The following is a 72089-nucleotide window of genomic DNA, read 5'->3' as shown; positions in this document are numbered from 1 at the left end:
TATATCTATATGATTACTCTGAAGTGGAACAGCAAGGACGAGTACTGAGACGGTAAATCCCTATAAGCATGACTAGATACTTTTAATTCATCTATATCTATATGATTACTCTGGAGTGGAACAGCAAGGACGAGTACTGAGACGGTAAAACTGTATAAACACGACTAGATACTTTTAATTCATCTATATCTATATGATTACTCTGAAGTGGAATAGCAAAGACGAGTACTGAGACGGCAAATCCCTATAAGCATGACTAGATACTTTTAATTCATCTATATCTATATGATTACTCTGAAGTGGAACAGCAAGGACGAGTACTAGGTCGGCAAATCGCTATAAGCATGACTAGATACTTTTAATTCATCTATATCTATATGATTACTCTGAAGTGGACAGCAAGGACGAGTACTGATACGGTAAATCCCTATAAGCATGACTAGATACTTTTAATTCATCTATATCTATATGATTACTCTGGAGTAGAACCACAAGGACGAGTACTGAGACGGTAAATCTGTATAAACATGACTAGATACTTTTAATTCATCTATATCTATATGATTACTCTGAAGTGGAACAGCAAGGACGAGTACTAGGACGGCAAATTCCTATAAGCATTACTAGATACTTTTAATTCATCTATATCTATATGATTACTCTGAAGTGGAACAGCAAGGACGAGTACTAGGACGGCAAATCCCTATAAGCATGACTAGATACTTTTAATTCATCTATATCTATATGATTACTCTGAAGTGGAACAGCAAGGACGAGTACTAGGACGGCAAATCCCTGTAAGCATGACTAGATACTTTTAATTCATCTATATCTATATGATTACTCTGAAGTGGAACAGCAAGGACGAGTACTGACACGGCATATCCCTATAAGAATGACTAGATACTCTTAATTCATCTATATCTATATGATTACTCTGAAGTGGAACAGCAAGGACGAGTACTGAGACGCAAATCCCTATAAGCATGACTAGATACTTTTAATTCATCTATATCTATATGATTACTCTGAAGTGGAACAGCAAGGACGAGTACGGAGACGGCAAATCCCTATAAGCATGACTAGATACTTTTAATTCATCTATATCTATATGATTACTCCGAAGTGGAACAGCAAGGACGAGTACAGAGACGGCAAATCCCTATAAGCATGACTAGATACTTTTAATTCATCTATATCTATATGATTACTCTGAAGTGGAACAGCAAGAACGAGTACTGAGACGGTAAATCCCTATAAGCATGACTAGATACTTTTAATTCGTCTATATCTATATGATTACTCTGAAGTGGAACTGCAAGGACGAGTACTGAGGCGGCAAATCCCTATATGCATGACTAGATACTTTTAATTCATCTATATCTATATGATTACTCTGAAGTGGAACAGCAAGGACGAGTACTGAGACGGCAAACCCTATAAGCATGACTAGATACTTTTAATTCATCTATATCTATATGATTACTCTGAAGTGGAACAGCAAGGACGAGTACTAAGACGGCCAATCCCTATAAGCATGACTAGTTACTTTTAATTCATTTATATCTATATGATTACTCTGAAGTGGAACAGCAAGGACGAGTACTGAGACGGTAAATCCCTATAAGCATGACTAGATACTTTTAATTCATCTATATCTATATGATTACTCTGGAGTGGAACAGCAAGGACGAGTACTGAGACGGTAAAACTGTATAAACACGACTAGATACTTTTAATTCATCTATATCTATATGATTACTCTGAAGTGGAATAGCAAGGACGAGTACTGAGACGGCAAATCCCTATAAGCATGACTAGATACTTTTAATTCATCTATATCTATATGATTACTCTGAAGTGGAACAGCAAGGACGAGTACTAGGACGGCAAATCCCTATAAGCATGACTAGATACTTTTAATTCATCTATATCTATATGATTACTCTGAAGTGGAACAGCAAGGACGAGTACTAGGACGGCAAATCGCTATAAGCATGACTAGATACTTTTAATTCATCTATATCTATATGATTACTCTGAAGTGGACAGCAAGGACGAGTACTGATACGGTAAATCCCTATAAGCATGACTAGATACTTTTAATTCATCTATATCTATATGATTACTCTGGAGTGGAACAGCAAGGACGAGTACTGAGACGGTAAATCTGTATAAACTTGACTAGATACTTTTTATTCATCTATATCTATATGATTACTCTGAAGTGGAACAGCAAGGACGAGTACTGAGACGGCAAATCCCTATAAGAATGACTAGATACTTTAAATTCATCTATATCTATATGATTACTCTGAAGTGGAACAGCAAGGACGAGTACTAAGACGGCAAATCGCTATAAGCATGACTAGATACTTTTAATTCATCTATATCTATATGATTACTCTGAAGTGGAACAGCAAGGACGAGTACTAGGACGGCAAATCGCTATAAGCATGACTAGATACTTTTAATTCATCTATATCTCTATGATTACTCTGAAGTGGAACAGCAAGGACAAGTACTAGGACGGCAAATCCCTATAAGCATGACTAGATACTTTTAATTCATCTATATCTATATGATTACTTTGAAGTGGAACAGCAAGGACGAGTACTGAGACGGTAAATCCCTATAAGCATGGCTAGATACTTTTAATTCATCTATATCTATATGATTACTCTGAAGTGGAACAGCAAGGACGAGTACTGAGACGGCAAATCCCTATAAGCATGACTAGATACTTTTAATTCATCTATATCTATATGATTACTCTGAAGTGGAACAGCAAGGACGAGTACTGAGACGGCAAATCTCTATAAGCATGACTAGATACTTTTACTTCATCTATATCTATATGATTACTCTGAAGTGGAACAGCAAGGACGAGTACTGAGACAGCAAATCGCTATAAGCATGAATAGATACTTTTAATTCATCTATATCTATATGATTACTCTGACGTGGAACAGCAAGGACGAGTACTGAGACGGCAAAATCCCTATAAGCATGACTAGATATTTTTAATTCATCTATATCTATATGATTACTCTGAAGTGGAACAGCAAGGACGAGTACTGAGACGGCAAATCCCTATCAGCATGACTAGAAACTTTTAATTCATCTATATCTATATGATTACTCTGAAGTGGAACAGCAAGGACGAGTACTGAGACGGCAAATCCCTATAAGCATGACTAGATACTTTTAATTCATCTATATCTATATGATTACTCTGAAGTGGAACAGCAAGGACGAGTATTGAGACGGTAAATCCCTATAAGCATGACTAGATACTTTTAATTCATCTATATCTATATGATTACTCTGAAGTGGAACAGCAAGGACGAGTACTGAGACGGCAAATCCCTATAAGCATGACTAGATACTTTTAATTCATCTATATCTATATGATTACTCTGAAGTGGAACAGCAAGGACGAGTACTGAGACGGTAAATCCCTATAAGCATTACTAGATACTTTTAATTCATCTATATCTATATGATTACTCTGAAGTGGAACAGCAAGGACGAGCACTGAGACGGTAAATCTGTATAAACATGACTAGATACTTTTAATTCATCTATATCTATATGATTACTCTGAAGTGGAACAGCAAGGACGAGTACTCAGACGGCAATTCCCTATAAGCATGACTAGATACTTTTAATTCATCTATATCTATATGATTACTCTTAAGTGGAACAGCAAGGACGAGTACTGAGACGGCAAATCCCTATAAGCATGACTAGATACTTTTAATTCATCTATATCTATATGATTACTCTGAAGTGGAACAGCAAGGACGAGTAGTGAGACGGTAAATTCCTCTAAGCATGACTAGATACTTTTAGTTCATCTATATCTATATGATTACTCTGAAGTGGAACAGCAAGGACGAGTACTAGGACGGCAAATCCCTATAAGCATGACTACATACTTTTAATTCTTCTATATCTATATGATTACTCAGAAGTGGAACAGCAAGGACGAGTACTGAGACGGCAAATCCCTATAAGCATGACTAGATACTTTTAATTCATCTATATCTATATGATTACTCTGAAGTGTAACAGCAAGGACAAGTACTAGGACGGCAAATCCCTATAAGCATGACTAGATACTTTTAATTCATCTATATCTATATGATTACTCTGAAGTGGAACAGCAAGGACGAGTACTGATACGGTAAATCCCTATAAGCATTACTAGATACTTTTAATTCATCTATATCTATACGATTACTCTGAAGTGGAACAGCAAGGACGAGTACTGAGACGGTAAATCTGTATAAACATGACTAGATACTTTTAGTTCATCTATATCTATATGATTACTCTGAAGTGGAATAGCAAGGATGAGTACTGAGACGGCAATTCCCTATAAGCATGACTAGATACTTTTAATTCATCTATATCTATATGATTACTCTGAAGTGGAACAGCAAGGACGAGTACTGAGACGGTAAATCCCTATAAGCATGACTAGATACTTTTAATTCATCTATATCTGTATGATTACTCTGAAGTGGAACAGCAAGGACGAGTACTGAGACGGTAAATACCTCTAAGCATGACTAGATACTTTTAGTTCATCTATATCTATATGATTACTCTGAAGTGGAACAGCAAGGACGAGTACTAGGACGGCAAATCCCTATAAGCATGACTAGATACTTTTAATTCATCTATATCTATATGATTACTCTGAAGTGGAATAGCAAGGACTAGTACTGAGACGGCAATTCCCTATAAGCATGACTAGATACTTTTAATTCATCTATATCTATATGATTACTCTGAAGTGGAACAGAAAGGACGAGTACTGAGACGGTAAATCCCTATAAGCATGACTAGATACTTTTAATTCATCCATATCTGTATGATTACTCTGAAGTGGAACAGCAAGGACGAGTACTGAGACGGTAAATACCTCTAAGCATGACTAGATACTTTTAGTTCATCTATATCTATATGATTACTCTGAAGTGGAACAGCAAGGACGAGTACTAGGACGGCAAATCCCTATAAGCATGACTAGATACTTTTAATTCATCTATATCTATATGATTACTCTGAAGTGGAACAGCAAGGACGAGTACTGAGACGGCAAATCCCTATAAGCATGACTAGATACTTTTAATTCATCTATATCTATATGATTACTCTGAAGTGGAACAGCAAGGACGAGTACTGAGACGGCAAATCCCTATAAGCATGACTAGATACTTTTAATTCATCTATATCTATATGATTACTCTGAAGTGGAACAGCAAGGACGAGTACTGAGACGGCAAATCCCTATAAGCATGACTAGATACTTTTAATTCATCTATATCTATATGATTACTCTGAAGTGGAACAGCAAGGACGAGTACTGAGACGGCAAATCGCTATAAGCATGACTAGATACTTTTAATTCATCTATATCTATATGATTACTCTGAAGTGGAACAGCAAGGACGAGTACTGGGACGGCAAAATCCCTATAAGCAAGACTAGATACTTTTAATTCATCTATATCTATATGATTACTCTGAAGTGGAACAGCAAGGACGAGTACTGAGACTGCAAATCCCTATCAGCATGACTAGATACTTTTAATTCATCTATATCTATATGATTACTCTGAAGTGGAACAGCAAGGACGAGTACTAAGACGGCAAATCCCTATAAGCATGACTAGATACTTTTAATTCATCTATATCTATATGGTTACTGTGAAGTGGAACAGCAAGGACGAGTACTGAGACGGTAAATCCCTATAAGCATGACTAGATACTTTTAATTCATCTATATCTATATGATTACTCTGAAGTGGAACAGCAAGGACGAGTACTGAGACGGTAAATCCCTCTAAGCATGACTAGATACTTTTAGTTCAACTATATCTATATGATTACTCTGAAGTGGAACAGCAAGGACGAGTACTAGGACGGCAAAGCCCTATAAGCATGACTAGATACTTTTAATTCATCTATATCTATATGATTACTCTGAAGTGGAACAGCAAGGACGAGTACGGAGACGGCAAATCCCTATAAGCATGACTAGATACTTTTAATTCATCTATATCTATATGATTACTCCGAAGTGGAACAGCAAGGACGAGTACAGAGACGGCAAATCCCTATAAGCATGACTAGATACTTTTAATTCATCTATATCTATATGATTACTCTGAAGTGGAACAGCAAGAACGAGTACTGAGACGGTAAATCCCTATAAGCATGACTAGATACTTTTAATTCGTCTATATCTATATGATTACTCTGAAGTGGAACTGCAAGGACGAGTACTGAGGCGGCAAATCCCTATATGCATGACTAGATACTTTTAATTCATCTATATCTATATGATTACTCTGAAGTGGAACAGCAAGGACGAGTACTGAGACGGCAAACCCTATAAGCATGACTAGATACTTTTAATTCATCTATATCTATATGATTACTCTGAAGTGGAACAGCAAGGACGAGTACTAAGACGGCCAATCCCTATAAGCATGACTAGTTACTTTTAATTCATTTATATCTATATGATTACTCTGAAGTGGAACAGCAAGGACGAGTACTGAGACGGTAAATCCCTATAAGCATGACTAGATACTTTTAATTCATCTATATCTATATGATTACTCTGGAGTGGAACAGCAAGGACGAGTACTGAGACGGTAAAACTGTATAAACACGACTAGATACTTTTAATTCATCTATATCTATATGATTACTCTGAAGTAGAATAGCAAAGACGAGTACTGAGACGGCAAATCCCTATAAGCATGACTAGATACTTTTAATTCATCTATATCTATATGATTACTCTGAAGTGGAACAGCAAGGACGAGTACTAGGTCGGCAAATCGCTATAAGCATGACTAGATACTTTTAATTCATCTATATCTATATGATTACTCTGAAGTGGACAGCAAGGACGAGTACTGATACGGTAAATCCCTATAAGCATGACTAGATACTTTTAATTCATCTATATCTATATGATTACTCTGGAGTAGAACCACAAGGACGAGTACTGAGACGGTAAATCTGTATAAACATGACTAGATACTTTTAATTCATCTATATCTATATGATTACTCTGAAGTGGAACAGCAAGGACGAGTACTGAGACGGCAAATCCCTATAAGCATGACTAGATACTTTTAATTCATCTATATCTATATGATTACTCTGAAGTGGAACAGCAAGGACGAGTACTGAGACGGCAAATCGCTATAAGCATGACTAGATACTTTTAATTCATCTATATCTATATGATTACTCTGAAGTGGAACAGCAAGGACGAGTACTGAGACGGTAAATCACTATAAGCATGACTAGATACTTTTAATTCATCTATATCTATATGATTACTCTGAAGTGGAACAGCAAGGACGAGTACTGAGACGGCAAATCCCTATCAGCATGACTAGATACTTTTAATTCATCTATATCTATATGATTACTCTGAAGTGGAACAGCAAGGACGAGTACTGAGACGGCAAATCCCTAACAACATGACTAGATACTTTTAATTCATCTATATCTATATGATTACTCTCAAGTGGAACAGCAAGGACGAGTACTGAGACGGTAAATCCCTATAAGCATGACTAGATACTTTTAATTCATCTATATCTATATGATTACTCTGAAGTGGAACAGCAAGGACGAGTACTGAGACGGTAAATCCCTCTAAGCATGACTAGATACTTTTAGTTCAACTATATCTATATGATTACTCTGAAGTGGAACAGCAAGGACGAGTACTAGGACGGCAAATCCCTATAAGCATGACTAGATACTTTTAATTCATCTATATCTATATGATTACTCTGAAGTGGAACAGCAAGGACGAGTACGGAGACGGCAAATCCCTATAAGCATGACTAGATACTTTTAATTCATCTATATCTATATGATTACTCCGAAGTGGAACAGCAAGGACGAGTACAGAGACGGCAAATCCCTATAAGCATGACTAGATACTTTTAATTCATCTATATCTATATGATTACTCTGAAGTGGAACAGCAAGAACGAGTACTGAGACGGTAAATCCCTATAAGCATGACTAGATACTTTTAATTCGTCTATATCTATATGATTACTCTGAAGTGGAACTGCAAGGACGAGTACTGAGGCGGCAAATCCCTATATGCATGACTAGATACTTTTAATTCATCTATATCTATATGATTACTCTGAAGTGGAACAGCAAGGACGAGTACTGAGACGGCAAACCCTATAAGCATGACTAGATACTTTTAATTCATCTATATCTATATGATTACTCTGAAGTGGAACAGCAAGGACGAGTACTAAGACGGCCAATCCCTATAAGCATGACTAGTTACTTTTAATTCATTTATATCTATATGATTACTCTGAAGTGGAACAGCAAGGACGAGTACTGAGACGGTAAATCCCTATAAGCATGACTAGATACTTTTAATTCATCTATATCTATATGATTACTCTGGAGTGGAACAGCAAGGACGAGTACTGAGACGGTAAAACTGTATAAACACGACTAGATACTTTTAATTCATCTATATCTATATGATTACTCTGAAGTGGAATAGCAAAGACGAGTACTGAGACGGCAAATCCCTATAAGCATGACTAGATACTTTTAATTCATCTATATCTATATGATTACTCTGAAGTGGAACAGCAAGGACGAGTACTAGGTCGGCAAATCGCTATAAGCATGACTAGATACTTTTAATTCATCTATATCTATATGATTACTCTGAAGTGGACAGCAAGGACGAGTACTGATACGGTAAATCCCTATAAGCATGACTAGATACTTTTAATTCATCTATATCTATATGATTACTCTGGAGTAGAACCACAAGGACGAGTACTGAGACGGTAAATCTGTATAAACATGACTAGATACTTTTAATTCATCTATATCTATATGATTACTCTGAAGTGGAACAGCAAGGACGAGTACTGAGACGGCAAATCCCTATAAGCATGACTAGATACTTTTAATTCATCTATATCTATATGATTACTCTGAAGTGGAACAGCAAGGACGAGTACTGAGACGGCAAATCGCTATAAGCATGACTAGATACTTTTAATTCATCTATATCTATATGATTACTCTGAAGTGGAACAGCAAGGACGAGTACTGAGACGGTAAATCACTATAAGCATGACTAGATACTTTTAATTCATCTATATCTATATGATTACTCTGAAGTGGAACAGCAAGGACGAGTACTGAGACGGCAAATCCCTATCAGCATGACTAGATACTTTTAATTCATCTATATCTATATGATTACTCTGAAGTGGAACAGCAAGGACGAGTACTGAGACGGCAAATCCCTAACAACATGACTAGATACTTTTAATTCATCTATATCTATATGATTACTCTCAAGTGGAACAGCAAGGACGAGTACTGAGACGGCAAATCCCTATAAGCATGACTAGATACTTTTAATTCATCTATATCTATATGATTACTCTGAAGTGGAACAGCAAGGACGAGTACTGAGACGTTAAAACCCTATAAGCATGACTAGATACTTTTAATTCATCTATATCTATATGATTACTCCGAAGTGGAACAGCGAGGACGAGTACTGAGACGGCAAATCCCTATAAGCATGACTAGATACTTTTAAATCATCTATATCTATAAGATTACTCTGAAGTGAAACAGCAAGGAAGAGTACTAGGACGGCAAATCCCTATAAGCATTACTAGATACTTTTAATTCATCTATATCTATATGATTACTCTGAAGTGGAACAGCAAGGACAAGTACTAGGACGGCAAATCCCTATAAGCATGACTAGATACTTTTAATTCATCTATATCTATATGATTACTTTGAAGTGGAACAGCAAGGACGAGTACTGAGACGGTAAATCCCTATAAGCATGACTAGATACTTTTAATTCATCTATATCTATATGATTACTCTTAAGTGGAACAGCAAGGACGAGTACTGAGACGACAAATCCCTATAAGCATGACTAGATACTTTTAATTCATCTATATCTATATGATTACTCTGAAGTGGAACAGCAAGGACGAGTACTGAGACGGCAAATCTCTATAAGCATGACTAGATACTTTTACTTCATCTATATCTATATGATTACTCTGAAGTGGAACAGCAAGGACGAGAACTGAGACGGCAAATCGCTATAAGCTGAATAGGTACTTTTAATTCATCTATATCTATATGATTACTCTGAAGTGGAACAGCAAGGACGAGTACTGAGACGGCAAATCCCTATAAGCATGACTAGATACTTTTAATTCATCTATATCCATATGATTACTCTGAAGTGGAACAGCAAGGACGAGTACTGAGACGGTAAATCCCTATAAGCATTACTAGATACTTTTAATTCATCTATATCTATATGATTACTCTGAAGTGGAACAGCAAGGACGAGCACTGAGACGGTAAATCTGTATAAACATGACTAGATACTTTTAATTCATCTATATCTATATGATTACTCTGAAGTGGAACAGCAAGGACGAGTACTGAGACGGCAATTCCCTATAAGCATGACTAGATACTTTTAATTCATCTATATCTATATGATTACTCTGAAGTGGAACAGCAAGGACGAGTACTGAGACGGTAAATCCCTATAAGCATGACTAGATACTTTTAATTCATCTATATCTATATGATTACTCTGAAGTGGAACAGCAAGGACGAGTACTGAGACGGTAAATCCCTCTAAGCATGACTAGATACTTTTAGTTCATCTATATCTATATGATTACTCTAAAGTGGAACAGCAAGGACGAGTACTAGGACGGCAAATCCCTATAAGCATGACTAGATACTTTTAATTCATCTATATCTATATGATTACTCTGAAGTGGAATAGCAAGGACTAGTACTGAGACGGCAATTCCCTATAAGCATGACTAGATACTTTTAATTCATCTATATCTATATGATTACTCTGAAGTGGAACAGAAAGGACGAGTACTGAGACGGTAAATCCCTATAAGCATGACTAGATACTTTTAATTCATCCATATCTGTATGATTACTCTGAAGTGGAACAGCAAGGACGAGTACTGAGACGGTAAATACCTCTAAGCATGACTAGATACTTTTAGTTCATCTATATCTATATGATTACTCTGAAGTGGAACAGCAAGGACGAGTACTAGGACGGCAAATCCCTATAAGCATGACTAGATACTTTTAATTCATCTATATCTATATGATTACTCTGAAGTGGAACAGCAAGGACGAGTACTGAGACGGCAAATCCCTATAAGCATGACTAGATACTTTTAATTCATCTATATCTATATGATTACTCTGAAGTGGAACAGCAAGGACGAGTACTGAGACGGCAAATCCCTATAAGCATGACTAGATACTTTTAATTCATCTATATCTATATGATTACTCTGAAGTGGAACAGCAAGGACGAGTACTGAGACGGCAAATCCCTATAAGCATGACTAGATACTTTTAATTCATCTATATCTATATGATTACTCTGAAGTGGAACAGCAAGGACGAGTACTGAGACGGCAAATCGCTATAAGCATGACTAGATACTTTTAATTCATCTATATCTATATGATTACTCTGAAGTGGAACAGCAAGGACGAGTACTGGGACGGCAAAATCCCTATAAGCAAGACTAGATACTTTTAATTCATCTATATCTATACGATTACTCTGAAGTGGAACAGCAAGGACGAGTACTGAGACTGCAAATCCCTATCAGCATGACTAGATACTTTTAATTCATCTATATCTATATGATTACTCTGAAGTGGAACAGCAAGGACGAGTACTAAGACGGCAAATCCCTACAAGCATGACTAGATACTTTTAATTCATCTATATCTATATGGTTACTGTGAAGTGGAACAGCAAGGACGAGTACTGAGACGGTAAATCCCTATAAGCATGACTAGATACTTTTAATTCATCTATATCTATATGATTACTCTGAAGTGGAACAGCAAGGACGAGTACTGAGACGGTAAATCCCTCTAAGCATGACTAGATACTTTTAGTTCAACTATATCTATATGATTACTCTGAAGTGGAACAGCAAGGACGAGTACTAGGACGGCAAATCCCTATAAGCATGACTACATACTTTTAATTCTTCTATATCTATATGATTACTCTGAAGTGGAACAGCAAGGACGAGTACTGAGACGGCAAATCCCTATCAGCATGACTAGATACTTTTAATTCATCTATATCTATATGATTACTCTGAAGTGGAAGAGCAAGGACGAGTACTGACACGGCATATCCCTATAAGAATGACTAGATACTCTTAATTCATCTATATCTATATGATTACTCTGAAGTGGAACAGCAAGGACGAGTACTGAGACGGCAAATCCCTATAAGCATGACTAGATACTTTTAATTCATCTATATCTATATGATTACTCTGAAGTGGAACAGCAAGGACGAGTACGGAGACGGCAAATCCCTATAAGCATGACTAGATACTTTTAATTCATCTATATCTATATGATTACTCCGAAGTGGAACAGCAAGGACGAGTACAGAGACGGCAAATCCCTATAAGCATGACTAGATACTTTTAATTCATCTATATCTATATGATTACTCTGAAGTGGAACAGCAAGAACGAGTACTGAGACGGTAAATCCCTATAAGCATGACTAGATACTTTTAATTCGTCTATATCTATATGATTACTCTGAAGTGGAACTGCAAGGACGAGTACTGAGGCGGCAAATCCCTATATGCATGACTAGATACTTTTAATTCATCTATATCTATATGATTACTCTGAAGTGGAACAGCAAGGACGAGTACTGAGACGGCAAACCCTATAAGCATGACTAGATACTTTTAATTCATCTATATCTATATGATTACTCTGAAGTGGAACAGCAAGGACGAGTACTAAGACGGCCAATCCCTATAAGCATGACTAGTTACTTTTAATTCATTTATATCTATATGATTACTCTGAAGTGGAACAGCAAGGACGAGTACTGAGACGGTAAATCCCTATAAGCATGACTAGATACTTTTAATTCATCTATATCTATATGATTACTCTGGAGTGGAACAGCAAGGACGAGTACTGAGACGGTAAAACTGTATAAACACGACTAGATACTTTTAATTCATCTATATCTATATGATTACTCTGAAGTGGAATAGCAAAGACGAGTACTGAGACGGCAAATCCCTATAAGCATGACTAGATACTTTTAATTCATCTATATCTATATGATTACTCTGAAGTGGAACAGCAAGGACGAGTACTAGGACGGCAAATCGCTATAAGCATGACTAGATACTTTTAATTCATCTATATCTATATGATTACTCTGAAGTGGACAGCAAGGACGAGTACTGATACGGTAAATCCCTATAAGCATGACTAGATACTTTTAATTCATCTATATCTATATGATTACTCTGGAGTAGAACCACAAGGACGAGTACTGAGACGGTAAATCTGTATAAACATGACTAGATACTTTTAATTCATCTATATCTATATGATTACTCTGAAGTGGAACAGCAAGGACGAGTACTGAGACGGCAAATCCCTATAAGCATGACTAGATACTTTTAATTCATCTATATCTATATGATTACTCTGAAGTGGAACAGCAAGGACGAGTACTGAGACGGCAAATCGCTATAAGCATGACTAGATACTTTTAATTCATCTATATCTATATGATTACTCTGAAGTGGAACAGCAAGGACGAGTACTGAGACGGTAAATCCCTATAAGCATGACTAGATACTTTTAATTCATCTATATCTATATGATTACTCTGAAGTGGAACAGCAAGGACGAGTACTGAGACGGCAAATCCCTATCAGCATGACTAGATACTTTTAATTCATCTATATCTATATGATTACTCTGAAGTGGAACAGCAAGGACGAGTACTGAGACGGCAAATCCCTAACAACATGACTAGATACTTTTAATTCATCTATATCTATATGATTACTCTCAAGTGGAACAGCAAGGACGAGTACTGAGACGGCAAATCCCTATAAGCATGACTAGATACTTTTAATTCATCTATATCTATATGATTACTCTGAAGTGGAACAGCAAGGACGAGTACTGAGACGTTAAAACCCTATAAGCATGACTAGATACTTTTAATTCATCTATATCTATATGATTACTCCGAAGTGGAACAGCGAGGACGAGTACTGAGACGGCAAATCCCTATAAGCATGACTAGATACTTTTAAATCATCTATATCTATAAGATTACTCTGAAGTGAAACAGCAAGGAAGAGTACTAGGACGGCAAATCCCTATAAGCATTACTAGATACTTTTAATTCATCTATATCTATATGATTACTCTGAAGTGGAACAGCAAGGACAAGTACTAGGACGGCAAATCCCTATAAGCATGACTAGATACTTTTAATTCATCTATATCTATATGATTACTTTGAAGTGGAACAGCAAGGACGAGTACTGAGACGGTAAATCCCTATAAGCATGACTAGATACTTTTAATTCATCTATATCTATATGATTACTCTGAAGTGGAACAGCAAGGACGAGTACTGAGACGGCAAATCCCTATAAGCATGACTAGATACTTTTAATTCATCTATATCTATATGATTACTCTGAAGTGGAACAGCAAGGACGAGTACTGAGACGGCAAATCTCTATAAGCATGACTAGATACTTTTACTTCATCTATATCTATATGATTACTCTGAAGTGGAACAGCAAGGACGAGTACTGAGACGGCAAATCGCTATAAGCTGAATAGGTACTTTTAATTCATCTATATCTATATGATTACTCTGAAGTGGAACAGCAAGGATGAGTACTGAGACGGCAAATCCCTATAAGCATGACTAGATACTTTTAATTCATCTATATCTATATGATTACTCTGAAGTGGAACAGCAAGGACGAGTACTGATACGGTAAATCCCTATAAGCATTACTAGATACTTTTAATTCATCTATATCTATATGATTACTCTGAAGTGGAACAGCAAGGACGAGCACTGAGACGGTAAATCTGTATAAACATGACTAGATACTTTTAATTCATCTATATCTATATGATTACTCTGAAGTGGAACAGCAAGGACGAGTACTGAGACGGCAATTCCCTATAAGCATGACTAGATACTTTTAATTCATCTATATCTATATGATTACTCTGAAGTGGAATAGCAAAGACGAGTACTGAGACGGCAAATCCCTATAAGCATGACTAGATACTTTTAATTCATCTATATCTATATGATTACTCTGAAGTGGAACAGCAAGGACGAGTACTAGGACGGCAAATCGCTATAAGCATGACTAGATACTTTTAATTCATCTATATCTATATGATTACTCTGAAGTGGACAGCAAGGACGAGTACTGATACGGTAAATCCCTATAAGCATGACTAGATACTTTTAATTCATCTATATCTATATGATTACTCTGGAGTAGAACCACAAGGACGAGTACTGAGACGGTAAATCTGTATAAACATGACTAGATACTTTTAATTCATCTATATCTATATGATTACTCTGAAGTGGAACAGCAAGGACGAGTACTGAGACGGCAAATCCCTATAAGCATGACTAGATACTTTTAATTCATCTATATCTATATGATTACTCTGAAGTGGAACAGCAAGGACGAGTACTGATACGGTAAATCCCTATAAGCATTACTAGATACTTTTAATTCATCTATATCTATATGATTACTCTGAAGTGGAACAGCAAGGACGAGTACTGAGACGGTAAATCTGTATAAACATGACTAGATACTTTTAATTCATCTATATCTATATGATTACTCTGAAGTGGAATAGCAAGGATGAGTACTGAGACGGCAATTCCCTATAAGCATGACTAGATACTTTCAATTCATCTATATCTATATGATTACTCTGAAGTGGAACAGCAAGGACGAGTACTGATACGGTAAATCCCTATAAGCATTACTAGATACTTTTAATTCATCTATATCTATATGATTACTCTGAAGTGGAACAGCAAGGACGAGCACTGAGACGGTAAATCTGTATAAACATGACTAGATACTTTTAATTCATCTATATCTATATGATTACTCTGAAGTGGAACAGCAAGGACAAATACTGAGACTGCAATTCCCTATAAGCATGACTAGATACTTTTAATTCATCTATATCTATATGATTACTCTGATGTGGAACAGCAAGGACGAGTACTGAGACGGTAAATCCCTATAAGCATGACTAGATACTTTTAATTCATCTATATCTATATGATTACGCTGAAGTGTAACAGCAAGGACAAGTACTAGGACGGCAAATCCCTATAAGCATGACTAGATACTTTTAATTCATCTATATCTATATGATTACTCTGAAGTGGAACAGCAAGGACGAGTACTGATACGGTAAATCCCTATAAGCATTACTAGATACTTTTAATTTATCTATATCTATATGATTACTCTGAAGTGGAACAGCAAGGACGAGTTCTGAGACGGTAAATCTGTATAAACATGACTAGATACTTTTAATTCATCTATATCTATATGATTACTCTGAAGTGGAATAGCAAGGACGAGTACTGAGACGGCAAATCCCTATAAGCATGACTAGATACTTTTAATTCATCTATATCTATATGATTACTCTGAAGTGGAACAGCAAGGACGAGTACTAGGACGGCAAATCCCTATAAGCATGACTAGATACTTTTAATTCATCTATATCTATATGATTACTCTGAAGTGGAACAGCAAGGACAAGTACTAGGACGGCAAATCCCTATAAGCATGACTAGATACTTTTAATTCATCTATATCTATATGATTACTCTGAAGTCGAACAGCAAGGACGAGTACTGACACAGGATATCCCTATAAGAATGACAAGATACTCTTAATTCATCTATATCTATATGATTACTCTGAAGTGGAACAGCAAGGACGAGTACTGAGACGGCAAATACCTATAAGCATGACTAGATACTTTTAATTCATCTATATCTATATGATTACTCTGAAGTGGAACAGCAAGGACGAGTACGGAGACGGCAAATCCCTATAAGCATGACTAGATACTTTTAATTCATCTATATCTATATGATTACTCCGAAGTGGAACAGCAAGGACGAGTACAGAGACGGCAAATCCCTATAAGCATGACTAGATACTTTTAATTCATCTATATCTATATGATTACTCTGAAGTGGAACAGCAAGAACGGGTACTGAGACGGTAAATCCCTATAAGCATGACTAGATACTTTTAATTCTTCTATATCTATATGATTACTCTGAAGTGGAACAGCAAGGACGAGTACTGAGGCGGCAAATCCCTATATGCATGACTAGATACTTTTAATTCATCTATATCTATATGATTACTCTGAAGTGGAACAGCAACGACGAGTACTGAGACGGCAAATCCCTATAAGCATGACTATATACTTTTAATTCATCTATATCTATATGATTACTCTGAAGTGGAACAGCAAGGACGAGTACTAAGACGGCAAATCCCTATAAGCATGACTAGTTACTTTTAATTCATCTATATCTATATGATTACTCTGAAGTGGAACAGCAAGGACGAGTACTGAGACGGTAAATCCCTATAAGCATGACTAGATACTTTTAATTCATCTATATCTATATGATTACTCTGGAGTGGAACAGCAAGGACGAGTACTGAGACGGTAAATCTGTATAAACATGACTAGATACTTTTAATTCATCTATATCTATATGATTACTCTGAAGTGGAACAGCAAGGACGAGTACTGAGACGGCAAATCCCTATAAGAATGACTAGATACTTTTAATTCATCTATATCTATATGATTACTCTGAAGTGGAACAGCAAGGACGAGTACTGAGACGGCAAATCGCTATAAGCATGACTAGATACTTTCAATTCATCTATATCTATATGATTACTCTGAAGTGGAACAGCAAGGACGAGTACTGAGACGGCAAAATCCCTATAAGCATGACTAGATATTTTTAATTCATCTATATCTATATGATTACTCTGAAGTGGAACAGCAAGGACGAGTACTGAGACGAGAAATCCCTATCAGCATGACTAGATACTTTTAATTCATCTATATCTATATGATTACTCTGAAGTGGAACAGCAAGGACGAGTAATGAGACGGCAAATCCCTATAAGCATGACTAGATACTTTTAATTCATCTATATCTATATGATTACTCTGAAGTGGAACAGCAAGGACGAGTACTGAGACGGCAAATCCCTATAAGCATGACTAGATACTTTTAATTCATCTATATCTATATGATTACTCTGAAGTGGAACAGCAAGGACGAGTACTAACACGGCATATCCCTCTAAGAATGACTAGATACTCTTATTTCATCTATATCTATATGATTACTCTGAAGTGGAACAGCAAGGACGAGTACTGAGACGGCAAATCCCTATAAGCATGACTAGATACTTTTAATTCATCTATATCTATATGATTACTCTGAAGTGGAACAGCAAGGACGAGTACGGAGACGGCAAATCCCTATAAGCATGACTAGATACTTTTAATACATCTGTATCTATATGATTACTCTGAAGTGGAACAGCAAGGACGAGTACAGAGACGGTAAATCTCTATAAGCATGACTAGATACTTTTAATTCATCTATATCTATATGATTACTCTGAAGTGGAACAGCAAGAACGAGTACTGAGACGGTAAATCCCTATAAGCATGACTAGATACTTTTAATTCGTCTATATCTATATGATTACTCTGAAGTGGAACAGCAAGGACGAGTACTGAGGCGGCAAATCCCTATATGCATGACTAGATACTTTTAATTCATCTATATCTATATGATTACTCTGAAGTGGAACAGCAAGGACGAGTACTGAGACGGCAAATCCCTATAAGCATGACTAGATACTTTTAATTCATCTATATCTATATGATTACTCTGAAGTGGACCAGCAAGGACGAGTACTGAGACGGCAAATCGCTATAAGCATGACTAGATACTTTTAATTCATCTATATCTATATGATTACTCTGAAGTGGAACAGCAAGGACGAGTACTGAGACGGCAAAATCCCTATAAGCGTGACTAGATATTTTTAATTCATCTATATCTATATGATTACTCTGAAGTGGAACAGCAAGGACGAGTACTGAGACGGCAAATCCCTATCAGCATGACTAGTTACTTTTAATTCATCTATATCTATATGACTACTGTGAAGTTGAACAGCAAGGACGAGTACTGAGACGGTAAATCCCTATAAGCATGACTAGATACTTTTAATTCATCTATATCTATATGATTACTCTGAAGTGGAACAGCAAGGACGAGTACTGAGACGGCAAATCCCTATAAGCATGACTAGCTACTTTTAATTCATCTATATCTATATGATTACTCTGAAGTGGAACAGCAAGGACGAGTACTGAGACGGCAAATCCCTATCAGCATGACTAGATACTTTTAATTCATCTATATCTATATGATTACTCTGAAGTGGAACAGCAAGGACGAGTACGGAGACGGTAAATCTGTATAAACATGACTAGATACTTTTAATTCATCTATATCTATATGATTACTCTGAAGTGGAATAGCAAGGACGAGTACTGAGACGGCAAATACCTATAAGCATGACTAGATACTTTTAATTCATCTATATCTATATGATTACTCTGAAGTGGAACAGCAAGGACGAGTACTGAGACGGTAAATCCCTATAAGCATGACTAGATACTTTTAATTCATCTATATCTATATGATTACTCTGAAGTGGAACAGCAAGGACGAGTACGGAGACGGCAAATCCCTATAAGCATGACTAGATACTTTTAATTCATCTATATCTATATGATTACTCCGAAGTGGAACAGCAAGGACGAGTACAGAGACGGCAAATCCCTATAAGCATGACTAGATACTTTTAATTCATCTATATCTATATGATTACTCTGAAGTGGAACAGCAAGAACGAGTACTGATACGGTAAATCCCTATAAGCATTACTAGATACTTTTAATTCGTCTATATCTATATGATTACTCTGAAGTGGAACAGCAAGGACGAGTACTGAGGCGGCAAATCCCTATATGCATGACTAGATACTTTTAATTCATCTATATCTATATGATTACTCTGAAGTGGAACAGCAAGGACGAGTACTGAGACGGCAAATCCCTATAAGCATGACTAGATACTTTTAATTCATCTATATCTATATGATTACTCTGAAGTGGAACAGCAAGGACGAGTACTAAAACGGCAAATCCCTATGAGCATGACTAGTTACTTTTAATTCATCTATATCTATATGATTACTCTGAAGTGGAACAGCAAGGACGAGTACTGAGACGGTAAATCCCTATAAGCATGACTAGATACTTTTAATTCATCTATATCTATATGATTACTCTGGAGTGGAACAGCAAGGACGAGTACTGAGACGGTAAATCTGTATAAACATGACTAGATACTTTTAATTCATCTATATCTATATGATTACTCTGAAGTGGAACAGCAAGGACGAGTACTGAGACGGCAAATCCCTATAAGAATGACTAGATACTTTTAATTCATCTATATCTATATGATTACTCTGAAGTGGAACAGCAAGGACGAGTACTGAGACGGCAAATCGCTATAAGCATGACTAGATACTTTTAATTCATCTATATCTATATGATTACTCTGAAGTGGAACAGCAAGGACGAGTACTGAGACGGCAAAATCCCTATAAGCATGACTAGATATTTTTAATTCATCTATATCTATATGATTACTCTGAAGTGGAACAGCAAGGACGAGTACTGAGACGGCAAATCCCTATCAGCATGACTAGATACTTTTAATTCATCTATATCTATATGATTACTCTAAAGTGGAACAGCAAGGACGAGTACTGAGACGGCAAATCCCTATAAGCATGACTAGATACTTTTAATTCATCTATATCTATATGATTACTCTGAAGTGGAACAGCAAGGACGAGTACTGAGACGGCAAATCCCTATAAGCATGACTAGATACTTTTAATTCATCTATATCTATATGATTACTCTGAAGTGGAACAGCAAGGACGAGTACTGAGAAGGCATATCCCTATAAGAATGACTAGATACTCTTAATTCATCTATATCTATATGATTACTCTGAAGGGGAACAGCAAGGACGAGTACTGAGACGGCAAATCCCTATAAGCATGACTAGATACTTTTAATTCATCTATATCTATATGATTACTCTGAAGTGGAACCACAAGGACGAGTACTGAGACGGTAAATCCCTATAAGCATGACTAGATACTTTTAATTCATCTATATCTATATGATTACTCTGAAGTGGAACAGCAAGGACGAGTACAGAGACGGTAAATCCCTATAAGCATGACTAGATACTTTTAATTCATCTATATCTATATGATTACTCTGAAGTGGAACAGCAAGGACGAGTACTGAGACGGCAAATCGCTATAAGCATGACTAGATACTTTTAATTCATCTATATCTATATGATTACTCTGAAGTGGAACAGCAAGGACGAGTACTGAGACGGCAAAATCCCTATAAGCATGACTAGATACTTTTAATTCATCTATATCTATATGATTACTCTGAAGTGGAACAGCAAGGACGAGTACTGAGACGGCAAATCCCTATCAGCATGACTAGATACTTTTAATTCATCTATATCTATATGATTACTCTGAAGTGGAACAGCAAGGACGAGTACTGAGACGGCAAATCCCTATAAGCATGACTAGATACTTTTAATTCATCTATATCTATATGATTACTCTGAAGTGGAACAGCAAGGACGAGTACTGAGACGGCAAATCCCTATAAGCATGACTAGATACTTTTAATTCATCTATATCTATATGATTACTCTGAAGTGGAACAGCAAGGACGAGTACTGACACGGCATATCCTTATAAGAATGACTAGATACTCTTAATTCATCTATATCTATATGATTACTCTGAAGGGGAACAGCAAGGACGAGTACTGAGACGGCAAATCCCTATAAGCATGACTAGATACTTTTAATTCATCTATATCTATATGATTACTCTGAAGTGGAACAGCAAGGACGAGTACGTAGACGGTAAATCCCTATCATCATGACTAGATACTTTTAATTCATCTATATCTATATGATTACTCTGAAGTGGAACAGCAAGGACGAGTACAGAGACGGTAAATCCCTATAAGCATGACTAGATACTTTTAATTCATCTATATCTATATGATTACTCTGAAGTGGAACAGCAAGAACGAGTACTGAGACGGTAAATCCCTATAAGCATGACTAGATACTTTTAATTCGTCTATATCTATATGATTACTCTGAAGTGGAACAGCAAGGACGAGTACTGAGGCGGCAAATCCCTATATGCATGAATAGATACTTTTAATTCATCTATATCTATATGATTACTCTGAAGTGGAACAGCAAGGACGAGTACTGAGACGGCAAATCCCTATAAGCATGACTAGATACTTTTAATTCGTCTATATCTATATGATTACTCTGAAGTGGAACAGCAAGGACGAGTACTGAGGCGGCAAATCCCTATATGCATGACTAGATACTTTTAATTCATCTATATCTATATGATTACTCTGAAGTGGAACAGCAAGGACGACTACTGAGACGGCAAATCCCTATAAGCATGACTAGATACTTTTAATTCATCTATATCTATATGATTACTCTGAAGTGGAACAGCAAGAACGAGTACTAAGACGGCAAATCCCTATAAGCAGGACTAGTTACTTTTAATTCATCTATATCTACACTCCTGGAAATTGAAATAAGGACACCGTGAAGTTATTGTCCCAGGAAGGGGAAACTTTATTGACACATTCCTGGGGTCAGATGCATCACATGATCACACTGACAGGACCACAGGCACATAGACACAGGCAACAGAGCATGCACAATGTCGGCACTAGTACAGTGTATATCCACCTTTCGCAGCAATGTAGGCTGCTATTCTCCCATGGAGACGATCGTAGAGATGCTGGATGTAGTACTGTGGAACGGCTTGCCATGCCATTTCCACCTGGCGCCACAGTTGGACCAGCGTTCGTGCTGGACGTGCAGACCGCGTGAGACGACGCTTCATCCAGTCCCAAACATGCTCAATGGGGGACAGATCCGGAGATCTTGCTGGCCAGGGTAGTTGACTTACACCTTCTAGAGCACGTTGGGTGGCACGGGATACATGCGGACGTGCATTGTCCTGTTGGAATAGCAAGTTCCCTTGCCGGTCTAGGAAGGGTAGAACGATGGGTTCGATGACGGTTTGGATGTACCGTGCACTATTCAGTGTCCCCTCGACGATCACCAGAGGTGTACAGCCAGTGTAGGAGATCGCTCCCCACACCATGATGCCGGGTGTTGGCCCTGTGTGCCTCGGTCGTATACAATCCTGATTGTGGCGCTCACCTGCACGGCGCCAAACACGCATACGACCATCATTGGCACCAAGGCAGAAGCGACTCTCATCGCTGAAGACGACACGTCTCCATTCGTCCCTCCATTCACGCCTGTCGCGACACCACTGGAGGCGGGCTGCACGATGTTGGGGCGTGAGCGAAAGACGGCCTAACGGTGTGCGGGACCGTAGCCCAGCTTCATGGAGACGGTTGCGAATGGTCCTCGCCGATACCCCAGGAGCAACAGTGTCCCTAATTTGCTGGGAAGTGGCGGTGCGGTCCCCTACGGCACTGCGTAGGATCCTACGGTCTTGGCGTGCATCCGTGCGTCGCTGCGGTCCGGTCCCAGGTCGACGGGCACGTGCACCTTCCGCCGACTACTGGCGACAACATCGATGTACTGTGGAGACCTCACGCCCCACGTGTTGAGCAATTCGGCGGTACGTCCACCCGGCCTCCCGCATGCCCACTATACGCCCTCGCTCAAAGTCCGTCAACTGCACATACGGTTCACGTCCACGCTATCGCGGCATGCTACCAGTGTTAAAGACTGCGATGGAGCTCCGTATGCCACGGCAAACTGGCTGACACTGACGCTGGCGGTGCACAAATGCTGCGCAACTAGCGCCATTCGACGGCCAACACCGCGGTTCCTGGTGTGTCCGCTGTGCCGTGCGTGTGATCATTGCTTGTACAGCCCTCTCGCAGTGTCCGGAGCAAGTATGGTGGGTCTGACACACCGGTGTCAATGTGTTCTTTTTTCCATTTCCAGGAGTGTATATGATTACTCTGAAGTGGAACAGCAAGGACGAGTACTGAGACGGTAAATCCCTATAAGCATGACTAGATACTTTTAATTCATCTATATCTATATGATTACTCTGGAGTGGAACAGCAAGGACGAGTACTGAGACGGTAAATCTGTATAAACATGACTAGATACTTTTAATTCATCTATATCTATATGATTACTCTGAAGTGGAATAACAAGGACGAGTACTGAGACGGCAAATCCCTATAAGCATGACTAGATACTTTTAATTCATCTATATCTATATGATTACTCTGAAGTGTAACAGCAAGGACGAGTACTGAGACGGCAAATCGCTATAAGCATGACTAGATACTTTTAATTCATCTATATCTATATGATTACTCTGAAGTGGAACAGCAAGGACGAGTACTGAGACGGCAAAATCCCTATAAGCATGACTTGATATTTTTAATTCATTTATATCTATATGATTACTCTGAAGTGGAACAGCAAGGACGAGTACTGAGACGGCAAATCCCTATCAGCATGACTATATAATTTTAATTCATCTATATCTATATGATTACTCTGAAGTGGAACAGCAAGGACGAGTACTGAGACGGCAAATCCCTATAAGCATGACTAGATACTTTTAATTCATCTATATCTATATGATTACTCTGAAGTGGAACAGCAAGGACGAGTACTGAGACGGTAAATCCCTATAAGCATGACTAGATACTTTTAATTCATCTATATCTATATGATTACTCTGAAGTGGAACAGCAAGGACGAGTACTGAGACGGCAAATCCCTATAAGCATGACTAGATACTTTTAATTCATCTATATCTATATGATTACTCTGAAGTGGAACAGCAGGGACGAGTACTGAGACGGCAAATCGCTATAAGCATGACTAGATACTTTTAATTCATCTATATCTATATGATTACTCTGAAGTGGAACAGCAAGGACGAGTACTGAGACGGTAAATCCCTATAAGCATGACTAGATACTTTTAATTCATCTATTTCTATATGATTACTCTGAAGTGGACAGCAAAGACGAGTACTGAGACGGTAAATCCCTATAAGCATGACTAGATACTTTTAATTCATCTATATCTATATGATTACTCTGAAGCGGAACAGCAAGCACGAGTACTGAGACGGCAAATCCCTATAAGCATGACTAGGTACTTTTAATTCATCTATATCTATATGATTACTCTGAAGTGGAACAGCAAGGACGAGTACTGAGACGGCAAATCTCTATAAGCATGACTAGATACTTTTACTTCATCTATATCTATATGATTACTCTGAAGTGGAACAGCAAGGACGAGTACTGAGACGGCAAATCGCTATAAGCATGACTAGATACTTTTAATTCATCTATATCTATATGATTACTCTGAAGTGGAACAGCAAAGACGAGTACTGAGACGGCAAAATCCCTATAAGCATGACTAGATATTTTTAATTCATCTATATCTATATGATTACTCTGAAGTGGAACATCAAGGACGAGTAATGAGACGGCAAATCCCTATAAGCATGACTAGATACTTTTAATTCATCTATATCTATATGATTACTCTGAAGTGGAACAGCAAGGACGAGTACTGAGACGGCAAATCCCTATAAGCATGACTAGATACTTTTAATTCATCTATATCTATATGATTACTCTGAAGTGGAACAGCAAGGACGAGTACTGAGACGGTAAATCCCTATAAGCATGACTAGATACTTTTATTTCATCTATATCTATATGATTACTCTCAAGTGGAACAGCAAGGACGAGTACTGAGACGGCAAATCCCTATAAGCATGACTAGATACTTTTAATTCATCTATATCTATATGATTACTCTGAAGTGAAACAGCAAGGACGAGTACTGAGACGGCAAATCCCTATCAGCATGACTAGATACTTTTAATTCTTCTATATCTATATGATTACTCTGAAGTGGAACAGCAAGGACGAGTACGGAGACGGTAAATCTGTATAAACATTACTAGATACTTTTAATTCATCTATATCTATATTATTACTCTGAAGTGGAATAGCAAGGACGAGTACTGAGACGCAAATCCCTATAAGCATGACTAGATACTTTTAATTCATCTATATCTTTATGATTACTCTGAAGTGGAACAGCAAGGACGAGTACTGAGACGGCAAATCCCTATAAGCATGACTAGATACTTTTAATTCATCTATATCTGTAAGATGACTCTGAAGTGGAACAGCAAGGACGAATACTAGGACGGCTAATCCCTATAAGCATTACTAGATACTTTTAATTCATCTATATCTATATGATTACTCTGAAGTGGAACAGCAAGGACGAGTACTGAGACGGCAAATCCCTATAAGCATGACTAGATATTTTTAATTCATCTATATCTATATGATTACTCTGAAGTGGAACAGCAAGGACGAGTACTGAGACGGCAAATCCCTATCAGCATGACTAGATACTTTTAATTCATCGATATCTATATGATTACTCTGAAGTGGAACAGCAAGGACGAGTACTGAGACGGCAAATCCCTATAAGCATGACTAGATACTTTTAATTCATCTATATCTATATGATTACTCTGAAGTGGAACAGCAAGGACGAGTACTGAGACGGTAAATCCCTATAAGCATGACTAGATACTTTTAATTCATCTATATCTATATGATTACTCTGAAGTGGAACAGCAAGGACGAGTACTGAGACGGCAAATCCCTATAAGCATGACTAGATACTTTTAATTCATCTATATCTATATGATTACTCTGAAGTGGAACAGCAAGGACGAGTACTGAGACGGCAAATCGCTATAAGCATGACTAGATACTTTTAATTCATCTATATCTATATGATTACTCTGAAGTGGAACAGCAAGGACGAGTACTGAGACGGTAAATCCCTATAAGCATGACTAGATACTTTTAATTCATCTATATCTATATGATTACTCTGAAGTGGACAGCAAAGACGAGTACTGAGACGGTAAATCCCTCTAATCATGACTAGATACTTTTAGTTCATCTATATCTATATGATTACTCTGAAGTGGAACAGCAAGGACGAGTACAGAGACGGTAAATCCCTATAAGCATGACTAGATACTTTTAATTCATCTATATCTATATGATTACTCTGAAGTGGAACAGCAAGAACGAGTACTGAGACGGTAAATCCCTATTAGCATGACTAGATACTTTTAATCCGTCTATATCTATATGATTACTCTGAAGTGGAACAGCAAGGACGAGTACTGAGGCGGCAAATCCCTATATGCATGACTAGATACTTTTAATTCATCTATATCTATATGATTACTCTGAAGTGGAACAGCAAGGACGAGTACTGAGACGGCAAATCCCTATAGGCATGACTAGATACTTTTAATTCATCTATATCTATATGATTACTCTGAAGTGGAACAGCAAGGACGAGTACTAAGACGGCAAATCCCTATAAGCATGACTAGTTACTTTTAATTCATCTATATCTATATGATTACTCTGAAGTGGAACAGCAAGGACGAGTACTGAGACGGTAAATCCCTATAAGCATGACTAGATACTTTTAATTCATCTATATCTATATGATTACTCTGGAGTGGAACAGCAAGGACGAGTACTGAGACGGTAAATCTGTATAAACATGACTAGATACTTTTAATTCATCTATATCTATATGATTACTCTGAAGTGGAATAGCAAGGACGAGTACTGAGACGGCAAATCCCTATAAGCATGACTAGATACTTTTAATTCATCTATATCTATATGATTACTCTGAAGTGGAACAGCAAGTACGAGTACTGAGACGGTAAATCCCTATAAGCATGACTAGATACTTTTAATTCATCTATATCTATATGATTACTCTGAAGTGGACAGCAAGGACGAGTACTGAGACGGTAAATCCCTATAAGCATGACTAGATAATTTTAATTCATCTATATCTATATGATTACTCTGAAGTGGAACAGCAAGGACGAGTACTGAGACGGTAAATCCCTATAAGCATTACTAGATACTTTTAATTCATCTATATCTATATGATTACTCTGAAGTGGAACAGCAAGGATGAGTACTAGGACGGCAAATCCCTATAAGCATGACTAGATACTTTTAATTCATCTATATCTATATGATTACTCTGAAGTGGAACAGCAAGGACGAGTACTGAGACGGTAAATCCCTATAAGCATGACTAGATACTTTTAATTCATCTATATCTATATGATTACTCTGAAGTGCAACACCAAGGACGAGTACTGAGACGGCAAATCCCTATAAGAATGACTAGATACTTTTATTCATCTATATCTATATGATTACTCTGAAGTGTAACAGCAAGGACGAGTACTGAGACTGCAAATCGCTATAAGCATGACTAGATACTTTTAATTCATCTATATCTATATGATTACTCTGAAGTGGAACAGCAAGGACGAGTACTGAGACGGCAAAATCCCTATAAGCATGACTAGATATTTTTAATTCATCTATATCTATATGATTACTCTGAAGTGGAACAGCAAGGACGAGTACTGAGACGGCAAATCCCTATCAGCATGACTAGATACTTTTAATTCATCTATATCTATATGATTACTCTGAAGTGGAACAGCAAGGACGAGTACTGAGACGGCAAATCCCTATAAGCATGACTAGATACTTTTAATTCATCTATATCTATATGATTACTCTGAAGTGGAACAGCAAGGACGAGTACTGAGACGGTAAATCCCTATAAGCATGACTAGATACTTTTAATTCATCTATATCTATATGATTACTCTGAAGTGGAACAGCAAGGACGAGTACTGAGACGGCAAATCCCTATAAGCATGACTAGATACTTTTAATTCATCTATATCTATATGATTACTCTGAAGTGGAACAGCAAGGACGAGTACTGAGACGGCAAATCCCTATCAGCATGACTAGATACTTTTAATTCATCTATATCTATATGATTACTCTGAAGTGGAACAGCAAGGACGAGTACGGAGACGGTAAATCTGTATAAACATGACTAGATACTTTTAATTCATCTATATCTATATGATTACTCTGAAGTGGAATAGCAAGGACGAGTACTGAGACGGCAAATCCCTATAAGCATGACTAGATACTTTCAATGCATCTGTATCTATACGATTACTCTGAAGTGGAACAGCAAGGACGAGTACTGAGACGGTAAATCCCTATAAGCGTGTCTAGATACTTTTAATTCATCTATATCTATATGATTACTCTGAAGTGGACAGCAAGGACGAGTACTGAGACGGTAAATCCCGCTAAGCGTGACTAGATACTTTTAGTTCATCTATATCTATATGATTACTCTGAAGTGGAACAGCAAGGACGAGTACTAGGACGGCAAATCCCTATAAGCATGACTAGATACTTTTAATTCATCTATATCTATATGATTACTCTGAAGTGGAACAGCAAGGACGAGTACTGAGACGGTAAATCCCTATAAGCATGACTAGATACTTTTAATTCATCTATATCTATATGATTACTCTGAAGTGGAACAGCAAGCACGAGTACTGAGACGGCAAATCCCTATGAGCATGACTAGATACTTTTAATTCATCTATATCTATATGATTACTCTGAAGTGGAACAGCAAGGACGAGTACTGAGACGGCAAATCTCTATAAGCATGACTAGATACTTTTACTTCATCTATATCTATATGATTACTCTGAAGTGGAACAGCAAGGACGAGTACTGAGACGGCAAATCGCTATAAGCATGACTAGATACTTTTAATTCATCTATATCTATATGATTACTCTGAAGTGGAACAGCAAGGACGAGTACTGAGACGGTAAATCCCTATAAGCATGACTAGATACTTTTAATTCATCTATATCTATATGATTACTCTGAAGTGGACAGCAATGACGAGTACTGAGACGGTAAATCCCTATAAGCATGACTAGATACTTTTAGTTCATCTATATCTATATGATTACTCTGAAGTGGAACAGCAAGGACGAGTACTGAGACGGTAAATCCCTATAAGCATGACTAGATACTTTTAATTCATCTATATCTATATGGTTACTCTGAAGTGGAACAGCAAGGACGAGTACGGAGACGGTAAATCTGTATAAACATTACTAGATACTTTTAATTCATCTATATCTATATTATTACTCTGAAGTGGAATAGCAAGGACGAGTACTGAGACGGCAAATCCCTATAAGCATGACTAGATACTTTTAATTCATCTATATCTATATGATTACTCTCAAGTGGAACAGCAAGGACAAGTACTGAGACGGCAAATCCCTATAAGCATGACTAGATACTTCTAATTCATCTATATCTATATGATTACTCTGAAGTTCACAATTAACGGCCTCACGGAGTATTAATCATACCATCTTCAAGCTATTTTTATGCCGGTCTACTCTTAAACAGCGCTCGGCAAAAACGAATACTTAAATATTCACGTGTGACCTCTGATTTCTCTTATTTTATTTTGACAATTATTTCTCCCTATGTAGTGGGCTGCCAACAGAATATAATTAATACTCTGAAGACAAAGTTAGTGACTGATATTTCATGAGAAGATTCTACCACAACAAAACACGCCTTTGTATTAATAATTGCTACCCAATTAGCGTCTAATATTCGTGGCACTATCTGCCTTATTTTGCAATAATACAAAACGAGCTTCCCTTCTTTGAACTTTTTCTATGTCCTTTCTCAATCCCTTCTGATGCGGATCACACTCACACAGCAGTATTACAGAAGGAGGCGGACAAACTTACTCTTTACTATACCTGTTGCATTTTCTGAGCATTGTGTATGTCTATGTATCGTTCCTGTTTCATTTACTTGTAATTGTAATCCCTAAGAATTTAGGTTTACAACCTATGTTAGCAGATTTCTTTTAGTGTTCATGTGGATAACTACAAACTTTTCATTATTTAGAGTCAATTGGTACTTTTAGAACCTTACAGATATCTCTAAATAAAGTAAACGAACCACCACAGATGTGCTGTGGTGATTCTTTTTCTTTATTTATATCATCAGCCGGTGTCCCGCATGATAGATGGACTTGCATGAGCTACAGATGTCTTGTCGAAGTCATTGTGCAATTGGTTTTGATCTTCTGGTGACTTGACAAGACTGTAAATGACTGTATCATCTGGAAAAAGCTAAGCAGGCTGCTCAGATATGTTCTTAAATAGTTTGTGTATTAAGATACAGCAGAGGGACTATAACACTTCCTTGGAGAACGCTAGATATTACGTCTGTTTTATTCGATGACTTCCTGTCAGCTTCTACGAACTGACCTTTCTCACAAGAAATCACGAATCCAGTCGCACAACGGAGGCGACACTCCATAGGCACGCTGTTTCATTAGAAGACACTTGTGAGCAAAACAGTCAAAAGCCCCCTGCAAATCTCAAAATATGGAATCAATCTGACATCCCCCTGTTGATAGCACTCATTACTTCGTAAGCATGAAGAGCTACTTGTGTTCCAAAAATGGTTCAAATGGCTCTGAGCACTGTGGGGCGTCTAAGGTCATCAGTCCCCTAGAACTTAGAACTACTTAAATCTAACTAACCTAAGGACATCACACACATCCATGCCCGAAGCAGGATTCTAACCTGCGACCGTAGCGGTCGCACCGTTCCAGACTGGCAGTTGTGTTTCGCAAGAACGACATTTTCTGTATCCCTGTTGACTGTCAGTGAGTCGTTTTCGTCGAGGTAATTCATAATGTTCGAACCCAGCAGATGTTCCAAAATAATAGTGCAAATCGACATTTCCAAAAATTATTATATGGGTCTCTAATTCAGCGGTTCACTCCAATTTCCTTTCTTGCTGATTGTATGACTTATACGGATTTCCAGTAATTAGAAACGGATATTTCGACGATTTCTGAGTAGGGAGCTATTGTATCAGCATACTCTGAAAAGAATCTGACTGGTGTACAATCAGGACCATGGGCCTTGCCTTTATTAAACTTAACAAAATTTCAACACCCTCGAGAGGCGACCTGCAAGTCTCCCATACATCCTCATTCTCCTAGATTTCAAAGCCGACTGTTCCACCAATGTCGAATGCCATACGAGCGTGTCGTCTTTGTCACGTGAGATAGAGACGCGACTGTGTTATCGCGCTTGCTTTGACAGCCAGGAGGAATGCAGGTCGTGCTGGGGTGAGCTCCCAGAACCCGCATGACCTTCGCGATGATGTCAGTAGATTGCGGCACCCTTTGAGCTAGAGTGACTGGCGCACACAGCGGGTACGGTAGTTACTAAGTTCACAGAACGACTAGCAGGTGAAACGTATCACTGGGAAAAACCCACGGGTCCTGGCCATTGGCGAGAAACGTTGAAAGGCAACCCACCATATCTCTACTAATTTACAGGCATGAATATTAAGTAAGAGTTACGTCAAACTTATTACGACAAGTTGAACAGAAGCAAGTAATATGTTTATGGCAACAGAAATAAGGCGAATTAGTAGGTAAAAACGCGCCCTCGCCCGAAAGGGAAGGTCTTAAGGTGCTCAGTGTTAAAAGGTTTGAGTACTGAATGAAATTTGAAAATTATTATGCCTTAACCGATTTTCAGAAACGATTTGTCTGCCGATAGGTCTCACTGGCCTCTATCAGAATTTGGTAGTAGATTTCTTATAAACATTACGTATTTCAAATTACTGGGCTAATGTGCACTTCGAGTGTAAAAACGTAAATTTTCACCTAAACAGTTAACGTCGAAAGTAGCAGCATCATTGTGAAGCAAACATATACTGTCAACAAAAACTAATGCAGCAAAGCACTATTTTCCCGTCCTGTGTCTAATTCACGATATAATCCTACAAACCGTCAACAGATGTCCGTACGATCGTGTCCTGCACGGAAGATGGCATTCTGGTCAACGGACAACCACGCCAACGATGATGTTAGTGCACCTATCATACGGGGCAGTGAAACTTCCTGGCAGATTAAAACTGTGTGCCGGACAGAGACTCGAGCCCGGGACCAGAGTTCGAGTCTCTGTCCGGTACACAGTTTTTATGTGACAGGAAGTTTCACATCTGCGCACACTCCGCTACAGAGTGAAAATCTCATTCTGGTAACGGGATAGTGTTTTCCGAGTAGTCCCACACCCACAATCGCTGTATCCCCAGTCAGACACGGTGCAGTATGTCGCAGAGACGACGCCTGCTGGACTCTCTGCGGTGGAGGTCCAAGGGGTTGAATGGAAGTACGAAAGTCGCAAACTGACGTGGCCCAGTGGCTTAATGTGAATCGTTCTGTTGTTTTTCGGATAAAAAGTCACTTTATAGAGGTCGAAAGTGTATGCTGAAGACCAGAGCGGGGTCGACCACATGTAACATCACAAAGAGGAAAGCGTCATGTGGCTGTAAGGACACGACGGTACCGCCTTAGTACTGCGCGGCAACAGGAATCTGACCTCGGAGCATCCAATGGACGTATTGTAGCGAGCCAAACGGTGTACGGAAGGCTTCGGCAGAGTGACCTTCATTGTCCGAGTCCTGCTGTGTATATACCTCTGACCCGTCATCACAGAAGGGAACGTCCAGAGTAAAACGGTCAACATACTACCCGGACGGTTGAACAGTGGCCCGATGTTCTTTTCACAGATTAGTGCTGATTTGGTCTGAACTGTGATTCGCGACGGTTTCGCTTTTGGAGGGAACGCGGAACATGATTTCGGGACCCAAACATTGTGGAAAGAGACTGATATCGAGGATGATCGCTAATGGTGTGGGTAGGGATTATGTTGACAACTGAAACACCTCTTAATGAAATTGTACCGTTAAATAGGCAAGGTTTAACATCTGTCAGGTATCGTGAGGAGATCTTATAACTTCATGTGCGATTGTTGCGAGGTGCTGTGGGACAGACTTCATATTGCTCGACGATAATGGTCGACCTCGTAGAGCATAGGTGGTTGATGTTTATTTGGAAACGTAAGACATCTCGCGCAAGGCGTGACCTTTTCGCTCTGCCGATTTGAATCACATGGAGCGCGTCTGGGATACTCTGGGGACAGAGCATTCTCCAAGACTTACAAGCAGCGCTGAAGGAAGAATGGGCGCTATTGCCGCTACATGAGATTGGTGACATCATTCACAGTATGCCCCGTCGTTTGTCCGGCCTGTATTTCTGCCAGAGGTGGTCACGCCCCATACTGAGTGCCTTAAGCAGTTGTTGTAATGTGTGTGTAAATCCGTTAAGTTGAAAAAAACGAAGAATATTTTTGTTTACCGCTGTGAATGTTGCAGTTGTGTACTTTCTGTACTCTTTATGTTCTATCTACTTGACTATCACCTGATTATACCTTTTTGTGGCAAAATTAATGCAATCTTCCAAAATTTCGATTTGTTGCTTCAATTTTGGACACCAGTGTGGATGCAGATGTATGAATATACTTGCTGTTAATTGTTTATACTTATTAGAAACCAAACAACCTAAAGTAGCGTCTACTTTGCCAAAATCGTTATTTTCATATCAACTATATATATATATATATATATATATATATATATATATATATATATATTACCTGTTCTCGAAAGAACAGAATACTGTGGATTACCGTGCAGCTTTTCCCTGGAATAAATGATGACTAACTGAAAGCCTCAGCTGCCGATAGGTGTTGTTGATATACCTCGAGGTATATCAACAACACCTGTCGGCAGTTGAGGGTTTCTGTTATTCATCATTTATTTAACTATTTAAATAATGAAAAAAACAAAAATATCAATGGAAATCTGAGGAAATATACACACAAACTAATGTATGATGCATGTATATAACATTAAAATTATAGTTTTAAAATATTTTCCTGAACTGAGGGGTGTGTGCAGTTGACTCGCAACAAAGCAAGGGCTTCAATAGCCGATAGCCATCCTGAGTGGGGCATTTCGTTCGGCATTCGTGGAGCAGTCGACTGTGAGATCTTGGGGAGTGTGAATATATGGAAGGCGTACACGTCCGCACTGAGTGGATCAAAAGTATGTCAAACATTGAATCATGGACTTACAATATTTGCATGTAGTCGCTAGCGAATACTGTGCAATATATTCAACTTGTGAACTTTGAATATATCACATTAGGCGAACTAGTCTGAATTCTCAAACTTTACCACTGTCATTTACTAGTGATATGCAATCGTAATTTATCTTTTTTGCAGATGTGGAAATTTTATTTTAAACTTACACTGTATGATTTTTTATTTATTTTCCGAGATTTTCCGGGTGTTCATTCGGTACGTAACATGATATTTTGCTCTGGGTTTATATAAGGTCTCGTTCAGACATTCATTAATTCAGTGCTAAACAATTATTTAGCTGTGGTACGTGTAGAAGTAAGTGAATAAACGTCATTTTGTTAAATCTTAAAAATACTGTGAATAGTGAACATTATTGTTCTATGGCCCCCATATTTTATCGTAGCTAACGCTTGGCAATCCAACCAATCATTCAGCCGCCCTAAAAAGTTGGCTTTCTGCTAACGTATAACTTATTATTCGTACAGGTGCACAGGTACCCATGAGCGAAATTTTACAGAATAATTTCTTGGCGGCAACAAATTTGTTTCTAAGCTTCAAGTTAGCAGCATAAGTAGATAGTTGTATTATTTGTGCAGTCGCAAGAAGATGAAGAAGAACAAGAAGAAGAAGGAGGAGGAGGAGGATGATATACTGTGATTGAACTATCGCACAGCTAGCAAAACAGGTGGGATATACAGTCAGCCAGATCAACTCTCTATACGTGGTAGGCATCCTATGTGCTTAAAAGAGCGCACAATACTAGTTGAGGAATAGTAGTCTGAACGAACAACTGATTTAGTGGAACTAGTATTTTTAAAAACTTCTAATCACAATAACTAAATAAGAAAAAAATAAATAAGAAAAAGAGAAAAAAATAAAAACAAATAACAAAATGATAAATAAAGATGTATGCCGATGTATTATGTGTGGCTAAGGCACATTGGCGAGAAGACACCCCAAATGGACGATTAAATAGCACAGGCAGTATGAAATACATTACAGTCTCTAGACCTGCCTTAACTGGTGTACACTGTTTGACACAAAACCTGACCGATCGCGATATGGGACAAGTAAACTGGACACGTTGATACTTCTTGATTCCGGCTATGTGCACAATCTGGAACACTGTAAGTTGCGGCAATTCGTGGAGGAATTCTTGTCTTCCATTCGAGGCGTTACGTTACTGCTACGCTCATGGTCTCGAGATAACCAAAGCGTCGTCTCAATGCAAAGTCTCGCAGTCGAAACCGCCCTGTTCCTAAATTTTTACAGGGCCTTTCGTGTGAATGCTGAGGTTTTAACACAGCTACACAGGGCGTAATAAGTTTTCGTGTAATTAATTCTGTAACCATAATGTAAATGTGATGTAGTTTGTATCTAGGTACCTTTTATTATTTTAATAATGTTGTCATATAATTAAATGCCGCAGAATTAATTCACACGAACCAATTAAAAATATTATTGTGATTATGATGTAGTAAGAACGCTGGTCTAATCAGGGAAGTTGTGTAGAGCCAAAGAACACGTTTGAAGCAAGGAGTATTTTAGCTGGGCGCGTAAGCGCGGTATCGGACAGAAGTAGTCGGCAGAGAGGAGTTTCTAGCGACAGTTGATAAAGTGCAGACGCTGTGAGGGGGAATGTAAGGAATAAACTGCAAGATTTTTATTATGACATATATTATATAAGATTTTTTAATATACAATATGTTCTTTAGATTGTACAAGTTAGGCAGTGTAGTAGTTTTTCTCAGCTGAATAACAAAGTGTTTACTAGAGCAGCTTTTATAGTGTAAATGAACTTTACCTCAATCATTTACGTAACAGCGTCCTATCCTATCACCGTTATTGATTCCGAGAATGCCATCAGTGAAAGAATAGGAAAATATTAAAAACACTAAGCAGATTCAGAAGGATGTAGGTTGCAGTAGGTACTGGGAGATGAAGAAGCTTGCATAAGATAGAGTAGCATGGAGAGCTGCATCAAACCAGTCTCAGGACTGAAGACAACAACAACAACAACAAGCTTATTTAATTTGGTAACTAGGATAAGGAAGTGTAATTTAGAAAATAGAACTGTCTAAAGCTGGCAATTAACTGCTGTGAACTTTGATGGTAGGTAGAACAACTAGCTAAAGAATAGTGACTAATAGTAAAAGAGTAAAAGCATAACTGAAATGAATACTGACACTATATGTCTTCAGAATAATACATTTCATATTTTTTGTTTCGACTGCAAACTCTTCTCACATTTGCAAATCACCTAATAGTGTAGAGTAAAATTACTTATTCTTTTCTAAATTAAACAATACGAACTTCCCAACAATAAGTTACTATAAGAGAAAACAAGTATTTATGAACATCTGCATTTCTATAACAGTAACAGCATTACAGTGAGAAACGCAAAGCTATTCGTTACGTGAGTTGTTTTGCGAATAATTTAATTTTACAAGCATGCGTTCCGTACAAATTATTCTGCTGGTTTCCTGTTTATATTGAATTCATGGTATTCACTGTGTTTTTACGTCTGTACTCGAGTCAGTACATTTGCATCCTTTCTTGCCTTATTAAAGTTTAGTGATTAGCACGTAATTACAGTTTCTAAAAAACTGATAACCACAGAGTATTTTAGCTCACACCACAGTGAGTTGGCGACCATTCCGTAGCAATTTTTAATCTAAAATTATAACAGATTCAGTATTTAATTCCAAATTTCACTAAGTACTTCTCATTTTTCGCTTCTTTGTAAAACTTTCTTTCGATCGATATCGTGTGAGAGTAGCAGCGCGATAACGGTTCAGTTATAACTATATCTACAGTTATCCGGATTTTCATTATTCTTCGGAAGATATTCCTTTTCCCAAACAACAGAGAATGTTAGGTGCACGTATCATTTAACAATTCCAGTTAACCGGAAGTGTAGGTCCGTTATACTTGATGGCCATAGTGGATAGAACAATAATTAACTTATCCCTGAGCCTAAGAAAATTAAAATCTGATTCTGAATTTAATACTAGTTAGTGATGTTATTGTCAAACAACAGAGAAAGCGGAAATGTTGAATTCGGCAGCAACGGAGGTTTGAGTCGCAATCAGAATTGTTTGACGACGATCTGACTAACGACAGTCAAATAAATAGTACAGTAGAGATGGAAGATGTAAATAACGTTGCCATAAAACAAGAGAAAACTGATTCTTATCAAGAGGCACGGTTTGAAAGCGTTCACTCAAATGATAGTGGATGCAATATCTTCTTCAAACGAGTCAATAAGCAACAAAATGATTTCTTTGCAATAGTCAATACATAATGACTTGGATAACTAAATAGCTTCTGCGGATACCAAAATTGGTGAATAGGTAAAATCTTTGACCCTATAAATGGAAGGTAAAATAACTGTGAAAGTAAATGAGCTATACGGTAAATGTCATAGTAAAATGGAAGCTTTTAGACAACAGCAAGCGATGAAATAAAAAGGCAGAAGGAGGATTTGTACGATGCAGTGAGTAGTGAAGTAACTAAGGATCTCAGTTCTAATCGAGGTGATATTGAGGCGAAAGCAGATCAGGAGATTAAATTAGTCAGTAATAAGCAGGAATAAATCCGTAATGAACTGTATCGATATGCAAAGACATTTAGGGGACAGATCGTGTAGGTTCAGAGCGAAACAGAAACTAAGTTAAAGGTAACGGTAGCTACGATTATCTCTGATGTACGGGACGAAACCCAAACGTTATAAGTTAGTTTGAATCACACATTTGTGGACTTCAAAAGCAAGGGTGTAGAGAGTTTTAAATCTAACACTAATAAAATAAAACAGTAGGTGAAAAGCCTAGAGAGAGTAAAAAATTTGGCTGCCACATTGACGTAGGAGGGGTCTACCCTAACCATCAAGTTTCGAAATTAAAAAGTTTGATCCGGAAAGAGAGGTCCAACCAGTTGTGTTTAATAACGCATGTAGGCAAGGAAATAACGAGGATTTTGTTAAAGTGCAGATCCCATTTGTTAAAAAGGACCTTAAAAACGGTCAAGGTTTTCATTTATTCTGAAAACAAAGTTATTAATTTTTTAATTTTATGTCCGTAATTTGCTTTCAGGTCGCAATGATACAATTAGCATTTGCTCTATAAAACTGAGCATGGAAAGTTTTTCTGAAAAAAGTGTTCATGTATTGTCAAATACGAAATTCCAAAAGGCACCATTTATTTATTTATTTATTCATTTATTTATTTATTTATTTTGCAGTTTGATAAATTCACTTTATGGTCAAACGAATTAAAATTCTAATACAATTCATTGCCTCTTTGCTAAAACACACAGCTCAGTCTTCTGATACGATGAATCTTAATGTTGGGTTGAATAACTTATAAAACTAAACAGGCACGAATCTCTTTCGCCAACAGCTATCTTTCTCCTGCTACAACTTAAATTCACGACTTATCTGAAACCAAGTCCAAATTTCTTCACCGTATCAAAGCTTCCCAAGGTCATCACTACAATCTGAAATTTTATTAAAGTATCTTTCATTTCACTAGAATTCTACAGTTCCCCTAATTGATGAAGAAATTCTTTTTAAACTATTATTCCAACAGAGACCTTGAAACTATGATAAGCAATGTTATTTATGACAGAAACCTTCGATCACACCTAGAAGGCCACGTCTTCGTCAACCGACGGCGTCGTGTCTTCCTCAGTCATTCATCATCGGATGCGGTATGGAGGAGCATGGGGTCAGCATACCACACTCCCGGCCGTTTTCGACGTTCCCACCTTGTAACCGGTACCACACAATCCGGTAGCGAAATGCAGGAAGATCTGCAGCGGATAGGATCTTGGTGCAGGGAGTGGCAACTGTCCCTTAACATACACAAATGTAATGTATTGCGAATACATAGAAAGATGAATCCTTTATTTTATGATTATATGATAGCGGAACAAACACTGGTAGCAGTTATTTCTGTAAAATATCTGGGAGTATGCGTGCGGAACGATTTGAAGTGGAATGATCACATAAAATTAACTGTTGGTAAGGCGGGTACCAGGTTGAGATTCATTGGGAGAGTCCTTAGAAAATCTAGTCCATCAACAAAGGAGGTGGCTTACAAAACACTCGTTCGACCTATACTTGAGTATTGCTCATCAGTGTGGGATCCGTACCAGATCGGGTTGACGGAGGAGATAGAGAAGATCCAAAGAAGAGCGGCGCGTTTCGTCACAGGGTTATTTGGTAACCGTGATAACGTTACGGAGATGTTTAACAAACTCAAGTGGCAAACTCTGCAAGAGAGGCGCTCTGCATCGCGGTGTAGCTTGCTCTCCAGGTTTCGAGAGGGTGCGTTTCTGGATGAGCTATCGAATATATTGCTTCCCCCTACTTATACCTCACGAGGAGATCACGAATGTAAAATTAGAGACATTAGAGCGCGCACGGAGGCTTTCAGACAGTCTTCCTTCCGCGAACCATACGAGACTGGAACACAAAAGAGAGGTAATGACAGTGACACGTAAAGTGCCCTCCGCCACACACCGTTGGGTGGCTTTGCGGAGTATAAATGTAGATGTAGATGTAGATGTAGCTCCTCAACTGGCATCATGAAGCTGAGGGCCTCAGTCCTGCCCCAAGGCAAATCCAAGGCAGTGCCAGAAGTCTAACCTGGATCCTCCACATGAGCGTCTGCTGCGTTGACCATTCGGCTATGGAACAAGACGAGCTACGGTTTTGGACTCTTAATATTGATTCACTCATTGATTATGCTGCCTCACAATTCGGACATCATAGCGCATACTGCATTGGCATCCAACATTACTTCCAATCATAATGGCATTCTAGCATCATAGGGTCTATATTCAATACGAAAACCTACGTCGTCTGTGTTGTCAAAACGCAGACTTACCGGCGGCCACAACATAACACACCACCGGGTTTCCACCAACGGCCTCCAGGGATCGCTACTCGATCGCAGAGGCTGCAGAACAACTTCAACAGAGGACGCAACTAGCACAGGAACTACTTTGCTGCGCCAGGTACGTGATCGCAAATACACTCCTGGAAATTGAAATAAGAACACCGTGAAGTCATTGTCCCAGGAAGGGGAAACTTTATTGACACATTCCTGGGGTCAGATACATCACATGATCACACTGACAGAACCACAGGCACATAGACACAGGCAACAGAGCATGCACAATGTCAGCACTAGTAGAGTGTATATTCACCTTTCGCAACAATGCAGGCTGCTATTCTCCCATGGAGACGATCGTAGACATGCTGGATGTAGTCCTGTGGAACGGCTTGCCATGCCATTTCCACCTGGCGCCTCAGTTGGACCAGCGTTCGTGCTGGACGTGCAGACCACGTGAGACGACGCTTCATCCAGTCCCAAACATGCTCAATGGGGGACAGATCCGGAGATCTTGCTGGCCAGGGTAGTTGACTTACACCTTCTAGAGCACGTTGGGTGGCACGGGATACTTGCGGACGTGCATTGTCCTGTTGGAACAGCAAGTTCCCTTGCCGGTCTAGGAATGGTAGAACGATGGGTTCGATGACGGTTTGGATGTACCGTGCACTATTCAGTGTCTCCTCGACGATCACCAGAGGTGTACGGCCAGTGTAGGAGATCGCTCCCTACACCATGATGCCGGGTGTTGGCCCTGTGTGCCTCGGTCGGATGCAGTCCTGATTGTGGCGCTCACCTGCACGGCGCCAAACACGCATACGACCATCATTGGCACCAAGGCAGAAGCGACTCTCATCGCTGAAGACGACACGTCTCCATTCGTCCCTCCATTCACGCCTGTCGCGACACCACTGGAGGCGGGCTGCACGATGTTGGGGCGTGAGCGGAAGACGGCCTAACGGTGTGCGGGACCATAGCCCAGCTTCATGGAGACGGTTGCGAATGGTCCTCGCCGATACCCCAGGAGCAACAGTGTCCCTAATTTGCTGTCAAGTGGCGGTGCGGTCCCCTACGGCACTGCGTAGGATCCTACGGTCTTGGCGTGCATCCGTGCGTCGCTGCGGTCCGGTCCCAGGTCGACGGAAACGTGCACCTTCCGCCGACCACTGGCGACAACATCGATGTACTGTGGAGACCTCACGCCCCACGTGTTGAGCAATTCGGCGGTACGTCCACCCGGCCTCCCGCATGCTCACTATACGCCCTCGCTCAAAGTCCGTCAACTGCACATACGGTTCACGTCCACGCTGTCGCGGCATGCTACCACTGTTAAAGACTGCGATGGAGCTCCGTACACCACGGCAAACTGGCTGATACTGACGGCGGCGGTGCACAAATGCTGCGCAGCTAGCGCCATTCGACGGCCAACACCGCGGTTCCTGGTGTGTCCGCTGTGCCGTGCGTGTGATCATTGCTTGTACAACCCTCTCGCAGTGTCCGGAGCAAGTATGGTGGGCCTGACACACCGGTGTCAATGTGTTCTTTTTTCCATTTCCAGGAGTGTAGTTCTGGCAGATACATCCGCCAACGGGCTTTATAAGGCGGCGCACTGCCGGCAAAAGGTAGTCCAACGCACCGCTTAGTATTATTGTTTCACTTTGTTGAGTCCATTAAGTTGTTTTCGGACTTGTGTTTTTCGCATTTCTATTTTGCTAGCGCAGATATTTCAGAATACAACTGGACTTATAATGTATACGACCTCATAAATGAGTTAGTATTTATCCATAATAATATGCTAATACGGTCTTTGATGCTAATAAACTCTTCTATAATGTAACCATACATTGTTGATAATAGTACGCTTGCTTACAAATGCGTCACAGCTGTTCCAGCGATGCTACGAATCAGACATTTCACAGTGAAAGGTGGCAATGTTTTGCCTCAATACATGTGATACTACACCAGTTCATCAGCATATTTTATTCGTTACGAGACTGCGAGCTTGATACTGGGAAGCACCAAGTATTAACATTTTCTGTAATTTTGCATTCGTGAGAATTAACCTGATCTGGATACTGAGAGCATGGAGGGGTGACCGCTACGTGTTCCAGTGGAAGTGGAGATTGACAAAATAGAGGTTACAAAGACGCCGTCTCTTGTTAAAATGGTTCAAATGGCTCTGAGCGCTATGGGTTTTAACAGCTATGGTCATCAGTCCAATAGAACTTGGAACTACTTAAACCTAAGAAACCTAAGGACAGCACACAACATCCAGTCACCACCAGGCCGAGAAAATCTCTGACCCCGCCGGGAATCGAACCCGGGAACCCGGGCGTGGGAAGCGAGAGCGCTACCGCACGGCCACGAGCTGCGGACGTCGTCTCTTGTTAGCTCGAGAGGGCTGTTTTACTGCTCTAAAGGGGACAGAGTGGAGACAGCGGTTTTACAGCCCTGATGGCGACCTCCCCGTGGAGAGGGTGGTGAACTGGTGCGAGACGTACTCCTGCCACTAAAAAAATTCCGTGCAAACAGCCAGGTGCTAGATGTTGGGGGTGGAGAGCGATAACATCTTACAAAAGAAGGAGGCATCCTTTTAGTACGCACGGGGATCACGAACGGCGGACACAAGATGACGCTTCGCAGATCTTGTCACAGGAAACAGTGAGCCACGTTTCCCTTCAAAAACCGGATACATGAATTTGTTTGGTGAAGTCTTTACTCAGAGGAGCAGTTTTATAATGTTCTAGAACAGCGTTCTAGAGTATGAACTGCAGGAAATTAGCTGGGAATTTGATGACCCTTCTAGTGGGAACGACTGCTTTTGTAACAGGCACGGGGGCTAATTGCAGAGAGTGCACACCGCAGACGCCGCAAGCCTTGCTGGGATTAGGCGTACGGCGTGAAAAAGGACTCTACTGCAGTTATCCTTGGAGGACATTTCGCTCGGGGAGCGGCTTACAGACGTTGCTGACAAGAACATCAGTGAAGTGTCTCACTGACAGACTTTGCCAAGCGTGGATTTCGTTTGTACATTAAATTTTCATTGTTGCTCTGTTGTGCATTTTATGTCACTGTTCTAGTGGCACTATTGCAAATACCGTTGGATGTATTGTGTTTGTCATTTTGGCTTTTTCTTTAACCTTAAATAAATGCTACATTTCTCACATTGTTATGCGATTTTTTGTAATTTTTTTCTTCAGTTATTGTTGTACTTGTTGTATAAGTCTTCATCTTTTCTCTTTTACTATAGCAGCATATGCATGTTTGTCATAATGTCGCTATATAGCGCTGTTTATAATTTTTCTCCAGAGTTATTGCTTCCGGCTCTCTGGTGTTTGTCTAATTGCGCTTCTATGTTCTTCAAGGCTGTGTTTGTATACTATCTTCGTAATTTTGTGCTATTATGTTTCTTTGGCGATTTATATCTGTTTTGGCTGTATGGCCTTGTAACTGAAATCCAAAATAAAGAAATAAAAAAGTGTCGATTTCGCCGCTAGGAGCGAGTTAAGTCGTTTCTCTGAAAACAGAGTGACGACTCTCTGCTTCTCTCTGGAACCTGAGACAGAGACATGCTAAATTGCTTCTTACGAACAAATACTTGAGTTTCTTTTCCTGGTTTAGGAGCAAACAAAAATTTCGACTCTTGTTCTGTGTCGTACTGAAGTAGTTTCAATAATAGGAATTTGGGAACGGTAGGCTATGTCCACTGTGTAGACAGAATTTATACACTGAAGTGCCAAGGAAACTGGCATAGATACGCGTATTCAAATATAGAGATACGTAAACAGGCAGAATTCGGCGCTGCAGTCGGCAACGTTTGTGCAAGACACAAGTATCTGGCGAAGTTGTTAGATCGGTTACTGCTACTACAATGGCAGATTATCAAGATTTAAGTGAGTTTGAACGTGGTGCTATAGTCGGCGATGGGACACAGTATCTCCGAATATCCGAGGTAGCGATGAAGTGGAGATTTTCCCGTACGACCATTTAACGAGTGTACCGTGGATGTCAGGAATCCGGTAAAACATCAAATCTCCGACATCGCTGTTGCCGGAAAAAGATTCTCCAAGAACGGGACTAACGACGAATACAGAAAATCGTTCATTGTGACAGAAGTGCAACCCTGCTACCAATTACGGCAGATTTCAATGCTGTGCCATCAACAAGTGTCAGCGTGCGAACCATTCAACGAAATATCATCGATACGGTCTTTCGGAGCCGAAGGCCCACTCGTGTACCCTTGATGACTGCACGACACAATGCTTTACGCCTCGCTTGGTCCCGTCAACATCGACATTGGTCTTTTGATGACTGGAAACTTTTTGCCTGGTCGGACGAGTCTCCTTTCAAATTGTATCTAGGGGATGGACGTTTACGGGTATGGAGACAACCTCATGAATCCATGGAATCTGTATTGCAGCAGGGGACTATTCAAGCTGGTGGAGGCTCTGTAGTGGTGTAGGGCGTGTGCAGTTGGAATGATATGTGTATACTACTGACAGGTGACACGTGCGTAACCATCCTGTCTGATCACCTGCATCCATTCATATCATCTGTGCATTCCGACGGACTTGGGCAATGCGACACTCTACGCATCCAGAATTACTGCAGGGTCGCTCCAGGGACACTCTCCTGAGTTGAAACACTTCCGCTGGATACCAACCTCCCCAGACATGAACATTATTGAGCATATCTTGGATGCCTTGCAACGTGCTATGCAGAAGAAATCTCCACCCACTTGCAGTATTACGGATTTATGGACTGCCCTGAATGGTTTATGGAGTCAGTTCCCTCCAGCACCACGTCAGACAGTAGTAGAGTCCATGCAACGTCGTGTTGAGGCACGTATGCTTGTTCGTGGGGGCCCTATTAGGCAGGTGAACCAGCTTCTTTGGCTCTTTTGTGTAGTTGCACAATGTACATCCTCTGCATGGCGACCAACGGCACGGAGAAGATCTGCGCTGTAGTACCACGACTCCCAGCACTATAATCACTGGTACAAGCACAAGAGCTCGGCAGATATGGAAAGTGTCACAGTAAATGTATTGAGTTACATTTGTATGTTCTCTGAACTCTTTACTGGAAATGCCAATTAGGTAGGAGGTCTTCTGTTTCTCAGACTACTCAGTGTCAGTCAACCTAGTGTGTCCGTTTAATAAACGAACGTGTGATTTTGAGAAAAGTCACAGATGTTCTCCCAAACTCAAAGACAGATTATGAGTGGGATTTGACATTATGTACAAATTTCATACTTTTGCATTTTTAAATTGTATGAAAGTAAATAACTTTACAACATCTAATTAATATTATCGATCTGCTAATTAAATTAGAGTAGAATACCGTCACTACCAAATGCCTCATCTAATGTAGTCCGGTAGGCATAGGTTGTCAACAGCAGGGCTGTATAATTCGTTTGTAGGCAAGATATTTCCATTACGGACTCAATGTTAGCAACCACACATACACATTGTGTGTGTACACTAAAATACCTGGGGGTTTACATATGATAATGGCGAACTCGTTGGGGTAATTCATAAATAGGAGATTTTGCGAGTAGTTGGGATTTATACAACCAGGACATACTTTTGGTGTAGACTTAGTAGGTCGGAGGTGTTGCCACGAGCTCAGTAATATAGACATTATTTATTAGGATGCAACTAGTTTTCCTTTCAATTGAATGTTGTAAATGTGTTCTGCGGCGCACTAGATATATTTCTCTTTTTTCAGACATTTTTATGGGTTCTGGCCAAACACATTTTTCTTTTCAAATTTCTGTCTTTGTAGTGTTGTATATTAGGAATTTTGTGATTACAACGGAAGACTTGTACAGACAAGTAGGACGCTGTAAACTGTCGGTAACAATGAGGTACGGTCAGGTACACGTAAGATACAGTTAGTTCGTAATAGTTTTCTGTATTCTTGCACATCAAATTTATAATACTGTAAGTATATGGGGAGTGTAGAAAGCGATGTTAATGTTAACACTATGTAAGGCATGTATCACTAACAAACAGAATAAGTTAGAAAACGAAGATGAAATGGCGCAATACCGTGATATAAGCAAAAGTATTTTGGAAGAGTTGGATGGCATAATTTCGGCTGGACAACCAGATCCTGACAGCGAATTACCATATCTAGATGATACTACTTATGATAATGCAATGGGAGGTCACTCAAATGACGAAGAAGAGACGAGTGGGTACGTTGGTGCGGTAATAACGGTTCGGAACTACCCTGTAGATGTGTCACAGTCCGAAAATTCAGAGGAAAAATTTTAGTAGGTTTCTGTCACTTGGATCAGGACGTGGCAGTCCCATAGAAACATGCATATGTGTAAAGGCAGGCTCTCGAGACCGGAGACTCTCGTTCGTCAGTTTAGATGGAGGCAAGGAAACCCGAGGCAGGGAGTTGAGTAATGAGGTATCGAGCGTACCGTTCGCTCGACGCAAGATACGTAACCAAAGACTGGAAAGTTGCACAGGTTACACCAATATTCAAGAAAGGTACTAGGAGTAATCCACAAAATTACAGACCCACATCATTAACGGCGATATGCAGCAGAATATTGGAACATATATTGTGTTATAACATTATGAATTACATTGAAGAAAGCTATCTATTGACACAAAGTCAACATGGATTTAGAAAACATCATTCTTGTGAAACACGACTAGCTCTTTATTCGCATGAAATGTTGAGTGATATTGACAAGTGATTTCAGATTGATTCCGTATTTCTGAGTTTCCGGAGGGCTTTTGACACTATACCGCACAAGCAGCTTGGAGTGAAATTGCGTGTTTGTGGATTATCGTCTCAGTTATGTGACTGGATTCGTGATTTCCTCTCAGAGAGGCAACATTTCTTAGTAATTGACGGAAAGTCATGGAGTAAGACCGAAGTGATTTCTGCCGTTCCCCAAGGTAGTGTAATAGGCCCTTTGCTGTCCTTTATCTATATAAACGATTTGGGAGACAATCTGAGTAGCCGTCTTCGGTTGTTCGTAGATGACGCTGTCGTTTATCGACTATTACAGTCATCAGAAGATCAAGATAAATTGCAAAACGATGCAAAAAAGATATCTATATGGTGCGAAAATTGGCAACTGACCCTAAATGACGAAAAGTGGGAGGTCATCCACATGAGTGCTAAAAGGAATAAGTTAAACTTCGGTTACACGGTAAATCAGTTAAATCTAAAGGCCGTAAATTGAACAAAATACCTTGGAATTACAATTGTGGACAACTGAAATTTGAAGGAACATATAGAACATGTTGTGGGGAAAAATGTAACAGATCTACTAAGTAGACTGCCAACACTACACTTGTCCGTCCTGTTTTAGAATACTGCTGCGCGATGTGGGATCCTTACCAGATAGGATTGACGGAGTAATCGAAAAAGTTGAATGAAGAGCAGCGCGTTTTGTATTATGGTGAAATAGGGGAGAGAGTGTCAATGAAATGATACAGGATTTAGGTTCAAAACAATGGTTCAAATGGCTCTGAGCACTATGGGACTTAACATCTTAGGTCATCAGTCCCCTACAACTTAGAACTACTTAAACCTAACTAACGTAAGGACATCACACACATCCATGGCCGAGGCAGGATTCGAACCTGCGACCGTAGCAGTCCCGCGGTTCCGGACTTAGCGCCTGGAACCGCGAGACCACCGCGACCGGCCAGGATTTGGGGAGGACATAATTAAAAAAAAAGGCGTTTTTCATTGCCGCGAAATCTTCTCATGAAATTCCAATCATCAAATTTCTCCTCCGAATGCTAAAATATTTTGTTGACACCGACCTACATAGGGAGAAACTATCAGCATGATAAAATAAGGGAAATCAACGGTCGCACTGAAAGATGCAGGTGTTACTTCTTTCCGCTCGCTATACGAGATTGAAACAATAGAGAATTGTGAAGGTGGTTCGATAAAGTGCGAGGCACTTAAATGTGATTTGCAGAGTATCCATGTAGATGTAGATTACTTAAAAGATATGAAAGGTGAGGGAGAGGCAAGTGCGAAACGTTTGTAAGCTGAAATCGAGAGAACAGAAAAGAGGCACGAAAACAGATATAGACTGAGATCGATAAGTCACTGGAACAGGTATAAAAGGTGGTAGAAGAGACGGGGAAGCAAATTACACAGCTGGAAAAGGAAAAGCAAATGATGGTATTCCGGGCTGAATTAAAGCAGGAATTCATTGAGGCGGAGAAACAGGATAAGAGAATCATCGCAAGGGGTGCAAGAAATGCACACGAAACGCGTGTGGAAACCTGAAATACCCCGAAAGCAGGGAAAACATTCCTAAACAAAATTCATAGACGAATAAGGAAACTAGAACGAAAAGGAGGACATCATTCAGACCACTTGACGGTTGAAGTTCAAGATACGAAGCACAAAGACATATTTCGACAGAGGCTCTTACTACTTTTTAAGAAAAAGAAAGAGTCCTCTACGGAATGTCTAACTAATGCACAGGAAACTGTCATGGGCACAATGAGTGTCATGAATACTGGTAGGGACAGGGTATCCTCCCGACAGATGATGATTGGTTTGTGAGGCGCCCAACTGCGTGGTCATCAGAGCCCATACAAAGTCCCAGTTTTGACATAGTCCAGTACTTTCCACAGTCCAATCTAGCCACCAGCAGGAATTATGATGATGACGATGGAATGAGAAGGACAACATCCTGTCCCTGGGCAGAGAAGATCCCCAACCCGGTCGGAAATCGAGCCCCGGACCCCTGTGATCCAGAGAAAGCAACGATAGCAATTAGACCACGAGCTGCGGGCTCTCCCGACAGAGCGACACTGTGCAAGGCAGTGTACATAGCGTACTAGCGGTGAGTAGTAACAACAATGTGCGGCCATTAGAAACACCATAATGGCCAGAAACTCGCTCACAGAGTGTATCTCCGATTTGACAACGCCAACTGAATACGGAATCAGTGCGAGAGGTTAAATCAAATCTGGAATCGCAACAATACTGTAACTTCCGTTAAGAAGGTGCGACGCGCATATTACACATATTATTGGGTCATGTCACCAGATGAAGGGAGTACAACAGTTAAACACACATTAGTATGCACGAAGTATCGTGATTGAAAGGGATATAAGGGAAACTGAAGTGGCATTTGACGCACGAACGTTATCTCTCTGTGAGAAACTTCCAGCACTACAGGGAAGTAGGAAACTTTCTACATCCACGTACTTTGGCTCTGAGCACTATGGGACCCAACATCTAAGGTCATCAGTCCCCTAGAACTTAGAACTACTTAAACCTAACTAACCTAAGGACATCACACACATCCATGCCCGAGGCAGGATTCGAACCTGCGACCGTAGCGGTCGCGCGGTTCCAGATTGATTCGCGTAGAACCACTCGTCCACACCGGCCGGCTCCCACGTACTTTCATAGAACAGTTTGCTGAAGACATTCTTCCACACTGGCCAGGGCATAAAGAGATATACACTCCTGGAAATGGAAAAAAGAACACATTGACAGCGGTGTGTCAGACCCACCATAATTGCTCCGGACACTGCGAGAGGGCTGTACAAGCAATGATCACACATACGGCACAGCAGACACACCAGGAACCGCGGTGTTGGCCGTCGAATGGCGCTAGCTGCGCAGCATTTGTGCACCGCCGCCGTCAGTATCAGCCAGTTAGCCGTGGCATACGGAGCTCCATCGCAGTCTTTAACACTGGTAGCATGCCGCGACAGCGTGGACGTGAACCATATGTGCAGTTGACGGACTTTGAGCTAGGGCGTATAGTGGGCATGCGGGAGGCCGGGTGGACGTACCGCCGAATTGCTCAACACGTGGGGCGTGAGGTCTCCACAGTACATCGATGTTGTCGCCAGTGGTCGGCGGAAGGTGCACGTTCCCGTCGACCTGGGACCGGACCGCAGCGACGCACGGATGCACGCCAAGACCGTAGGATCCTACGCAGTGCCGTAGGGGACCGCACCGCCACTTCCCAGCAAATTAGGGACACTGTTGCTCCTGGGGTATCGGCGAGGACCATTCGCAACCGTCTCCATGAAGCTGGGCTACGGTCCCGCACACCGTTAGGCCGTCTTCCGCTCACGCCCCAACATCGTGCAGCCCGCCTCCAGTGATGTCGCGACAGGCGTGAATGGAGGGACGAATGGAGACGTGTCGTCTTCAGCGATGACAGTCGCTTCTGCCTTGGTACCAATGATGGTCGTATGCGTGTTTGGCGCCGTGCAGGTGAGCGCCACAATCAGGACTGCATACGACCGAGGCACACAGGGCCAACACCCGGCATCATGGTGTGGGGAGCGATCTCCTACACTGGCCGTACACCTCTAGTGATCGTCGAGGGGACACGGAATAGTGCACGGTACATCCAAACCGTCATCGAACTCATCGTTCTACCATTCCAAGACCGGCAAGGGAACTTGCTGTTCCAACAGGACAATGCACGTCCGCATGTATCCCGTGCCACCCAACGTGCTCTAGAAGGTGTAAGTCAACTACCCTGGCCAGCAAGATCTCCGGATCTGTCCCCCATTGAGCATGTTTGGGACTGGATGAAGCGTCGTCTCACGCGGTCTGCACGTCCAGCACGAACGCTGGTCCAACTGAGGCGCCAGGTGGAAATGGCATGGCAAGCCGTTCCACAGGACTACATCCAGCATCTCTACGATCGTCTCCATGGGAGAATAGCAGCCTGCATTGCTGCGAAAGGTGGATATACACTGTACTAGTGCCGATATTGTGTATGCTCTGTTGCCTGTGTCTATGTGCCTGTGGTTCTGTCAGTGTGATCATGTCTTGTGTCTGCCCCCAGGAATGTGTCAATAAAGTTTCCCCTTCCTGGGAGAATGAATTCACAGTGTTCATATTTCAATTTCCAGGAGTGTATATCGTCTGCTCACATTTAGAACGTGTAGTCGAAGAAACGATGCGAATATGTCTAAATCATGCGGAATGGAGGCAGAATTTAAACACGCGTTCTCCACTTGCGAGTGGTCGCCAGCCACTCAAGATACAATAAAACACGAGCTCATGATGCGTAGAGATGTGTAGTCGTCTCGATTTAAAAGCCCAGTAAAGTTTTTTCAGCTGATTACAAAGAAAAAAACTGTATCTCAGTGTGTCATATAGTGACAGCGAAATCATTCGCATGTGTTTCACAGAACTGTCGAAGTTGTATCATCAAGCAATTATAGTCAGATGTGATGTTGAACCATTCAAAGGAATTTTACGGGATGTCGAATGTGTGAAGAACGAAGAATAGGCTCGTAATAAAGGACGACAGCGAGAGACAAACTTTGAGTATCTGCGTATTAACAATAACGAGGGGAATCTTAAGAAATCAAACAACTGCCAAAGTAACAGAAACGAACCACATAATGGTTCGCAGATCTGAAATCAGAATGATAATAGGTGGAAATGAGATGGTGGACGACAGAATACCGGGTTACGTTTTCAGCGAAATGAAACTGTGTAAAATAAGGGGATTGTGGTCGTTGGGGTACGTCAACCGAATCCAGGTCGTGGAAGGGAGGAGGAAGGCGAGCAAAACTATCAGCTGGGGTTCACCATATGAGTCACCTCAAGGTATTTGTAGGATAGAGAGCGCACCTTGTAGTAACTGTAGATAAAGTGGAATAGAATATACACACACAAAAGTAATTTAAAATATGCAGTAAAGAATGATTAGTAGCAACGTTTTGAAAAACAGAGCAAAATGAAAAATATATTCTTTTGAAGTGCCAGAAGATATGGCTAAGTACAGCGGAAATGTTGAAATAAATCTTTGCCCTTAAGAAACATCTCAACCATCACAAGAAGGCTTTGTTTCTTTTCACAATGAGGAGTCGTACCATGTGCTACCAACATGAGTTTCGTGGACGGGATTGTTCTGTCGTTTCAAGGACGTGTAGTAGGTAGGGAGGTGTGCAGTAGCACAGTAAGTCGAAGACAAAATGAAATATAAATACCTTCGCTACGACCAGATCTTCGTCGGAAGTCAGGACGTACAGGTATCCTGAGTATTTTGTTTAGCAACACAGAATATGATTATCCGATTATAGCGACGAAAAGAGTTTGTGACACTTGCACGGAGTGGGAATGTGTTGACATTTGTACGGAGCCCAGGACACTGTAGATAATGGACAGTGTGTCCAACAAATAGGCTACACCGTCCTGTTCGCCCACTACCTGCGACGTGTTCTGGGGAAGGTCAAATCTCAGCTCCTGCACAATGTTCGCTGCCCCCGCACCATTTCGTTGTGTGCTTGGCTTTCTCCTACAGTGCATTACCGCATTTGACCTCTGATGGTAAGTAGTGTTCCGTATTTTAATACTGAGATAATGGAGTTCACTGAGACCACCAAAGGTAAGCCTTTACTGATTAACAACGGGCATCGGTATATAGTGGACTATACAAACAAACAACAAGTGGCTTACTGGCGTCGTGTAAACTTTAAAACGCAAAAATGCAATCGAAGACTATCCAAAAAAAAAAAAAACACAGTTTTAGGGCTAGATAACTATTTTTGTATTCCAGATGAAGCAGCCAATGAAGTGCGAAAACCTTTTGTCAGCATAAAGAAGCGGGGAAAAGTAACCGACGCTACAGTTTCATCAAGTTACGTTGAAGAAGTAGGTAAGCTCTTCAACTGCGGTTGCGACTTAGTAACATCGATACTATCACACATAAGTGCGAAACAATCGTTAAATCGCATAAGGCGAAAATATATGGCCTCTACACAATATCTCATCAATTCTGGAGGAATATTCTTCCAAGAAAACAACTTACTGATGAATGATGGTAGCAATTTTTTACTTGCAGGTAATAAAAGGGGACCGAATGAGGATACTGGTGTTTACAGGTGAAAACAGAAATGCGTGTTTACCAAAGTGCGAAACATTCTTTGTTTATGGAACGTTCAATAGTTCGAGCAAGCAGTTTGGGCAGTTGTTTGTACTCCATGCCAAACCTTACGGTTCTTGGAAGGAAATACACACCATTCCAGTTGTTTAAGCTTTGCTGTCAAATAAAAAGCGAGAAATATGGACATAGAAATTGCCATTGTCGAAGCAGCTAAAAGTTAGTTTCCTGGAACAGACATTACTGGTTGCTATTATTTTAATCAATGTTTCTGGAAACAATTTCAGTGTGAGGCTCGTTACAATCTATGAGGAAAACTAGGAAATAACTGTCACATACGAATGTGTTCTGCTCTAGCACATCTTCCCTTGGAAATGTTGGATGACAGTTGGATGTACATTCAGGGGAACACGGCTGAAAACCCAAACTTTCAGGACTTTTATGACTATTTTGTAGACCAGTCGCTCGATAACGAACATATGCTAAGAGAGGTGTGGAATTGAGGCGGAGAGTGCCATCTCATTAATAACGTCTTACAAGGATGGAACTGAACAATAAATTCATTAAAAGTAGAAGTTCGTCAGAATGTGTACTTATTACTGAAATATCTTCTAGAAGATGCACAGTACTACGGCCACCTGTTTTACTGACTAATTTTAAACTTTGAGGAGATAAGAAGAAAAACATCAGTAATGAAGACTGACGAAACGATTGTGAAGGCTTTAAAGAAACTCCAAACTCATGAGAACTTAAAATCATTTCTGACTTGTGTGGTCTACGCACAGAAGTTACAATGGCGAAGAAAACATCAGAATCATCACAAAATTTGTAAATATTGACAAGTAGTTTAATATAATCATTTCCAGTCTTCTTAATACTGTAAATGTACTTCATGGAGGACGAAAAGAGACTCATGGTGTCCCTTGAAACGACGCGAATTCGGCTTAGTGCTCTTTAAATTTGTAGTATTTTCCATAATGAAGACTGACAAGACACCTCAAAGGCCAAGCCTTTGCTGGGGAATAATCGCAGCATTTGCCTTGAGAGGTTCTTAGAATCGAAGTCTGTAGGGGCAGACACCGAATACAAAAGCTTTGTTGCGGGAAATGCTATTAACTCCTTACTTTTTCCCTCGCTTACAAGACGAGCAAACCAGGATGAAACTGGAAAAGACAAAAATAAGTTATCACTAAAAAATTGACTGGTCAAAGTTTTATAACATTTCAACATACGTTAAAACGTATTTCTAGGAACACATGTCGTAGACTACAGGAGGCCTTTTGAGGATGCGGCTAGGGCTAGGCGAATCAGAGCTTGCACGATCGCTCGCCGCCTGGATTGTGAGTGGTCGTGGCAAAATAGGACGGTCTCACAACGTTAAGTAGCGCAGCACCGCCGACTTTCAGCGTAAGAAAAGTGCGAACAATGTGCTGCCTTCAGAGGAATGATCATAATCAGGTTCGGCGTAGCCTTAGAGCCGACCGCGGTGGCCGTGCGGTTCTAGGCGCTGCAGGGACTGCTACGGTCGCAGGTTGGAATCCTGCATCGGGCATGGAAGTGTGTGATGTCCTTAGGTTAGTTAGGTTTATGTAGTTATAAACCTAAGAGGACTGGTGACCTCAGATGTTAAGTCCCATAGTGCTTAGAGCCATCTGAACCAGTTTTTGTAGCCTTAGATACGAATATACAGTATAAAATGTAGTGTATACGAACGCAAGGTAGGTGTATTTCGCTAAGAAGACAGCGGTAAGGAGAGTGAATCTGCCATCAGTTAAATACGTCAGAATTAAAACATGTTTGGTATCAAAAGAAGGAATGGAACAGGAAAGGCCAGAAAAAACAGGTAAATAGTTCGAACATTGTGGACTGATTTGTAAGTAGAACAAGAGCTGTAATGGGGATATAGAGGTGGCGAATCGAGTTGTTGTGATCAAATTGTGATACTTTCTGAACCATATGGAACAGGCACTCGATAGCAGTAGCCAGATTAGTGTCATGTCTCAATCCTTCTACAAGCACATTAAAACTGTAATAGATACAACTGAAATGCCTGTTATGGAAGTAAATGTAATAGGTGCTGCTGGTGTCTGTAGTAAACCAATCAAGACTCAAGTCTCCATGCAACTTTCTATTAAAAGTATTTTGCTTGGGCATGATTTTTTGATAGCGTTTCAACTAAGGACTGAAATTAAAGTGGGCATGGATTGGATCATGGAACACAAGCTGGTTATTGATTGCGATAAGAAAATAATGTCATGTTCTGTGGAAGAAAATTAGTTAGAAGTAAGTTTCGATGACGTTGGTAGGAGGGGTGAGGATCAAGGTACAAGGTGGAGCCTTATTACGTTATCACTGAGAAACGGATTGAGTGAGCGCCGTGAATCTACACGTGGTCCATAACCGAACATATTTTAATTTTAAAGGCAATTAAAATAAAAAAAATAAGTAAAATAAAATAACCAGTAAATCAAAAATAAAACTATCAGTAGTTCGCATTATTTCGGTTCCAACATTACAATTTAAATTCGATATAATTCTAAAATTTATTAAAGTTGAATACGTAAATTTTAGCTTTCGGTTCTGTTTTACTATAAAGGTTTGTATGTATGAAGACGAAAACGTTTCATTATGTACAGTGTTGATGAAAACGACGTTGACACGGCGTAGTTTTCTTTTTAATACACGAGAACAAAAAATGGCTCTGAGCACTATGGGACTGCTGAGGTCATCAGACTGGACTCTGTAGCCTACAACCGCTCGCGACTTCGGCCGGAATACATGACAACAGTTGCTGCAGAAATTTAGGTATACAATGTTCAGAAACATGTGTTCCCATACCAGTAACCGAAAGTAAGAATGGAAACAAACGTGTCTGTAAGGTAATATTGTTCAAGCTATACTAATTAAATTTTCTAATTGTCATTTTCTCTTAACTTACAAGCGATGTTTTCATAAAATTCAAAATTATTAATAAATCATAATTACATTAAATATATTGCAATAGTGCACGATAAGTAGCTAGTAATTGGCCGACACTATATCTTTGTCTCTTATCGCAGTCCTTGCGCTGAAGAATAAATTTTGCATGTGCCTCTGCGATCTGGTGACCGTTTGAATTTCAAGTAATCTGAAACAGAAATCTGGTTTATTCGGATTTGCTTATCGAGAAGATCCTTTTCCAACGCACTAGGCAACGGTCAGTGGCTTTCAAAAGAGACATTGGGCACGTCGAAGTAGCACATTTGGTTAACTTCGATAGCTCCTACGTTAAGTTCTCCTAAGAGACACACTTCCTCAAGAGTGTATATGTGACGTCTACTCAAGTACACTGTGTACTGGTAAAATAAAGCAGAGTACAGTTCGAACATACACTTCTGAGTCGTCAAGGAATAATCCGCAAAAGTCTTTGAAGGATGGCAAAACTGCAGACCTAACTGTTAGTTACATGTTCCACGGATCATTTTACTCGACAGAGCCTAATGATGTGGAACGAGTCATTTTACATTCACAGAGTAAATTAATCTGTACATACAGTTACGTCCTGTACATTTCTAATTCTTTTCGCAGTAACAGAAATTCTTCTGCGGAATAGAAGAAGGTGTCAAGGAGAAACTTTCTCAGTTTGTTATAAAATTTTACGTGGCTATCTGTCAGATACTTCATATCACTGGGTAGATGACAAAAATTTTTTGTTGCATCACTGAGTACCCATTTTTGTGCTAAAGACAACGTTAATGTGAAGTAATGAACGTCATTTTTCCTTCTCGTATCGTAATTATTTACCTCATTGTTCGTTTTGAGCTGTAGTGGATTATTTACAACAAACTTCATGATGGAATAAATATGCTGTGAAGCAGTAGTCAGCAAAGCCAACTCCTTAAACTGTTGTCTACAAGATGACCGTGGGTGAGTGCCACATATTATTCTTACAGCACGTCTTTATGCAATGAAGACTTTGTTTCTTAAAATGATTTATTCCAGAACATTATTCCATATAACATTATTAAATAAAAATATATCAACTTACTGATTTATCTCTCCCCAAGATTTCCAATGATTGTAATTGCAAATGTGGCTGAACTAAGTTGTTTTAAGAGTTCCAACATGTGGTTTTTCCAATTTAAATTTTCATCAATATGGACCCCTAAGAGTTTTGAAGTCTCCACCATGTTTATCATTTCTCTACCTTGTGTTACACTGGTTTAGTACCTCTAGATGTACAGAACTAATATGGTGTGTCTTTTTAAAACTGAGGATGAGACCATTCTCAGAAAACTAATCAAGGGTACATATAAGATCTTTACCATATCTTCTGTTTCTTTATGTATGCTTGGACTGATTACAATATTAGTGTCATTTGCAAAAAGAACTAATTTTGCTTTTTGTACACTAGACAGAAGATCGTTTACATGTATGAGGAACAGTAGTGGATCTAAGACGGAACCTTGGGGAACCCCATACGTGATTTCTCCCCTGTCGGACTTATGTCCCTGGACTATATAACTTGAATTACTAAGTACAAATTTCTGGATTCTTTTGATTAGATATGATATCAGTTTAATAAGTCACAGCTGCAAAATCCTAACGCGAATTCTTTACAGACGAATGGAAAAACTAGTAGAAGCCGACCTAGGGGAAGATCAGTTTCGATTCCGTAGAAATGTTGGAACACGTGAGGCAATACTGATACGATGCTACGTGAAGAGTTAGACAGAGCACTGAAAGACCTGAGTCAAAACAAAGCCCCGGGAGTAGACACCATTCCATTGGAACTACTGACTACCTTGGGAGAGCCAGTCCTGACAAAACTCTACCAGCTGGTGAGCAAGATGTATGAAACAGGCGAAATACCCTCAGACTTCAAGAAGAATATAATTATTCCAATCCCAAAGAAAGCAGGTGTTGGCAGATGTGAAAATTACCGAACTATTAGTTTAATAAGTCACAGCTGCAAAATACTAACGCGAATTCTTTACAGGCGAATGGAAAAACTAGTAGAAGCCGATCTCGGGGAAGATCAGTTTGGATTCCTTAGAAATGTTGGAACATGTGAGGTGATACTGACCCTACGACTTATCTTAGAAGCTAGATTAAGGAAGGGCAAACCCACGTTTCTAGCATTTGTAGATGTAGAGAAAGCTTTTGACAATGTAAACTGGAATACTCTCTTTCAAATTCTGAAGGTGGCAGGGGTAATGTACAGGAAGCGAAAGGCTATTTACAATTTGTACAGAAACCAGATGGCAGTTATAAGGGTCGAGGGACATGAAAGGGAAGCAGTGGTTGGGAAGGGAGTGAGACATGGTTGTAGCCTTTCCCCGATGTTATTCAATCTGTATATTGAGCAAGCAGTGAAGGAAACAAAAGAAAAATTCGGAGTAGTTATTAAAATTCATGGAGAAGAAATAAAAACTTTGAGGTTAGCCGATGACATTGTAATTCTGTCAGAGACAGCAAAGGACTTGGAAGAGCAGTTGAACGGAATGGACAGTGTCTTGAAAGGAGGATAAAGGATGAACATCAACAAAAGCAAAACGTGGATAATGGAATGTAGTCGAATTAAGTCGAGTGATGCTGAGGGAACTAGACTAGGAAATGAGACACTTAAAGTAGTAAAGGAGTTTTGCTATTTGGGGAGCAAAATAACTGATGATGGTCGAAGTAGAGAGGATATAAAATGTAGACTGGCAATGGCAAGGAAAGCGTTTCTGAAGAAGAGATATTTGTTAACATCGAGTGTAGATTTAAGTGTCAGGAAGTAATTTCTGAAAGTATTTGTATGGAGTGTAGCCATGTATGGAAGTGAAACATGGACGATAAATAGTTTGGACAAGAAGAGAATAGAAGCTTTCGAAATGTGGTGCTACAGAAGAATGCTGAAGATTAGATGGGTAGATCACATAACTAATGAGAAAGTATTGAATAGGATTGGGGAGAAGAGAAGTCTGTGGCACAACTTGACCAGAAGAAGGGATCGGTTGGTAGGACATGTTCCGAGGCATCAAGGGATCACCAATTTAGCATTGGAGGGCAGCGTGGAGGGTAAAAACCGTAGAGGGAGGCCAAGAGATGACTACACTAAGCAGATTCAGAAGAATGTTGGTTGCAGTAGATACTGGGAGATGAAGAAGCTTGCACAGGATAGAGTAGCATGGAGAGCTGCATCAAACCAGTCTTAGGACTGAAGACCACAAAAACAACATGATATTATCCATTGGTTGGCTACGCCATTATTCCCGTAAAATGTTAATTTATCTAGGAGAATACTGTGATTCACACAATCAAACGCCTTAGACAGGTCGCAGAAATACCAACCAGCGCTATTTCATTTTGTAAACTCTTGTGAATGAATATGTAAATGTCAGTCCTTCAGCAACCCAAACTGTACTTTGCTAACAAGGGACCCAATGGATAGCTCGTCAAAAACTGAACACAGATCAAGCATGAAAACAGGAAGGAGGTATACTGGACGGTGAAAAAACCAAAGCAAAATGGAAACAGTGAACTGTCCAAGAACAAGAAGTGCAACATAGGGCAGCCACGAAGGAATATGACGTCGTGGGTAAGTGATTCCTGTGTTGGACTGCCAAGCGGCCGAGCCGTGTTCAGATCCTCTACTGTTCCAACCCTCTTTATTTATTTATCTATTTTTTTTTCGCTGTTCACTTTATTCAAATTTGTGTTAGTGTCGTTGTGTAACGTCCGTTGGAAACAGCGAGGTGTAAAGTAGGCACCTATGATGAGAGTTGATTCAGCGCAACTAGTCTATTAGCAAGCGACAGGAAGGGGCTTTCGCATAGGAACCGCAAACGTTTGACGACGAGGCGATAAGTCAACCCAATCCTCCACCGGAAAACACGTCTGGTGTGTCATACGCGGCATTAGTGACAGCAAATGTGTCATATGATAGGAATCTCTCAAGGACGCACCTAATTTATGCGACTGGTAATTGAGTGAGATCCGATCCCTTGCCCAATGCAGGTGTTCATATGAATGTTATCACTTCCAAGGAAATGATGAAACCATAACAGTTTGTCTCATAAGATGCAACACATGAACGCAACAGTCTTACAATTACAAAGATTCTTTGTGCTTTGTCGAAACATGCGTATTAACGTTTTTGAAGTCGCGTTCCGTTTTAGAAGTTGCGTTCCGTTTTAGAAGTTGCGACTCTTGAATTCCTTTGTTGTAACATAGTTCACTCCCGATTAATCTTTGTTTCCATTTTTAAGGGATGTCTATGTGATGTCTCGCCTGCTCTCACTATTAATCACATTTATTTGCGACTGTAACGTATTCTTACCACATGACTCATATTCTATAACCAATGTATGGTATGACAAATGCCAAAAATACGGAAAGGGAACAAACATTTCAGTGACATGACTGACAGTTCGTAATGTTGGGAAAAAATTAAAAAAATGGCACGAGGCAGTTGCAAACACTGCTGGCCTGTTTAATAGGCCAACACAATGACCAATTACTCACGACGCCATTTCTGTTTCAGGTTGTCTTTATTGCACTTATTATTCTTGCACCGTTCACTGCTCTTATTGTGCTTTTTTCACAGTGCAGTACATGTTCTTCCTGTTTTCATACTTGATCTGTATTTTCATTTTTTATGGACTATCCACTGGGCCATCTTGCCACTGAACCTGAGGGTGCGTTGATGGGGAGTTTTCCTTGTAAGGATACTATTGTTGCTAAGGTGAGATATTATTCTAGAATACACCACCTTCTCAAATGTTTTTGAAGAATATTGCCAGCAGTAAAACAGGTCTGGAGTTATTGACATTTATCCTTTCACTGTCCTTAAGGAGGAGTTTAACAACGGCATATTTCAGTCTCTGTGAAAAAAAAACCTTTAGGTAGTGATGCATTACATATTTCAGATATAACTGGGTTTATTACATGGGAACAAATTTTTAGTATTCTATTGGAGACACCATCAAAGCCAGATGAGCTTTTATTTTTGAGAGAATGTATAAGCTTCTTCATTTCAGAAAGAGAAGGTCGTGATACATTCTTATGATTGAATTTTATGAAAGTAGCGTTTTCAACATGCTGCTGTAATTTTGCTCTTCAACCATTTGTCCCCTAAGTTTTCTAATGCATTAAGAAATGATTTTTAAGGCATTTTCTACCTGTGACTAACTATTTATTGCCCTTCCATTCAGTTCAATAGGGATGTTGTCTTTCTAACATTCTGCGTGGTGTCTGTTGGTTCTATATCGTGTCTCCCTACCACTTTCGCCCAACGACGCTCTGAGTGTGTTTTTTAGGGAATTGACTAGTTTGAACCTGGTACCTGTTGCTGGTAAGGAGACGCCAGACCACACATGACATGTAGAATTCAGAAGAGTTCAGTGAGACTAGCGATAATATAACCAAATACTTAACGATTTCAGCGTCAGCTCCACTGCACTCCCAATAAAAGAGTCTTAATACTAACTAAATTTAGTGGAAGGGGTTCAAGGCTTTCCTATTTTTAGTTAGCTGGTAAAATAACGTCGAAAAAGCAGTTAAGTTTACCAATGGAAATTTTATTCTACTCACAAAACATTGTTTATGAATTGCACTATTGATAAAAGGAAATGTTTTAATACAGGATGGTAAAAACCAACTGCGTTCAACAAAAATGTGAACGAATATTCCCTGCTGGCGGCTCACCTCCAACTGCGCAACGCTACGCGACGCTAACAGCCAACTGCCCGGCACTACAATGGCAGACAACAATGCAAACCAGCCACAGACTGCACACAGCACAGCCAGTGATCTTCATACAGAGCGCTACGTGGCGTTACCAATAAAAAACCCACACAGCCTACTTACATAGCCCCCATGCTCCCCACAAAATATTTTGCAAATTGTTTTGGGCACTGGCCAATACATATTTGTTAAAATTTTTCTACATTTACAACAACAAAGAAATCAAATGCACACACTTATTGATACAATGTTGGTCAAAAGCTAAAATTTTCTCACAGTCCATAAAGACAGTCCTGATCGTTCCTCCCAGTAAAATAGCAGTGTTTATCTCAAAGGTTGAGCAGTAAAAGAAAATGCACACAGAAGTAGTGGATTTCCATGCAGTCTTGAAGAAGTAGTGTTGTCCTTCCAACGGAAAGACGGTGCTGACTCTTGACATGCAGACAGGTAATGGGCCACAACAGAGCAAACCCACCGCAGAGTCAGTCGAAGTTTTGAAGAATATTGGTCGTTAGGTCATCACAGAGTAGACCCACTGTAGTCCTGGTAGAGATTACGGTATTGGTGGGCCACCAGAGGTGCAGACCCAGTGCAGTCCTTGTAGAAATAGTGGTATTGGTGGATCATCAAAGATGCAGACCCACAGTAGTCCTTGTAGAGATGGCCAGCAGCCAGCTGTTGCGACTGTGCAGGTGCACAATCACCATCGAAGGGTATGCAGGAAATGTAGCAAGTCCATAAACCACCACTTGTGCATTCCCAAAGTTTTTGGAATTGTCCTTAGAACTAGCAATGCTGTTGTCCAGTCCCTTGCTGAATTATTAACACATGTGCAAACACTATCAGTCCCTACTTCTCACATATTGTTCATATACTATGACCAACAGAAATGTGTGCTGTGAAATGAAACTTAATTTGAAGAACTGGTGTCTATACAGTTATAAATGTACAACATAAGAATACAGTTTCAAAGGTACAAAATATATCATTAAAGAATATAATAGTACAGACAACATTTGCAGAAATACAGGCTTTATAAAAGAATAGAAATAAACATATACGTCAGTGTTACAGGAATTATGACATACGTAAATACATAAAATAATGAGAATAGTTTTCAAAACAATTTCACACATGAGCATTGAAACAGAACAGGATTAATAATGTCTAAACATCTTTACAAAGAAAATAACATAGTATTTGAAAAATTCTACAACATAAATCTTATTAGCTAAACACATAAAGACAGGAAGAAGACAAATACACAAGGGTACATAAACACGTAGCGGAATAATACAAAAGGAAAGACAGGGTTCGTGTTCAGTGTAACATTTGGTACTGAAGTCCAACCCAAAACTTCATTCCATAGATCTTTCATCTTATTTCAACATTTGTTTCCACCAAAACATCCTACCCAAGCATGCTTTCTGTAATTATATGTTCACATATTTCTTACCTCATTATTTATTTTCCATTATCTTACCTCATCATTTATTTCCAAGAAAATCCTACCTAAACTTGTTGTCTCTAAACCCTACTTTTTTGTTCATATTCTCTTTGAAAATACTTTTTTGGCCAAACATTTTCTTATAGCTTCTCAATGCATTTCTTTCAATTCATTACAACTCGTTCTCTTATATAGCCTACCCCATCTTAAGCTAACTTAAATTTACTGAGCTCAGATATATATACCAAGGGATGAGGCAATGCAGCAGCACAAAACAATTAACACAAACAGCAATGACAAAAAATACAAATTGGCCAAGCTAGCAGCAGTAAATCTAAGTTGGCAAAGCAATTGCAATATTACAACTAATATAAGGCACTGTGCAGCAAACAAGAAAAATAAATCAGCAGTAAAACTGGCTTAACAGAGTAATACAAAGTGAAATTTAATAACACTATGCTTGGCAAACAGCAGCAGAAAATGCAATAACTTATACCTAAATATGACAAAGCTGAAGCAGAAAAAATAGTACACTAAAGACAACAATGCAGATAAGGGAAATGTATATTCACATCTTAATGTCTATATAATTAAAGTGGTGCACCACAAAAACTTATTCTAAGAAATAAATTACCAAGTACTTGAAAAGAAAATTACGTATGCAGTTCCTGTGAAGGGAAATGTCTTTTTCTGCTCCCTCATTTTCTTGGAGGTATATCACAAAATTATTATTTACTGGATTTGTAGACAGAAAATATTTATTTTGTTACATCTATTAAATTTTGTTTTAATCAATGTTGCAGTGCAGCTAGAAACTAGATATTAAATAAAATAGGCAAAGCAAGGCATGAAACGTCATTCACTGGCCATATGGCATTTCATAATGCAGTAAACAATCTTTCAACTAGCAAGACAATAGATGTGAAATGTTTCTCATCGTTTCATTCCAGCAAATATCATAAATTAAGAGCTCCATAGTATAACCATGTGTTTTCAAGTTTGAGCGTGTCGTATTTGCGATGCTTTCTACAAAGGAATGTCAATAGCGAGGATAATGACCTCTTTTCTTTCTCCAACTGTGCCTCTGAAAGGCACACACTAATGCTTTTTTCCAGGCGTCTGTCGCGCAGCTGGGTGCCCATGACCCATTACATGCAGGTGGTCACTTACCTTTCTTACTGAAATATTTACGACAGCAGTTTCCGCTACAATGATAGTCTCATATAAAAATATTTTCACACGTTGAGAATTTGCATTACAAATGTGTAGAAAATAAAATCCTATAAATATAACAGTGTCCAAAAAATTTTCGGCGGCATTGTAATACATTCACGCATTTGCATATATTTCATAACTTTTAAGGTACGATTCTTGGTTTCCAAAAACCTTTTTCACATACCAGAGTCCCTAACCAAAACTCATTATTCTTACCTTATTACACATATTCATATTCGTCGACACTTCTTCAATATTTCATCATAAGAAATACGAAGCATAATCAAATTTCTCATATACGGTAGCATCATCTTATTGATCATAAACATACCTCAACAGCATAATACACATAGTCATCGTAATAATAACATCATAACACCTCAGTCAAATCTCAAAATCGTCTTAGCTTCCTCCAATAATTTCAAAACATTAAACAAATTCTCTGCTCATGTCAGAAGTGTCATCTGCCTCAAACGTACTTTAAAAATCATAATCCCACACCAAATACGACATTCAAGGCTCTCATAGTATCACAATGGTGCCGAAAAATATGAACAGTTCACAAATTACAGACAAAATACAATTTCGTGTGTAATTACGTAAACATCTGTCACTGGTGTAGTAAAATAAATGTTTGTCTCTTCCAGTTAAATGATCAGATAGCTGTGTAATTTTTGTGTTAGAGAAAGATGGTACCGATGTGTAAAGTTGTATAAGCAAATATCATATTAACTAGGGCTCCTTGTGCTTGCGAAACACATGGTACACAAAGTAAGCATGTACCCCTCTGAGGATTAATGTAATTATACCCTCAGGTGTTACAGATTACAGCAATGGAATGAAATGCATCACTGAAAACCTTTGTATCATTGTACTTCAAATATCTCTAAAAATAAATGTTTTAAGTACAAAATTAATCACTCAAATACGTGTACTGTAGCGCTAAACTGTGCGTCTTGTTGCAAGATAATCTCTGTCGAAGTGTCGTAGTTATCGTCCTCCGAAAGCTAAGTTCTGCAGAAGTCAATGTACTTACCTCATGATAAACAAAAGTGAAATGCTTTGCGTATAGATATCTTAGTTATCAGGCTTATTGCCGTGATGAAGAAAGTACTGTGCTGTAACGTATTGTTGTGCTATCGAAAAGACTGTCTCATTGTAGCTATACTACAAAAGTTACTACTAAAACATGTTTTACTTTCCAGAATAATACAGAAAAACTGTGCAGATATAAAACAGATACACCGCAATAGCAACGATGTAAATTGTGTCACATATTAGTAGCGTCGTGATAAAATCGTGTAGCTGTCACATAAACTAACAACTGTGTCGTCTGGTATCTCACAGAAAGTACTTTAAATCCAGAATGTATTTTCAAGTAAACCAAAATGTTGCATTAAAATCTCATTAGCAGTACTGGTAAATGTTCTAAGTATGTAAGCCTTATAGTCGTTACGTAATCGTGCAACTAACTAGCAAGAATGTACGCACACAATAACACTATGTCGTCTGTTCACAATAACAATGCATTCGTAATTTCTGTTTCAATAAGTGCTCTTGGTTCTTGACTGGATATTTAATTTCAAACATTGTTGCATGTTAACAGATTCTAAGTCTGACAAAGCATACTAGTAATGTGAAATGAAAAATTTTATAGGAAAGTCTAAGTTAAAAGGCAGATTATCTCCCAATAAATGGTTTTACATGTGAAATGTGGTGTAATCCTTTACTCTTCCTAGTGGACAGAGTTTAAACTTCACAGCAATTATCATGTTACATACGTCGGTAAGGAATGCTAAAATTTTTCTCAAGGTTAGCGTCTATGTTATATTTTGCTTAGCCAGACGGCGCACGTGGCTGCCTGCGGTGCGAGTCTTTGTCTGTCTCTTTGTTGGCGCGCGTCGTTATTGGGATTAGGAGACCTAACTTCTACAAATTCACCTTGACGAGAAGGCCCAGCCCTGTTTGAAGCTCGCCAGTTCTGATGGAATTCAGGTCTGTCGTTTTGTCGGTGGTTTACATAGTTTCTTGTTTGTCGGTCATGTGGTGGAGAATTTCTCCCGGAATCGTAAGTGCGTGGTGGACCGTTGCGTCTAAAGTTATTCCGTCTCCCTTGATAATAATTATTTTGATTCCCGTATTGTCTGTTTCTATGGTTGTCTCTGTCACATTCATTACTACGGAAAAGCGATCTTTCTCTGTAATTATTACTCTGCCAGTGGTTGCCATGTGGGTGGTGTCTGTTTTGTTCACGATTTACGTTGTAAGAATAGCCTTGTCGTGTGTTATTTCTGTCATCGCGGAATTGTGACAGATGTGATCTGTAATTGTTGTGCTCCTGTTTTCGCGTTCCGCGATTGTCAGTGGCAATTTCCAATTCTTGTAAGAGTCCCTGAAAAGCTTCAATGTCGTCTTCGCAACATCCTGCCAAAATAATATGTCGCAAACGTTCAGGTAATTTGATTAAGCAAATGCGGATGAGTTCTGAGGGGCTGTATGGGTTTGACAGGTACTGATTCTTGTGCAGCATGTCTTCAAAATATTTCACAAGACTGGAGAATTCAGATTGTTCGAAATGTTTCATCATTATGATGGTATGTTTTACTCGGTCTTGTGTAGCTTGAGACCAATACGCTGAGAGGAAGGCACGATAAAACTCTCTTTCACTGTGACAATCGTGAATGACCGATCGCACTCCTACAGCTGGTTCATTCTCCAAGTAGCCACACATAAATTCTAACCAGTGCTCCAATGACCAGTTGGGAGGAAAACAATGACAGAATTGATGAAGCCATGCTTGTCGATGAATGTCGTTGTCAAAATTCTTAAATGTTTTCAATTTATGTGTAGTAAAGAATAGCATATAGTCAAAATCATCGTGTCGGCGAGTCGCATATCGGTCATTGTTACGTCGTGTCGGCGGTTCCATCTCAAAATTCGGTGCACATTGCCAATTCCTTTCATAACTTCCGAAATGCCCTGTGTTATTATTTTGCTGCTTTTCCATATTCATAAGTCCCTCTTCTCGTGTTGGAGCGCGAGTGTCCTCTGAAATTTGTAATTTTTCTGTTACTTGTGCCAACTGATCTTTCACTTCCCAGATTTCTCTTTTGTATTGCGTATTAATTTGATTCTGATTTTGTTTGAATTTCTTAATTTGTTCATACACCTTCTGTGTCAGTGATGGCTAAAGGTCTTGTGTCATTCAGGTCATCATCTACCTTTGTAGATAAGTTAGTGAACTGATCCGAAAGTTCGGCTACTTTCTCTGATAGTGTACTTATTTCCTCAGTGTGTTTTTCTGAACCAATTTTCAGAGTATCTACTGTGTCCTTTAAGTTTTCCTGAGTTTTTGCAAATTGCGTAACCAAATTGGTAGATGCAACTGAGTCAATTTTACCTTGCAAGGTCTCATTATTTTCTTGAACAATAGTTTGCAGTTCTTTTATGGCAGCTTCGTAATTTGTAATGCATTTTCATGCCGCAAAAAAATAGGTTGGAAATGCTCACAAATTCGTGTTTTTCAACATTACAGACTTTTTGACATTTCGATTCAATGTTATGTAACTCAGAAGTTAAATCTTCACTTGTTTGTTCAAGCGTGGTGTGTAACTTCCGAAGATTTTGTTCCATTGTGTCTAACTGTTGCTGTGTTTGTCTTTGGTGCTGTTCCATTGTGTCTAACTTTTGAAGCTTTTGTGCCACTTGTTGCGTTAATTGTAATAACAATGCACTGGTGTCTGAAACATGTTCCTCAGTGCTTTTCGGCAGTGAATTTGCATCGGCAACATGCACATTTTGACAAGTGGAAAATGTGTCTTGACTCATTTCAAAAAATGGTGAGAACCCAAAACCTGAATCTACAGTATTTACATTATTGTGTTCTGTCATTCCTGAGGCGAGCTCTTGTCGACCGATAGATCGATCATGCTTCCCTGTGCACTAATTGTTTCACTGCCTACACCATTATTTGCAGCACACTCCATTTCCCTATGCACAATTACCAAATTACTACTTTGAACATTAGTTAATTCATTACTCGGCGGCGCTAACACACTGCTTTCGTCTTCACTGTCATTTCTCAGTTTACTTTGAAGCCTAGTACTACGTTTTTCACACGCCATTATTGTCACAATATTTCACACGACAACACAGAAAAGCCCAATTTGAAGAGCAAAATAACAAAACACATTAACATAGCACTGAAAATAATATCTAGTTAATTGCAAGCGCAGCTGCGAAATACTTGGTGCAAATCTACATGCATGGCACAACTGTTTTACTGCACAACATGAAAAACTACAACTACAAAGGAAATTCTCTCTATAATTACGCACTAGCAATAAACAAAAGCTACACTAATTACACAAACTACAAGAAAAAATCAGAAAATTCCAGTGAGGTATCATCGGCTAAGGGTCGACATATGAAACGTCCCCTTTGAACAATTATACATGACTGTGTTTAAACTGACATACAATATTTTTTAGCGCAACGCAGTCTGACTTTCAGTAATCCCTACAAGAGAATGGCCCTAACTAAATTAATCTATACGTTTCACAAATCACTTATTTCACAAAACTCTTCGTTACTCAACTACTTCAATACAGTGAGCGCCACTACTGCCAGCTAAATAAAAGATTCAAACTACTGAAGGCACTAACTACTGAGAGGCATAGTTAGCAAATGAAAGATTTTGATAGAGAACAAACAATGTATTTACCTCAATAGTGTTCAAAAGTGATAATATATATAGCAGTTCATGACATCCAGTCTTACAAATTTCAAAACTCCGCCATTTCTCTCCTCACATCCACCACTGCTGGCAGCTCACCTCCAACTGCGCAACGCTACGCGCCGCTAACAGCCAACTGCCCAACACTACAATGGCAGACAACAATGCAAACCAGCCACAGACTACACACAGCACAGCCAGTGATCTTCATACAGAGCGCTACGTGGCGTTACCAATAAAAAACCCACACAGCCTACTTACAACACCATGAGCTTTAATTGACGATCGATCTGTATTCTCTTTTCTTGTTCAGCTTGTTGATAGTGGTTTCTTTGTTGATAATTTGTCGGTCTATTGGTTCTCTAGTACCCGTTCCAGTTGTCGTTATTCCCTCTGTAATAGTTGTTGCCGTTCCTGAGTGAATTATTGTTATTGCCATATTCTCTTCCTAATCCAAAGCCGGTTCTCTGTCGTCATCTATTGTCGTTCCTTGGTGCGAAGTTATCACGTGGTTAGTAATTATTGTTTCTTCGTACTGTGTCTTGTGTTGTGGATTCCACTGCTTTTTGCTTTCGTTTTCACGTGCGCATCGTCTTTCTCTTGCGACATCTTCCAAAAATATGAACTCTAGTTCCCTTAGAATACCTTTAAATGCTTCGATGTCATTGCCTCCGCAACCTACTAATGATTGCTGGTATTTCAATGGTAACTTCATTGCGCATAATTTAATCAAGTCTCCGTCACTCCATGGTACATCTAAGCATTGATTTTTCTTTGCCATTAGTTCGAAAAATTTCACGTACTCTTCTCTCCTGAATTTTCAAAATATGGGTTCTGTAATAATTCGTACTTCACTCTGTTCTGTGCTTCGCTGGACCAGTATCGTGAGAGAAACTTCTCTCTGAAATCTTCGTACGATCGGCATGATTTTTGCGACTGTTCCTGATATGTGTGCACATATAAAGTCTAATTTGTGTGCTAGCGTCCAGTGTTCTGGTAATTCTACTAGGAATTGATCAATAAAAGATCGTGGATGTAATGAGTTTCCTTCTCGCAGGTGTTGAAATTTTCTATTTCCATGTGAAATTCATGAATCTTCGCTACTTTTGTTTCTGATCATTTCTCCCGCCATTCTTTCCGGTTGCGGTAGATCCATTGGATATTGTCAACTGTAACTTTCGCCTACCCTTGCGTAGTATCGTTGGAGTAGTACGCAATAATTTTCTTCCATCGGTGTAGCTGAATGCATTGCACTGTACTCTTCGCGACCTGGCTTTCCATTGTCAGGTATTGGTTTGGTATCTTGTCTGGCTAACCTTGTTGCTTCATTGCACGATCCAAACTGTCTTGAAACATACATTTGTGGTTCCGCATATGTTTGTGATGACGTTTGTTCATCAAGACCTTCGAAACGTGTTTGTTGCTGTGCAGACTGTCTGATTTCACGTATGTTACTTTCCGCCTGTGATTGGAATCACAAATGCCTAATATCTTTGTTAATTGCTTGTTTTTCCGGTGCTGTTACAGATACGGATGTGCTTGTTCGATCCTGTTCACTACGCTCCTCAGTGGTTTGCAACAACTCTGTTCGCAATTTCTGAAATTGTCGCTTCGTTTGCGCTTCTATGTTGACTATGCGGTTATCATATCTTTTCAGCGCTGCTTTTGTGATATGTTTATGTAACACACTGTTTCCAACAACTTCAGGTGCTGTACCTGCTGCTCGTCTAGTAATTTCGTTTATCTGTTTCTCTAGTTTCTTGACGTCTCCCTGGGTGTTGTTACGCAATGTTTTCATCTCGTCCTGAGTGTCATTACGCAATGTTTGTACGTCCACTTGTACCTTGTCAATGTCTGTTCTCAATTGATTGTACCCTGTTATTAAGTTTCCTATCACTTCTCGAGATTCTTTTGCCTC

This window comes from Schistocerca gregaria, chromosome X, assembly GCF_023897955.1.
Source record: "Schistocerca gregaria isolate iqSchGreg1 chromosome X, iqSchGreg1.2, whole genome shotgun sequence".
Classification (NCBI taxonomy): domain Eukaryota; kingdom Metazoa; phylum Arthropoda; class Insecta; order Orthoptera; family Acrididae; genus Schistocerca; species Schistocerca gregaria.
This window is presented reverse-complemented; position numbering follows the sequence as displayed.